General features: G+C 42.9%; 2 protein-coding genes, 3 long non-coding RNA genes and 1 other non-coding gene across 8 annotated transcripts; 2 read left to right on the top strand and 4 right to left on the bottom strand.

Moving 5' to 3' along the window:
- Positions 1-16830: 16830 nt before the first annotated feature.
- LOC134468795 (uncharacterized) lies at positions 16831-18262 on the bottom strand. Its single transcript, XM_063222667.1, has 4 exons — positions 17915-18262; positions 17486-17816; positions 17179-17391; positions 16831-17057 (listed from the first exon to the last, which is right to left on the bottom strand). Exons 1-4 carry the CDS (start codon positions 18260-18262, stop codon positions 16831-16833), a joined length of 1119 nt encoding a protein of 372 aa, XP_063078737.1.
- Positions 18263-27454: 9192 nt separating this feature from the next.
- LOC134468794 (uncharacterized) lies at positions 27455-28392 on the bottom strand. Its single transcript, XM_063222665.1, has 2 exons — positions 27824-28392; positions 27455-27503 (listed from the first exon to the last, which is right to left on the bottom strand). The coding sequence occupies exons 1-2, from the start codon at positions 28324-28326 to the stop codon at positions 27455-27457; spliced, it is 552 nt and encodes a 183-aa protein (XP_063078735.1). The 5' UTR covers positions 28327-28392.
- Positions 28393-40201: 11809 nt separating this feature from the next.
- Positions 40202-41477, top strand: LOC134468449 (uncharacterized). The gene is made up of 3 exons (XR_010038802.1): positions 40202-40306; positions 40938-40985; positions 41088-41477. It is a non-coding gene; the product is annotated as an uncharacterized LOC134468449 (long non-coding RNA).
- Positions 41478-41610: 133 nt separating this feature from the next.
- On the bottom strand, positions 41611-43100 carry LOC134468448 (uncharacterized). The gene is made up of 3 exons (XR_010038801.1): positions 42928-43100; positions 42441-42567; positions 41611-42286 (listed from the first exon to the last, which is right to left on the bottom strand). It is a non-coding gene; the product is annotated as an uncharacterized LOC134468448 (long non-coding RNA).
- Positions 43101-55530: 12430 nt separating this feature from the next.
- Positions 55531-60348, top strand: LOC134468447 (uncharacterized). Of its 3 annotated transcripts, none has more exons than XR_010038800.1 (5): positions 55531-55814; positions 56912-56972; positions 57195-57326; positions 57518-57615; positions 58597-58849. It is a non-coding gene; the product is annotated as an uncharacterized LOC134468447 (long non-coding RNA). The 3 variants fall into 3 exon arrangements; XR_010038799.1 differs by lacking the exon at positions 55531-55814 and adding an exon at positions 60002-60348 and having other exon boundaries at positions 56073-56972; positions 58597-58673; XR_010038798.1 differs by lacking the exon at positions 55531-55814 and having other exon boundaries at positions 56073-56972.
- Positions 60349-68742: 8394 nt separating this feature from the next.
- LOC134469538 (U6 spliceosomal RNA) lies at positions 68743-68849 on the bottom strand. Its single transcript, XR_010039007.1, has one exon. It is a non-coding gene; the product is annotated as a U6 spliceosomal RNA (small nuclear RNA).
- Between the last annotated feature and the right edge of the window lie 3240 nt (positions 68850-72089).

Here is a 72089-nt window from a genome sequence, read left to right as displayed (position 1 = left end):
ACGCGACTGTTTTGAAATATAAGCGGCAGCGCCAATAGAGTTTGAAAAGTTATGTGGCTCTGTTTAAAATCAGTCAAATCGTTGCAACATAAAATGAGGCTCACTCAGTGTTGCCAATTTAGCGACTTTTGGCCACCTCTGGCGCAAAAAAAAAATCATCTAGCGACTTTCAGGCACAATCTGGCCGAATCTAGCGACTATTTCACTTATTTCATAATCAAATTCAAGCACTTTTCAACCACCAAACTTTCAGTTTTCAAGCACCTTGAAGGTCGCGGGAAGGAGTGTGCAGTGTTGCCGACTTAACGACTTTTGGCCACATCTGGCGACAAAAAAAATCATCTAGCGTCTTAGCGACTTTTCTGGCTCAATCTGGCCGAATGTAGCGACTATTTCGCTTGTCTTGTGATAGGCAAATCAGTCAGTCTCCCTCCCCACGACACTACACAATGTATTTTCAGTGGCGGGTAGAGACTGATGTGACACATGATGCACTACGACGTGCACAGGAATTCTCATGCACATGAACATCTGCTTGTATGAGGCTACGGCAAGCGATATGGGACAAAGATATGGCAGGAACCGAATATCAACACAAACCGAGATTACACCATCTTCGATTTGGTCACCATGGGCTTGTCATTTATGTTATGCCTGCACTTTGGAATTAGATCAGAGTTTTGTTGTTACCTATAGCCGCTCCACATCCTATTCGCCCCATTATACAAAACTTGGCAGCAGTTCAATTGATTTGCATTAGGGGCGCTGTTCAGACAGAGGAGACTGGGGTTCCCCACCCACAATAAGTCCTCGCTAGCAGCTGAAACCTGAACATATTACGGTCGTCTCTGACTGCAAATTAAAAACACAGTAACCTGGGAGTTATATCCGTCTAGTTTCTTACAGCTTTGACATTTGTGAGTCAGTCTTCACTATCTTCTAGCTAAGGAAATGACGAAATCCGATTGGTGAATGGGAAACTAAACCGGATACTAATGTAGGCGAGACGTAGCCTAGCCACAGGCTAACTGACAAACTTGAGGCCAACAACTCGGCCGATAGACCAATCGACCTCATAGTTAGACACTACAATGTTGATTTCTGCCTACGATTTTCATCAGTTAAGAAATCTAGCGTCGGATTAACACATTCTTAAGGTTGTAAAGTGAGTCGCCACCATGTTTGTTTTCCAGAATCACCTGGGTAATTGAGTTTCACGTTTTTCATGCACAAAATGCGTGTGGTTTTTTTTGTTTTTTTTAAATGCAGTGAGTTTAAAACATCAACCATTTGGAAGGATAATTTACACTTCCTTTAGGAAAAACAAAATGAAAACTGGTGACCTTCCATATCCGACACATCAGCTATTGTAGAGCTTCATAGGACCCCCATTCATTCTAACGGCTCTCCTCTGCTTGAACATTGCCGCCTCGTGGACAGTACCACCCAGAAGAAGCTGTCAGTTTGGTCTCTCCTCTATAAACCCTCTCTGGATCTGTTCCCTGGTTTGTAAAGATGTGTGTAAATTCTGTACCCAGGGTTTCTACACCTTTTTCATGATCAAATTCAAGCACTTTTCAGCCACCAAACTTTCAGTTATCAAGCACCTTTAATAGGTCGTGGGAAGGGGTGTGCAGTGTTGCCGATTTAGCGACTTTTGGCCACCTCTGGCGACAAAAAAAACATCTAGCGACTTTTCTTGCCGAATCTAGCGACTATTTCGCTTGTCTTGTGAGAGGCAAATCAGTCTCCCTCCCCACGACACCACACAATGCATTTTCAGTGGCGGGAAGAGACAGACGTAACACATGATGCACTACGGCAGGGCTATTCAATTAGTTTTTCAAGTGGGCCACATTTTGAAACCAAGATGTGAAGGTGGGCCGCACATGTCAGCGGCCGCCGCCGGTCACTGGGCTATAGGTGGTAAAATAACTTTTTCTAGATTTTTAAAAGCTAGCTTTAATCTTAACATTGAATGTCCTACAATCAGGACAGAGATTCACAAAAAAAGAGAATAATTTGTTGTCCATGCAAAATCAAAACTGCAGTGCTACAGCACTTAGGCCTACTGCAATAATCTGCAGGGGTGACTATCATACACTCCCTGGAAAAAGAGGTAACTCAATGGGATCTTCCTATTTAAATAAAGGTAATAATAATAGTTAAAAAATTACTCTGTGCAATACAATTAGCACAATTCTGTATTGTATGGTGGACACAATATATTGCAGTATTGCACAGTTCAATGACTAATGTTATCTGACCTCATAAATGGCAAGTGATCTTGAAATCATTCATTAGTGACCACATCCTAAATTGGAACGGACGTTACGGGCATGAGTGACCATATTTCTGTAGCCATAGAACACTAGCCTACTGCCAGACACACGTTGTTGAAGGAGCGTTGAAGTGAGTTGACAAGTCGAAGAATCTGCGTTCTGAATGCGCCTCTAATATTTCCCCTCCTCTCGAGCGTTGATCCACTTCTTCCAAACTACCGCGGTGGCTGGTAGTGCCAGCAAAAATGCATGTGACATAAATATTTGTTTCGTTTTCATTGTCGCCGAGTCTATGTGGCTACAAAACAACTGACACGTCTAGTTTACTCCTGTCGCTGCCCCTACCGTTGCGGGATACGGATAGCGCAGACCTAGAATGGAACAAAAATCCAAACTAGGCCTAACTGCTTTGACTAACTACGTTGAGGCTCAAAAGAGAGCATAACCCGCCCGTTGCAGCTTCACTTTAAAACCAGTCAATGCTGCAGTTGTCATCCACACTTTCCAATTCAGCTGTAATAAAATAGGCTACTTAAACGTCTTCTCCCTCTCCACATGCTCCTCCATGGTCTCGTCTGCACTCACTGCCTACTTGACGGTCACTCACTTCTTTCTTTCAGGTGGATACGGACATTAACACACAGTTAATACACAGTTCAAATGCACAGTGTGCAATGTTCATCAGCATGGACGTGTCATTTTGTCAGACTTTGTAGATTTCATTTATTAACTTCTAGATGCCGCCTCGTCTCCGTGTTGCATGAACTGTGTTGTCAAACTTCATATCTCCGTTGTAAGACGCTCCATGACTACAGTTGCTCATTTTTTCAGTCGACAACTCTTCCACAAGAAGCACAGACCTATAATGCAACAGTAACACATCTCAAACGCAGGCACCTCGCACAATGCAGCATTGGCACGCGAGCGTGTGCTGCACATTGCGTGTTGCGCAACGGCACCTCTTCCGACGACGCAGCCTAATTGAAAATAGGCTATTTGTTGTAGGCATAGTCCACAAACTGGCATATTGAGACTGCAAAACTATTAGAGACTAACTGTTAAAGAGGGAGACAAACTAACTGCTTTCCGCGAGGGTTTAAAATGTCAATTTGTTCTGGAGACTCCCCAATGGCGTTTTTACTGTTGCGGCTGGCCGCCGGATCTGGGCCGCGTCCGGGCCGCATCTGGCCTGCGGGCCGCCAATTGAATAGCCCTGCACTACGGTGTGGCAGCTTTTGTGATACGCACAGGAATTCTCATGCACATGAAAGTGAAAAAAGTGACGTGAAAGCCCATGGGGCACCTAAGTCACGCCCTCTACTTCCTGATTCATGGGGCAGAGGGAGTAAAAAAATTATTCCTGGGCTTGAAAATTGAGTGTTTTTTGGATTTGTGGTGCATAGGTGGAGGTCCAAGGTTTGGATTGGTGTCAAAAAAACACTAATTTTCAAGCCCAGTAATAATTTTTTCACTCTCCCTGCCCCATGAACCAGGGCGTGAGGGCGTGACTTAGGTGCCCCATTGGGAAACTCCAACTCCCATTGTCATTCTGACTCAGCACTCCACAGCACACAAGTGAACACTGTACACAACGAAATTGCATTTATGCCTCACCCGTGCAAGGGGGCAGCCCTCAGTGGCATCCCATGGGGAGCAGTGCGGTGGGACGGTACCATGCTCAGGGTACCTCAGTCATGGAGGAGGATGGGGGAGAGCACTGGTTGATTACTCCCCCCATCAACCTGGCGAGTCGGGAGTCGAACCGGCAACCTCTGGGATGCCAGTCTGACACCCTAACCGCTCACCCATGACTGCCCATGTACATGAACATCTGCTTGTATGAGGCTACGGCAAGCGATATGGGACAAAGATATGGTAGGAACCGATTGTCAACATAAATCGAGATTACACAATCTTCAATATGGTCACCAAATGTTATGCCTACACTTTGGAATTAGATCAGTCTTGTTACACAGGTATATTTGATTTACCTAAACTGTACCCTGTACTTAACTTTATTCTGTCTACCCTACAAGCAGATACAGGGGGCATGAGAATCTGGTGCATATCACAAAACCTACCACGACTCCTTGAGATATGCATATGACAAATTTAAATGAGCACTAGCAGGCTGGCCGCAACGACCGCGGTGAATCTCGGGCACATGGCGACAAAAATCTCATCTAGCACCTTTAGCGACTATTTGATGCATCTGGCGACTTTTTAAAACGAGCGTTTTCAGTGACAAATTCATCGTTTTTCCACATAATTCTGACTGCACCGCCGTCAGAAGCGTTTCCCACGGTTAAGCAGGGCTGCACATAAGCCCTGAGCTCCAAAAAGTAGCTAGCACCGCCCATTTGTACTGTGGACATGTGAGCACGTTTTTTGTAGATCAGCACGCCATGTGTGACATTGTGACATCATACGTCACGTCATGACGTCATCTAGCGACTTTTCAGCAAGCCCATAGCGACTTTGGTTGATTTTCTTTTGGCGACACTGGGGGTGTGGGGGTCCTCCCCCAGAAAAAAAATGGGTTTTTAAGATGCAATTTCCTGCATTTAAATCAATTTTAGGGTGTCAAATTGCAAATCCCATCTGACGTCTTACTGACGATTTTTGATGTACCTGAACAATATATTTCTATTATTTGGCTTATTAAGTTTGACTTGACACAAATTTCAAGCATTTTCAAGCACTTCACCAAAAATTCAAGCACCAGTGGGAACCCTGTGTACCTTATCATGGAAGTTGTATTAGGGGTCTAGATACTGGGGCGGTAAAGGAATTCGAGACGATTCGTGTAATGAATTGTTGAGAGGGGACCATTCGAACAAAACGTTGGACCATTAGTAGAAGGCATGGGGCGTTTCGTGCAGTACCTGAGGATTTTTCGTCGAAGACCTAAGGACGTTACGTTCAACCCATGCAGACCTTTCGTTTAACTGGGCAGATGTTTAGTTTAGTCTGCCTATTTTATTAGCCTATTATTTTTATATTTTATCAAACTTGTGTGCCTACCACCACAATGCAATGAAAACAAAAATCGAACCGTGTAGAAAGTGCGTGCGTGCGTCTCTATTTTTTAAAATTAATTTTTCATTTTAGTTCAGTTTTTTATCATTAGGCCATTTCATAGCCTATTTTATAAATATACTATATCGTAGCGGACTGCCTCTGCCTCCTCCGGAGTGAGATAGCAGCGTTACCCCCTGTGCACTACATCTGTCTATATATATATATATATGAGTTATTTCTAATGTGTTGGTTACTGATTTGTATTCATTTTTGGAAAGGTAAAGGCAGTCTTATTGTTGCCTAGCTGGCACCCATGTCATAACTTAAAACAGTCGGTTGCACCACCGCTACAATACCGACGAAATGTTTTAAAATGTAGGCTTACAACAGTAGGCTAATTTAAAGGTAAGGGATAATGTATTGTCCCACATGACTATAAGAAAATATTGCCTATACGGGACGAATAAGACCCCCGATGCCGAAGGCAGAGAGCTGTTATTCCGCTCCGAAGGAAATATATTTCCGTAGTCATGTGGACAATACATTATCCCGCTTATCCCGCCTTTACCAACATTAGAAAGCATAGAATACACAGTTAACCAGTAGTTTATAGTAACAGGTTTATTGCCATTTTATAGCGTGCGCAAAGAAAGATAGAAAAGAAAGATATAAAAAGATATAAAAAGAAAGAAAGGAGTCGCACACTGGAGCTGAATGCAGAATCAAAAGCTGCCATTTACAATTGTCCTAAGACGTCAAACTGGTCCTGGATTAACGCATCACTGTTACGTTATTTGTTCTACTGTATGCATCTAGGCCTATATTCGTTATAAAAACAGATATCTTAGAATGAGGTCTTATGAATGGTCCACCATGCTTAATTCCATAAAGCATGCCAAATGAACTTGAAAGAAATGCGAAATGAAAACAGCGTGTCAATGCAAGCTCTTTTTTTTTTAATCATAAATACAGTATGAAAAATAGTGATGTGAGCTGTTCCAAATTGAGAACAAGCGCACAAGTCTGCAAACAAGGGTTTTGCAAAAGTGCACTACTAAAAATAAGACAAGATATTCGTTGTGATGATCTGAGTTATTTCCAATGTGTTGGTCACTGATTTGTATTCATTTTTGGAAAGGTAACGGCAGTCTTATTGCTGCCTGACTGGCGCCCATCTCATAACTTAACCCCTTAAGACGCGGCTTAATAGATTTGTTGTTACCAGTATGCTAATGACCAAGTCGTGGTGCATTACTAAAGGGCATGTGTTGTGTCATAGTATTGTAGTGCTATGGTAGTTACATTTCAATGACTATTACAGCGTGCCACTGGAGGTACGGTGCGCATTAAGGGGCTACAAGTCGGTTGCACCGCTAAAATATCGATTTAAAATGTAGGCCTACAACAGCTTTTAAGGTAAGGGATAATGTATTGTCCACACGCAGTGGTAGAACGCAGGTATACGGAGTATACCCACTTCTAAATTTTAGGGGATTCAGTATACCAACTTAAAATTGATTGATCCATTATTTAGAATGGCATAAATATATACAGTATACCCACTTCAAAAAATGCGAGAATATACAGTATACCCACTTCAAAAAAGTAGACTACACCTAGACTACAAATATTTTCCTACGGGGCGAATAACACCCCCAATGCCGAAGGAGGAGTGCTGTTATTCCGCTTCGAAGGAAATATATTTTCCGTAGTCACGTGTGGACAATACATTATCCCGCTTATGCCGCCTTTACCAACATTAGAAAGCATACATAGTAAACCAGTAGTTTATAGTAACATGTTTATTGCCATTTTATAGCGTGCGCAAAGAAAGATAGTTCGTGGAACGCTCATAATTTAAAAAGAAAGAAAGGAGTAGCACACTGGAGCTGAATGCAGAATCAAAAACTGTATTAAACAAAGCCGAAAAAAGTAAATAAAACCGACAGACAGGGGACAAACGTTTCGGTCAGCCCATCATCTTCCTTTTCTTCCTTTTCATGCTGCTCTTGGAATTACGCACCGAGCAATACGCTCAGGATATTACATTGGCGCGGACGCCACCCCACCATTACGCGCATAATTTAAAAAGGTTAACAAGCAACAGAGTTTGGCTACTTTCTAACTTGTTACAGCCACATTGCGCTTCAAACTGTTTGCAGGCTGCCTCGTTCACTGCGCGATATCTACTAAACTCGGGTTCATAACAGGATCATTTCTATCTGATCTGCGACAGTATTCCAGGCTACTTCACCCTTAAGGAAACTATCAAGGAACTCCTCACTTGTTACTCACATACTAGTGTTAATAAAATATGTCACGACAGCGGCCGGCGGACAGTGACAGTTTGCTTTCTTGAAATAACAACATTCGGACAATAGTGTAGACTTGTGCGCTACACGCTGGGGTGGGGCAGGGCTGCTGTAGGTATCCATTGCGCGCGGCCGGTAGCTTTGGGAACTGTGTGTAAGTTGCATTTGGGTAGGCTATTGCGCGTGTTATAGTTGATTAAGTAATTGACGAGCCAACGTCCGGCAGCAGTGGCTGAGTGTGTAACTTAACTTAACTTAACTTAACTTTTGTAGGCTACTATCGTCCGAGTGTCTCCAGATTGTGATTATTTATTCATTTATTCAAAGAAGATAGCAGTTTACAGACGCTGCTGGTTGCATGGATATTGTGGTGGTTTTCTCTCCTAATTGTATTTTATGAAATTGTAAAAATAAAACTACCATAACCTTTACTCCCGTTGTCTGTCGTTCCTGAATCGTGGTCTAAATTTCACCTCTTACAATAGTGTCCAGTCCAGTGAATGACCCTGCATCCATGGCTAATTGGATAAAGCATACTAAGTGGATTTATCACATGTGAAACGAGAAGGCAGAAAGTGTAATTAGTTGATAAATGAAACAGTGTACAGGTCAGTGCTGGTAAAAAAAAGAGTTTTAATGACTTGCACAAAGTTGATGCTCGTTTGGTGAACTTCAAAACCTGCGCTGTATTCAATAAAAGCTGGGCATAACGCACATAAAGGACTGAAAATGAAAATACCCCTATATGTGGTACATATTCTATGTTGTAGCCTACTTCAGTTGTTGGTACCCAGACTTGCATTTTGTCGAGTAATGTCCATTTGAACCTCACGTGAAAGTAACGGGGATTGTGCTGCATTTGGTGGATGGAGCTGATATTACGCACATAATTCTACTGAATAAACATCCAACTGCGACCCAAACGGTAACTTGTCGTGGTAGTCTATGTCGAATATGCCTTAATTTGGCTGTTTGCTATTCGCCTCTGGCATCATCCGAGCATGTGTAGTGCGAGACGCCATTATGACCGTTGCGCGTAAATATTTGCAAGAAGATGGGGCCGTCAAACACAGTAGGCTATGGATACTTATTTAATGAAGATGTCATGTAGACTGTTTGACGGCCCCTTCCATAGGACAGCATCTATCCATCCCTTCCTCATCTTTACGCGCAACGGTAATAATAGCCATTACTTTTCTTGTAAACGTTGCGCGTAATATTTTATTCATTATCGACTTATTTCAAGCAGCATTCCACTGTCCACTCTGCGTGGCCCTGTTGAAAGGGTTGCCTTGTCTATGCGCGAAGGGCAATTTGCATGACAAGACTTCATGCCCATTAGCGAACACTTTGTTCTCAACAACTTCCCATTAAGAAATGTGTATTCTGAATGTGTTTGTCGCCGTTTTCAGCAAGCCTGGCGTCGCCATGAGGACCTGATGTTTTCCACAGAAAACATGCATGGTTGCCACCACTTAAAAAGGTGCTTGGAGAGGAGGCAAAACTGGTACAATTTAGGCTGCATTAAAGCATACACATTAGCTTTCACGTTGTGCGATGGATGGAGACAAGTTTGGAATCGCTCCCTCTCTCTCCCTCTCTCGCTCACACACACACGCGACGTAATTCTCTGCACTCTTTGCAAGACTCTACTGTCACTTGACTCGTCTTATTGGATACCAGCCAAAATTGTAACCTAGATAGCCAATAGTTTCGATTGTGCTGCTTGGACTGGAGGTATTTAAACTGCTAAAATGTAGGCTGCATTAAAGCATCCGCACGTTTGTGCGATGGGTGGAGACAACTTGGGAATCGCTGTAAGTTAGAGATTTTTTTAAAACATAGGCTGGCAAGATGTAAATGACCTGCACTGCTTGAAAAAGACGATCGACTATGTGCCTCAGGCATCTTAAATACTAAAAACTAATAGGCGGATGGCGGGTGGATTCGGTTTTGGAAATTGGAGAAAAAACATTAGGGCGGGTGGATAGCAGGTGGATTAGAAATTCTAAGAAGCGGTTGCGGATGAAATAATACATCCACCGCGCACCTCTAGGCCTACTCCACACGTAGGTATATTCCAGACCTACAGAAGACGGTAGCTAGAAGCGTTCATCTAAAAAGTTACCGGAAAGTCAGAAAACTCGCTGCATGACAACCAAATGTGCTCAGTAGACGCACGCTGCCCTGATTCAAAGCGATTCCCGCCTCTCTGCCCGCAGCTGGGGCTAGGGCCTACTCAAATAGGCTACTGTTCCAGAAATGTAAGGAGTAGAAAGTAACATAGGCCTACAGATATTTGTCAAAAAATGTAACGGAGTAAAGTAACGGCGTAAAAGTGAAAAAAAGCTTCTCAAATAGGCCTATTGTTCCAGAAATGTAAGGAGTAGAAAGTAACCTAGATAATTGTCAAAAAATGTAACGGCATAAACGTAAAAAAACGACAACATACCAGTTAAAATGAGTAGGCCTAAGTACATTTTATTTATGAAGCACATCTGAAAACAGCAAAAAAAACAGTTGATTTACATACTAGATTACTAGATAGGCCTACTAGATACATTACTAGAGCGAGAGAGAGAGAGAACGTGCTCCTATGCAGTGTTAATATAGCGATTTCACTTCTCTCTCTTGCTCTTAGTGTTTTTGTTTTTGTTTTACTGTAGCCATGGACTTAACACGGGTGCAGGGGTTCTATAATGTTTTCTGACACTGTTATTTTTTCTGCCTCATGCGCGAACTATTTATTGTCATTCAGTTTGTGCCATTATTAGGCCTAGGCCTATATGAATCGCGGGTAAATCAGTTATATATTAGTTATATATTTAGACTTCGAACAAAAGAAATAGGCCTAGGACACACGGGAATAATAGGATATAAAATAGGCAGCCTGACTGGATCGATGGACGATTTCCAACAATAAAAGACAGGCTATGAAACAAAATAGGCAGCTACCAGCTTATTCAATTAATAAAACTATAGCCCAAGAACATTGCCTCGCCGGGCAGAGAGAGAGAGAGAGAGAGCGGTCCAGTGTTAATGTAACGATTTAACTTCTCTCTCTCTCTCTTTACTGTAGCCATGGACTTAACACAGGTGCATGGGTTCTGTAATGTTTTCAACACTGTTATATGCATAGTGCTCTGGCTCATGCGCGAACTTTGTTGTCATTCAGAATCAGAAACCTCAAAGTGTCGGCAGACAGCATTCTAAAAGTTACCGCCCAAGAACATTGCCTCGCCGGGCAGAGAGAGCGCGCTCCTATGCAGTGTTAATGTAACGATTTAACTTATCTCTCTCTCTCTCTCTTTACTGTAGCCATGGACTTAACGCAGGTGCATGGGTTCTTTAATGTTTTCAACACTGTTACATAAGCCTAGTGTTCTGGTTCATGCCGAACTTTGTTGTCAAAAAATGTAAGGGCGTAAACGTAGGCTAAATTGTCAAAAAATGTAACGACGTAATCGTAAAAACAACAACATACCAGTAAAAACGAGTAAGTACATTTTATTTATAGATTTACATGTTTAAATCAACAAAAAACAAAACTTAACAGCTGATTTAGGCCTATTTAAATAGGCTAGACAAAACCGTTAAAATGAACATATTTAAATAGACAAAACCGTTAAAATGAGCATTAAAAAAGCTGATTCTAAGAAAACCCGCATTAAAAAAGCTGATTTACATTTCTAATATAGGCAGACTGAAGGGACCTTTAGTTGAAACCTAAGGATCTTTAGTTCAATTTTAAGGACCTTTCGTAGGCTTTTGCGGTAGACGGACCGTCCTCGACTAAAGATCCCCTGCCTTATACTAATGGTCCAACGTTTTGTTCGAATGGTCCCCTCTCAAGAATCCATTCGACGAAAAGACCTGTACCCCTGTAAAGTGTCGCGGAACGGCCGCGACCTATACCGGCGTCTGTGAAAATACATTGGAACATATCTGCTCTTTTACACACCAACCAGCGGTAGTCGGGCGTCAGCGGCTGGGAGCCGGCTCCGCGCCGCGCTGCATTTGGTAAATAGAACTCGAGCGTATTTTTCACGCTGGCGACCGGTGATGTCTCATTCAAGGCAGAGAAAAACAAACTGGCCGAAACTAAGCAGAAAGACCGCGTCCGTTCCATTCGGCCCCTTAGAACTGACGATAAAGGTTCGTTGTATGACTTTGTTCTTCCAACGACTTGTTAGTTTTGTCCTGCAACACCCTAGCATTCGGCTAATACCTGCTGATTGGCTGAGGTATCTATGCGACTATTTACGACCAGAGAGGACGACAGACGTACTCTGACTGATCCTCGCAGTCATCTACGGTCACACACCTAAAACCCCCCCATCACCATCCAACATGTTAATTGAAGGTGCCCAAATTCTTAGGATGAACGCGGTCAATTCCTTCACCCCATTTACATGATGTACACTGCTGCAATCTGTCATATCCCAATGATGTAGGGTACAAAAAAATAAAATGGAAAAACTTGCAACCTTGTCCACTGTTTTTTATTCTTTCCCCAATACGCACCACCACCTTAAAGTGGTAGTTCGCTATTTTAGACATTAAGCCCTGTTTGTGTGACTTCTGGGGTGAAGTAGAGATGTTCTCATCACAATTTTGACATTTGGTGCTGAACAGAGCATTTGGGTATTCAGACTGCAGCCCCCCCACCTTTACATTCACTCCAATGAAGCACTCAAGCAATCGATCATAAAATGGCATTAAACTTTCGTTTGCAGAGACATGAAACTCACCGAGTGGTCAGAGGTGGGCAGCGATACGTTGGCTCGAAAATCACCGCGAAATACGCTTCCAGAGAAGATATATTCATTATTGTCCGTCTTCATTGATTGTATTGGTTTGACTAGTATTACTCCGCGCGACCGGAAATGGGGTGCGTTTGTTTACGTTACTATCTATGGTTTGTATGCAAGCTGTAGTTTTTGTAGCAAATCAGGAGAAAAAAAATATGCTGTTAAGGGGGCTGAAACGCATTATTATTATCCACATGCTGTGTTTATACCTAACCAGAAGAAAAAAAAATACCCTGCTAAAAAAAAATATCCTGCTACGTGGAAACAGCACCTAAAAACTACAGAATGGGGAAGTGCCGTAAAGTCGATTGTCACATGTTATGTCATTGCTATAGTTTAAGTAAGGGTCATTTTCACAAATCTAACGCTAACACAAGATGCAAAAGTGTCGCCAAATGCTTCCACTTACTCCTATCTATCGAAAGCGCCTTCATTATTTCCAGGGGGAAAATTACACGGGCAGACCACTCCTGGCCATCAGCCTGTGACCATTCTCATAGCTTCCATATTCTCTGGATAACACATAAAGGGACACTGTGAGATTTTTAGTTGTTTATTGCCAGCATTAATGCTACCCATTTACTAATGTTACCTTTTTCATGAACACTTACCACCATCATCAAATTCTAAGTATTCATTATGACTGGAAAAATTGTATTGGTCCGCCATTTTGAATTTCCAGAAATAGGCATTTTAGGTGCAAAAATGACTGTACTTGGGCCATACTAGGAAAATATTAGTTCATTACTTTGTAAACTTTCATGAAAAAATCCAATTTGGCAATAGGCAGCCCAGTTTCAATTAGTGAAGGGCATGGCAATTCCTTCCCACCAGTTCGTTCTCTTCGTTCAGTTCTGCTGAGGAATTTGTTTGTTCACTCGTTCATTTTGATTACGTCACGCCACAATGCAAGAGAGCAAGGGGTGAATGTCGAGCGAACTAGTTCAGTGAACGAGAGGAGGAGGGAGGCACTCTTATTTGTGCTTGTGTTCTTCTCTTGTCCAAACACGACACGGTGTGCGTATAACAGGAAAAATAATGCACACCGAGGTGTACCACCACTACTACCAAGATGTACGACCACTTCTGCTACTGTCTGACTGACTAGTGACAGAGACCGGTGATTCACCAATGAACGAAGTGAACAAGAGGCGGGGAACTAGTTCACTTCGTTTCAAAACGACCGATTCGTTCGTGAATGACACATTACTAGTTTTAATGAGCAGTATAGTTGCGGTACCTTTTTGGACTATTTCCGAGAGGCACCCAGCTGCAGACGTATGGGGGTAGGTCCACAGGAAGTGGAGCAGGGAGCAACGAATATCCGGTGGATCGTATGACGTTGCAGTCATAGTCATGCGCAAGCGCCAGCATTCGCGCGGGTTCTTCTATCAGTGGCTGCATGGAACTTATTCGTTGCGGTAATGCTCTTTAGTGTCGAATGACATTCCCAACATCTGGCCAACATTCCTTTGATTTGGGTTGCAGTCGCTAAGTCGGTCTTTTAAATTCTGGTTTGTTTGGGTTATTACCCTGGTATAAATACCCCTGCACGTTTAAGTAAGTCATAGAACTAATATGTAAGTAAGTTTGCAGAGTATGACGAAAGTTTTTGACTGCCCTCTTCGTAACGCTAGCACTCGAGTAGGTTAGCTGGTATGATGCCACCCACAGCCCAAACTGTTCGTAGCTGTCCAAGTAGCCTGTGGCTATCACTACGAGATGAAAATGTTCAACGGATAGTCTTATTCCCTCTCGAGCCGATAGCAGACATCCAAGTTCCACAAACTTCTTTCAGGGAGATGCTTATCGACCCCCGACAATCAAAACGAAGTGATGAACGTGGGAAATATAAATAGGGCTATTCGTGCCTACATTTAAATGAGGACATGTGTTAAAAACGTATAAAATATAAATGTCCTACAGTTCACTTGGAGCCACCGGATATCTGTCGCTCCTCGCTCCACTTTTCGTGGAGCGCGCACCATACGTCTGCAGCAAGGTCCTTGTGCTATTTCCTGCACAGTGTCCCTTTAAAGTCATAAGTGGAACTCCTCTGCAGTGTTGCCAGATGTGTCTAATCAAATCCCACCCAAAAGATTCTCAAAAAACGCCAAAATGCGTCGAATTTTGTCCAATTTCTACAAATTGCATTGATTTCTATGGGCTCAAAATGGTCAAATTTTCCAGATTTTATCCGCAGACGCCCAATTGAGCAGGTAGCCACCACTGCTCCTTTCTGCACAGTTTAAAATGTTTATTGGATAACCGCCCTTCTGCTACCAATGACTGAAGGAACAACGAGAACTAGTTCGGTCGATAACTAACAACACGAACGCATGTGGGCAGGTTTCCTAGAGATCAGCGTTCATAACGCCATCTAACAAGTTTTTGGTGAGCCAAAAGCGGCTTTGGTTGTTTTTTTTTTCTTCCAACATGACTCATGACTAGTGTTTGTCACCAATACAGGTTCATGATTGGTGCTAATTGATATGATGGGCAACACTTGTGGTGCTAATCATTGAGGACACCTGTGCTTTGGCTACAAAAGGGCCAGAGGAAGTCCATTCTGCTCAGACACTTCTTACCAGCTTCCATTCACAACCTGTTTTCTCGTATTCTGGTTAACTTTAGAATTTTCTCCTTTGAATTCTTTGGGACTGAGCCATTGGCAGTTTTGTATTCTGAACTTCAATGCTTCTGTCTTACATTTGTTAAACCTCCTGGAGTTACCCTATTTGTAGTTACTATATTCTTGCATGAGATTTATTTCTTCACGCATGTCTATTGATTCTTTTTTTTAATTTTTTTTTTAATGTGGGTTCTTTTAATTCATAGGCCTACAGGTTCCCTTCGTTGAGTATTTAATAGGGTTTTTTTTCCTTATTTAATTGGTTAATCATTTTGACAAATGGCTTTAGGTCTCAGGACCTTACTTGCCCAATGAAAAATGTGTTTTAATAAGACACCTGTTACACCCCGCTATTCCGACGTTAAAACATCAAAGATTTCAGACCCTACCTAAGGGCAATTGGACCGTGACAAAATAATACACTGATCCTGTAATTGCGCTGCCACTTCTCCACTTTTTGCTCATGTCGCAACATTGTTGCTTGCAACGGTCAATGGAGTTAGAATGTGGTTCACACGCCACTAAGCACTTGCAACAATGTCTAAATGGCGTTTGCCCCCGTTACATTAAGCATTCCCACTCACCCCACACCACTTCTGTTCCAGCCCCACTGTTCGGGCATAATAAAGAGTGTGTGTATGTTGTTGTGAAATCAAATAAAAGATGCAGTTCATTCTCACACAATTTCAAAGGGGTACAAAACAGAGCTAAACAGTGCTTGCCTCCCTCCACAGGAGGGTGCGAATGCTCTACCAACGCAGCCACCGGCAGGTCGCCTTGCGTCTCGGTTATCTCAGTGGCGCGCATGCGCAATATTGCCATGGATACACTCAATCATAGCTCACGGGTACAGACTTCAGTTTCGCCTTCCCCCGCCTCAGTTCTCCACAATTGTCGAGACAAATGTGTTAGAAAATGCTGTCGGGGCTATGAGGAAGGAAATAAACTCTCTTCTCTCGAGGGGGCTATAAGAATAGTTCCGCACAAGGAAGCACAGAGCGGCTGGTACAGAAAATTGCAATTGATAAACCCTAATTGGACGCAAGAGCGGAGTTGATTGATTGATACTGATTGCCACACCTCCCTGCCAAGGAGAAGACGGCAAGCAGGAATGTTGTCTTTTAGCATTATGTTAATGTAAATTCAAATCCTAAATTCAAGACACAAACTTAAATCATTTTTAAACATGAGCTCTTTCTCCAGGGGTGTATTTGCATTGTTTTGTATTGGTATAAGATTATTTTATATTTGAAAATGACAAATGAAACAATGACTGAACAAATGAAAATGACTGAATCTTGTAATTGACTCCATAACAGAGGACATATAAATAAAACATATACCCATCTGTCTATTTCCACAGCCACCCCCACCCAGTAAAATCAGTCACATAAAGCCTTCCTGGTTTTCATTGCTCTCATGTGTCCCCCAAGTGGCGAAGAGTGGAACTCTGTGAATAAGGCCTTTGCATGTTCCCAGGAGCTTACAGCCCTCCTGAGTCCACAGTAGCATTGTCCCAATCCGCCAGTCTCTCCCACAGGGCGATGACATGTTGGGTCTGGCCCTGAGTCAGGAACACGTGGTGCCTCGACTCCACGAGAGCGTGGGCGAGGGCCACCACGTGCTGGTAGCCACCCTTGCCATCAGGCCCGATGGTGTCCTGGGAAAAGAAAGCACAAAGACATTAACACCTCACCTTCAGACATGCACAAAACTCTCCAACAGGTGATGGACTCCTCCTGCACCTCCATCACAGGAGCGCCCCCCTCCTCCTACTCCTCCTCAGGTGGAGTGGCGGAAGCCGGGGGTTGCCGGAGCAGCTGCTGGAGAGCCTCAGCATAGCCAGGCACACCCAGGTCTCCAAGCAGCTCGTGCCCGTCGTGGAAGCCCTCGTCCTCCTCCTGTCCCTCCTCCGTGCCATCGGCAGCATCGGGATCGCCCAACTCACCAAGGGTGGCGCCCGACTGAGAGTATAAATACTCCACCCCGATGAGCTCCCCTGTGTCAACAAACAAACAGAAACACACACACACACAGTCCCACAAAAACACAGTTCAGTTGCCATATCTCCAACCAACTCACAGAAAACATTGACTTCTCTCTGAGCTCAGCCAACTTACCGGTGTACTCGCTGGGCCTGGTATAGCTCTCCACCAGGGTGCAGCCATACAGCCTCTGGGTGGCCAACTCCAGGTTGTGCTGGAGGTCGCTGCTGTAGCACCGGGTTGCCTCCAGTCCTCCCCCGACCACTGCTGCTCTGGCGCGGTTCTCATTCCACCGCACCAGGCCCTCCAACAGGTACATCTGGAAGTGTACGTCACTCGCAGATGTACCTACAAAACAAGGAGAAAATAACAAGTTGTTAAAGAACCGTATGTCTTGTGTTGTTGCTGTTGTGCATGCGTCATGTCACATTAAAAGACCTACCTGGTATGAAGCGGCACAGGTGCAGGTGGAACGATTCCAGCGACGTGGATCCCCTCGCGCAGCGGTAGACGGGGAGCTTCACCCCGCCCCTGGTGATCTCTCCCGTCTTGGTGTAGAGGTCCACGCCCGGAGGGTCCTGGATGCAGCCCATGTGCCTCCGCTGCAACCTCCACTGCTGCGCCATCAACTCCTGGTCGATCAGGGCGACTCCCAGGTTGTCCTTTGCCTCCCAGAAGGCGTCCAGCGCCTCCTGGATGAGCCGCTGCGTCTCAGCCGCCCCCCTCGTGCGACGTCGACAGTGGCACAGCAGCTCGGCGTTAGACAACTGTATCTAAATGCGAAATGTTAAAATAAATGCCAGAATGATATAATATATAAAATAAAAAAATAATGATTTAAAAGTAGTAAAATAATGATTAAAATAATCACCTGGGCCGTCGCCCCGAGATTGGCCTCCCTCCTCTTTGCCAGGGTGAGCAGCTCCACGTCGGCGTGGTCCCACTCGAAGATGGCGAAGGACAGACGGGACATGAATGGCCCGTAGAGCAGGTGGCTGTCCATGCTGACACCCCTTGCGAACCTGCACGTGAGGTGCCAGATGTCAAGGCGCACCACCAGCTCAGGCCACTCCAGGTACATCCCGGCTGCTGCCCCAGCCGCGCAGCAGTCCCGGTCGACATAGAGGACCTTCGGAGGTGCCCTCCCAGCCTCCCTGTAGCGCTGCACCAGGCCCTCGGCCATCTGGGTCAGGCCATCCCCCTCCGCCTCCGTGAGCATCGAGACCAGGACCTGCCCGTACTCGTTGCCCACGTTGGTGACCCAGGAGGCCAGCCCAGCTGCTCGACCAGCGAGCTTCTATGTCATCTGAAAAAAATAAAACAAACACACACACACACACACACACGATGTAGTCATTCATTTAAAAAAAGAGTGAAAACCGCAGTGAGTGATTGTGTGCATGAAGTAGCATACCTTCTTGGTGGAATCCATCTTTAAAATGGAGCCGTAGATGGCCGTGATCCGGGCCTTCGATTCCGGCACCCTGGTGGCCACCTCCCAGGCGTACACGGCGGTGAACCACGCGGCCGTCGGGACAGGGTGCATCTCAGGGAGTCAGGGCACCGGACCACGCATGACTCCTGGCCTCATCACCCTCTCTATGGCGCTGGTCAATCCTAGCCTGAGTATCATCCTCCGTAGTGACCGCGCTAGCTCAATACTTTCGCTTGCTGACCACGGAGTCTGACCCTGCAGCCACCCCTGGCAGTTGGAAATTATCTCACTTAATGAGCTGCGCGTGCTGGGCGGGGCCTCATTTGATTGGGTGACCTGAGAGACCAACAGTCCAATAACGCTGCCCCATTTTTCACGTGACCTTGTTGTTTACATGAGTTAGAACGCCGCGCGAAATTCTCACATGGAAGTGCTTAGCGCGACATTTCTCGTTGCAAGGTGTCTTTTATTGCCCTTTTTGGGTCCAGTTCTCGAAGAATCGCCATGCAACAGCACGCAACAGTTCTTAGCACCTACCCGTTACGAAGAAGAGTGTGGGAGAAAATTCCCACTAAGACGGCAGAGAGATGGCGACCTCTGCATCGTGTTCGGCGAAAGTTCCTCGCCCTCCCAACTTTGCAGATTTTTGTCGTTTGTGCCCTACAAATCTTCGCGTGAATGGGACTCTGACAAGTCTCAGAAAGATATTCGACCTACCGGATCCTAATCCTGATCCAGAGAAGCCAGTCGAAAAGCCCATCTTTGAGCGGCTTGCTGCTGTTGGTGTCATTTTGCGCAGAAGAAAAGATGCCTCCGAGAGGTTATGTTTGAAATGTCACAGATATATCAAGCGCGTGGAAGATACCCTAACACGTCTGCAAGAGTGGAAAGACGTGGATGACCGTGAGAGGCAGCCAACTGATCCACAGAAAACACCACAAAGAAACGAAAAGCGGACGAGAGAGCCGACCCCCTCCAAAACTCCGAGAGCGGTGAAAAAAAGGCTGGAGACGACCTCAAAGTCACCCGACCCGAAGCCACCAAAGGCACCGCCAAAGGCGCCTACTCAGAGAACCAGCGAAACCAAAGTAAGGGTTTTCCTTTTTTTAGTCTGGTTATGTAGGCCTATGCATTTGAAATATATAGCAAAGATCATGTGAATCTTTTTGTGTCTTGTTCTAGGACCAGTGTTGGGAAAGTTACTCAAAAACTGTAATGCATTACTGATTACATATTACTGTCTTTTCAAAATAATCCCTTACACTACAATATTACTATATTTAAAATGTAAGGCATTACATTGCTTTTGCATTACTTTAGTTACTTTGGCCAAAAGAACTGTATGCCTAAATGTGGATCTGTCAATTTATTAGTGTTAATCAAGCTCATGAGTCATGACTTTTTCACCTCCCATGTAGGAGGTGTTTTTCGCAGCATACAGACTAAAAACTACCAGGTTCAGGAAAAGCTTATTTCTGACCCACCGCACCGAATACCACTAAAATCCAGGTCATTGTAATGCAGTTGTAACCTAAGTTATTTAGCATTGTAACTAAGTAAATATTACATATTTTTTGGCATGTAATGCCTTATATGACTGCATTACAGCAAAAAGTAATGCATTACAGTAATAAATTACTTTTGTAATGCATAACCTCCCAACACTGTCTAGGACGAACAGGACACTGCACTTTTCATTTTTGTTGTCCATGTTGATTGGTATCAATGCTTATATCTATGCTACTTCATTTTTTAAATCTTGCCAATCATTTAACGTTACCGGTAGATCAGTATTTTGCATTTATTAGAAACATCTGTGCTCTTCCCTACCAAAACAGGAGTATTTGAAATGAAAATGTGCCATCAACACAGATGGAACAAATTAACATGTAGGGTGATGTGTTATTCTAGATATCTTGTTTTCTAGTTTATGGAAAGATGTTTGTTTATTTGTTTATTTGTTTGTTTATAAGCATTGTAGAAAACATTGCCAGAGGTGAATTTAAGACAGCAGCACGGATGATGTTCACTTGTGAGGGATTAGTAAAAGAGATAAAGGAGCAGTCACTGAACCTTTTGGAAGAAGAATGCACAAAACTGACAGCTATACAGAGTGACTTCATTTTAAGGAAAACCAGTGCGCAAGACTTGGAGAACTTCTCCTTCGATAAGTTCCAATCAGACCTGAAGCGATTGTCACCATTCTTTCTGTCCATCCTCAGTAAAGTAACTAAGAACTCCCGAAACCACATCTGTGCAAGTGCTGCAGTTGCCATACGTGGCCGGAACAATCAGCTCTCTGCATTTTCGCACTACATAAACACAGTTCTGCAACATGGAGGGGCAAAAACTGCTGTATTTGCTCGGTTGTGTAAATTCGGAATATCTACTACACAGGACAATGCACGAGTGAAGCAGAGGGAGCTGGCCAGCACATGTGGGAAGGATTTACAAGCCATGAAGAGGAAGCTGGAAGCATATGCTGAACAAAAGTTGGATACACATACTGTCGGTGGGGACAGGGATACACATGCTGTCGGTGGGGAGGTGGATACACGTGCTGTCTGTGGGGAGATGTACAACCTATCTATAACAGCAGAAGATTTCAGTGATCTTGCAGTCGGCTTCCTGGCCCCTCCAATTGAACCTGAATGCACTCTACAATCTACTCCACCATCCACCCCACCACCACCACCACCACCACCAACTTACAGTATCATATTCGATAACCTGGACTTCTACAAACAGACACATCACCAGTCAGAAACAAACAGCAACAACTCTATCCACTGGACACATCATATTGCCGTACAAGACCGTGTCTCGACTCATCATCTTCCAAACAATGAACCCGTCAAACCACTTCCACTATTCCAAATTGGAGACTGTCTTCCCACCCCAGAGATTGAAGCTCACCTTCGTACCGAATTCATTATTCTCGGTAGCCGTATCCTGACCAAACACCTCCCTGCTCTAAAACAGTTTGCACCTGCTGTAATCTATCACATACCACACCAGTATTCTGAGACTATGACACAGCCATCAACTGAGGTGAGCTACATATAGTATAACTGGAATGTAGTAGTCTTGGATTTTTTTTTCTGTCAATTATGCTATTCTCTACTAATGTCAAAAGCAAATTATTTATTTCAAACTTCATGCACATAAATGTGTTGAACAATTATTAAGTAAATATATAAGCTTTGCATCTTCCTGACCTCTAAATCTAATGTAAGTATCTGGGTACACTTTAGATCGTTATGAATTATAATTTGTAGACAATTGATAGTTTGTCATGTTTCTATGCCGTATATAATAACCTCTGGCCACTTGCTTACGCTGGGTATGTTCAATGGAGCATCAGCAACTACACACTCTGACAAATTCTTCCTTATTTTCAGTTTCCACTTGGGCTGCTGTTCAAGAATGAGAGTGTTACTTCAGATCTTGTGGATATCCTACAGCACATGCAGAGAGAGTAAGTGTTGTGCACACATACAGTATCAGTTTCTACAATTCTTACCTTACCTACAATTCTACGTTTGATCCATCTTCCAAGTCCAGGTGCACTTGCATAACTCTCAGCAGTCTTTGTATCCCTCCACCCATGCTTAAGCATGTCATATTTTATCTAAATTAAACCTTTTATTGTCCTTGGTGGATTGATTCAAACATGCAATGCTGTCGATTTGTTCACTTCCTTCCAATAATTTTAATGAAAATGGTCCTGTCCGATATCCAAGCAGATGTTTTCTCAGTTTGTTTTATATGGTTTGCTCAACCCTGATCCTTTATCTGCTTGGATATGAAGTCCTGAGCCTTGAACAGAATATATGTTGGCAAATACATGACATTAGTGATCGACTAATGGACATCATTCTCCTCTTCAGATAGAATCAATGGACAATACCCTATGTAGTATTGAAGGGAGACATGTACACAAGTAACAGTGTAGAAAATTAGCTTTGGGCTTGCTTTGTCTCCAGATACGTCCCAAGAACATTGCGGCGGCGATGGAGGTCTTTGGAATGGAAAATGTGGAAGGTGATTTATAAGATTTCTACATTAGATACACCGACATTGCATTATACAGCCTTACATGTCTTTTATGTTGACAACATAACCTTACAGCATACGTAGCAATCCATTCCTAGCTTTTGCAATTTGAGTTCCGTGCATTTTTATTGGTGCACAACTTGCATGTGCTTGCACATCCATCAGCCTTACTTAATTGTCTCACAAAGGAATAGAGCTGGAATTGGTACTCTACGCATCATCCCTCACTCAGCTTACAGGTGCATCACAGTAGGACAGACGTCAATGGAAAGGAGAGGCTGGAGCACACTGCAGCTAGTTTTTAAAGACTTTATTTGTGCACACACCCGACTAACGTTTCGGTGTTGCTACACCTTCTTCAGAGTCAATTTTGACTCTGAAGAAGGTGTAGCAACACCGAAACGTTAGTCGGGTGTGTGCACAAATAAAGTCTTTAAAAACTAGCTGCAGTGTGCTCCAGCCTCTCCTTTCCAAAGGAATAGAGCTGCAACATTTCAAGTCTGAAGTCACACACCATAGTCCAATGTTCTGTAAGAGGCTTTGTTATGACACTCTTAGGTGTATTAGCTACTGATCTTATGGACAATTTGTTGGTCCCTTTAGTTGCAGGGATGGATTTTGAATATGCAAATAGATCACAGTATCTACAAATATGACATAGTGTAATTATTTTTGAGAGGACTACATGTAAGACTACATGCCATTTTGCAGTAACATCTATAAAGCTATCGGTGCTTTTTCATTATGTCTTTTCAGATGTACCCAAGGATTTACCGCAGGACATCATGAGCATGACCAAACAGGAGCAGCGAACTTGGCTCCACGACAAAGTGGCCAAGGTTGTTGACAGGTTTGTCATCAACGCTGACATTGGCAACATTTTCCAGGGTGTAAGTCAGGCATCACAGCCCCAGCAAAGGGAGGAAATGAGCTGCCGGGAACCCGGGTGCCAGCGTACCTTTGTTTACCCAAAATGTCGGCTCAAACATGAGAGGAAAGATCATGGCCTAGACTTTGGGGAGGACACAAGCCACAAGGAAGAGCCCACTGCTAAGCCTCCCTCTTGTGACTACAAAAAAAATCACATGGAGGCAAGGCTTAGCTTTGGGCTCTTCCTTGAGGACATGCAAGATGCCGTCAGAGAGGGGGACGGGGAGCGGCTGATCCGACTGTATAGAGTCGCTTTGTTGTACTACAGAGCCTATGGGCGCACCCAGTATGCGTATAGCACCTTGCTTCTGCTGATTCATGTTTCGGCAGTGCTGTCACCAGCAAAAGCACATAGCCTGAAATGGAACAGGTTTTTCAATGGGAAGGGGGGAAAAGGAAAAAACATCCCTTTGGACTTGCACCTCGAACATTTAAATAACTTACTGAAATCATTCTTGAAGGGAATGGGGCCGAATCTTACAGAGGCCGGCGCAGATAGGGTGAGTAAGTCTCTCGGATCCCTCAAGAAGATTTTGGATAATGCGGACAGAGAGCTTACAGTTGCCAGTCCCTCTGGCTACCACCACTGTGCGCCAGAAACTCCAGACATCCTTAAACTAGTGGAAGTTATCAGGAAGGCAGATCTCTTCAACTTCTCTGCCGACAGGGCATTTGGTGCCTTCCCAAACTTTGATAGAAATCTGCTAGCCCGCGTCAAGTATACCAACATGTGGGAGTGGATCATGGCCAAATTAAAGCTTTGGAACAAAAAGTATGGGTAAACAGTACCTACAACAATATGTATGTCTAGAAAAGAATGGGAAGGCACTAGATCAAAAAGTCGAATACCTGCCTATATGTAATGTGATGGCTGAGAGTTATTAATGATTATAGCATTTTTCAATGTTTGTAATGGAAAGAGGTCTCAACGTTGTATGCTTTAGCTTCAAAATGTACACAGTTGATATTGGTTGGTCATCTTCACCCAAGTTATAGAACACTGAGGAAATAGAAATAAACAAGACTGACACTGACATAAAATGACACCTGTTTATTATAATCACTTTGTCTCTTTCTCTCTGTTCATAACAAGGATATGATCAACTTACACTCTGGTATTTGGTGTCATTTGATAATTTCTACAACTTATCAAACTTATCAAATTGAAAAATCAAACATGATGGTGTTCATCAAAGAAAAATGAATTTTCCTAAGGTAGGAAATTGTCAAGGAGTCAAAGGTCACAGTCTCTATACCTTGTAGTAGTATTAGCTACTAGTCTATACCAGAGTAACTGTCTGGATCTATACCAGATGAACTGTCTAGATCAGAGTCACTGCCATACAATGAACTGACATCATTTTCGGTAACATTGTCATAGTCATCAGGCCCATCAAAATACCCAGGATAATCCAGGTCTGGTTCATCAAAAGATTCCAAAACTGATGGCTCAACATACTCAATGTCTCCAAACACCTCATATATAATGCGGAGAATTTCCTTAGCATGTTCTCCATAGAAAACAGGGAGGTGTGTGACAATGTAAACATAGTCAAAGATGTGTGTACAATTCTCAACAACAGACTCTATCAATTCGTCACTAAAACCTGTACAGGCTTCAGAGTTGGTATACAGATGTGTAGTATTGAGCAGCAGGTAAGCTCGATACTCCTGCAGTAGTTCCCTGACCAGGATTCTATCCTCTGGGTCTACATCTCTGTATCTAGTTTGCAACCTGAAAATATTCATGAAGGATTCAGATGGTGGGAAGGGTATTTCACATGCTTCACCTGCACATTTGCATGTCCTGTGACAGTGTGTACAGCATCTGTGACCAGGTTCCACGCTCACAGGGCCATCTTCAAACAGGCAATATAAAGCCTTACGAATGCAGTCACTTGGACTTGTAGTCACCAAGCCCTTAACACCCTTGTCAACTTTTATTAGCTGTGTCCCATGATAGTACAGAACAGCATTAACATGTGACCCACTACGCCCAGCTCTACCAATTTGCTGGAGTACATCTTCTGCATCCTCCGGTGGGCCGTACATAATGACATAAGAGACATTTGGGAAGTTCATCCCCATACTGAGAGCATTAGTTGCTAGTACAATTCTACAGTTGCCATTACCATTCAGTGATGAAACAACATATTTCTTGTATTTAGGCAGGGTGGAACTGTGGTACATTCCAATGAAACAGTTTTTTGTTCTTTCTTCGGGGTCCCTATCCACCCAGGCATCTGGTCCCAGCTCTGTATGCAGGTAACGATGCACTTTGCCTCTTGTTTTTACTGACCGACAGTAAATGATTATCTGTGGTGCAGCAACACCACCATCTCTTACCAGTTTAACTACCCAGTCAAGGCATTTCAGCTTATCGTTTGGCAGTCTTACAATACCTAGTCTAATGTTCTCTCTGTTTGGGGATACGTGTATTCTCCTTGCTCCCTGCATGTTTAGCATACTGATGACCCTCTCTCTAGATTGGGTGTCCGCTGAAGCTGTCAATGCCAGGATTGGAATGCCTGTAAAACAGTAACAAACATGTATCAATTGTGGAAACCTCCTACCACAGAACCACTATTGGGTAAATGTACTAGTGTCATGCAGGTCAAACAGATGTGTCTACATGTTCTAGAGCAATGATGTCTGTATGCAATGTAAATAATGTGACCTTTTCATTCAGTAGCAATCAATGTGTTTGTAAGATAGATTTTCCTTCTGTAAAATGTATACATTAGTTAAACTTTAAAGGTATAAGTGTAAGAACTCTGATGTGTTACTGTATTGTACATAATATGTGCACATCATGTGTTACAACCTGGAATAAATTCTATGCCTTCAGAAACTGGTTCCTCACATAATGTTACTGTTATGTATCTACTTTACCATTTTGAACATACACTGGACATTACTACTAGGTCATAGATAACATTGGTATAATCTAAAACATATGGAAGGACATATAGTTACAACATGTACATGTAGTTGTAATAATCTTACCTTCTTTCACAATTGACCGCAGTTCACCCAACCGACTGAAGCTTTCTCGAAAGGCAGGACTTCTCTCTTTCTTCTTAGCCTGTCCCCTTCAAGTGCAGAAAAAGATTATATTGATTAATTTTTTTGCAAGACAATTGAAGACATAACTTCTACATTGATCACAAGCGTTAGATTGCAGATGACGTTGCAGTATTAAAATACATCAATCTGAAAATACCTTTTCAGTATATTGGAATTAATTTCTACTTTGGGCTAAGTTAGGGCTCGTGTATATCAAATTATTCCATACCGGTCAGTTCTATATTTCTGATACCAAGTTACCAACGCATAAGAACAGATGTACTAGTACTAGATTTGGGACTAAAACTTTCAGCTGATGGAATCTATAAAGGTCTTAACTCATTGACTACCAAGGGTTGTTTGGAATTTCAGACGTAGGCTCCCACAGTTTCGTCATTTTTTGTCAGTTTTTGGACAGTAACCAAATATTTTACCTTAGACCTAAAGACACTTGTTGTTTTTCAGCTTTCTACATGTGAAAACGGTATGCCCCTATCTTCTTCCATTCCGAAGATATTTAGCTTTAAGTGCGGACTACTTTATCGGAAAATAGCGCTTTTCCCCAATCGAGCGGAGAAAAGGCCCTTTAGGCTATGTCTCGGATGCGCTCTTTGCCTCTACGAGTTTAAATGATGATCTAATTTTATTTTCACTCCCCCAAGACAAGACCAGTAGCTTCCAAGTACACTATTTGAATGAAAAACACACCTGGATCAATGCTGTTTACAGCTAATATTATCATCTGATGTGCTAGTTAGCCTGATGGGCATTTGTCATTCTAGTATAAAAAGTAGAAGCGCCTACACTCACCAACGTTAGATTCTGCTGCTATGTTGTGCAGGTTTTTCATTCCAAACTTTCCATTTCACACCTAATTTGATGACAGCAAGCCTTCTTATCCTTCTGTAGACATGTGTTTACAATTTAGTTAGCGAAGCCCAGACCGCCGTGTTTTGATGACTCAGGCGACTTCCTATAACGTGAACAGGAAGTGCATGATTTCCTTCACAGTTCCAGACAGTAGGCTTACAGTTATTAAAATTATTCTTGGGTTGGCGCAGAGCCTGGCGTTGTTATTAAAATCTTCAGATGATGACACGAACTTTGACAGCCATCTATGTCTCTTCTACTCATCACAGAGCTACCAAAACCTCACATAATAACCATTGGAGTGTCTAGTTATGAAATATGTAATAAAATATGAAAAACGGGTTATCCCGTGATTTGGTAGTCAATGAGTTAAATTAGCCTCAATCAGTAAGCCTTGATAGAAATGAAAGAATAATAATGTACCATTTGTACGTCACGTGAACTTCATCCACAACTATGCCCACGATGTTCTGTCTGTACCGGGGAGACGCCAGCATGCTCCTCCACTTGTCGTTTAGAAGCCAGCTCTCTGGGCCGCCGAAAACGAGCTCGACATTTCCACTCAAAATCTCCTCGTCGTTTCTGCCCAGTTGCGCGGCCGAAACACCGAATTTCGGGGCCTCTTTCACCTGGTCCTCCATTAATGCGACCAGTGGGGAGACAACAATGACAATGGGTTTCTCCACGCCGTGGAACATAGAACTGCCCAGCGCCAACTTCTTGCACACGCGAGGCACGAGTTGATATATAAGACTCTTCCCGAACCCGGTAGGCAACAATGCCAGAACGTCTTCCCCGCCGACAAAAGCTTGCAAAGCATCTCTCTGTTCGCGTTTAAGCTCCGAAATTCCTTCGACTTCAGTGAGAACTGACGAAATCGCTTCGTCGATCAAGCGGGCCCGAGCCACCGCTACCAAGTCGGCCATGTTGATTGTTGATGATGATAGAAGGCTGGCCTTCACGTAAGAGGGCTTGGGGAGGGGCTTAGACTATCAGCGAGCCTATTGGCTATTCAGATACTGAACGAATATCTGAATTCCAACTGCCAGGGGTGGCTGCAGGGTCAGACTCCGTGGTCAGCAAGCGAAAGTATTGAGCTAGCGCGGTCACTACGGAGGATGATACTCAGGCTAGGTCAATCCCAGGCACTGCGTCATGTAGGACATGGTGTGCTGCTCCCTGACGCAGGCCTGGATCCGTGATGGGCTGTTGCCCAGGGTGCGCTCCTTCATAAAGGCCACCACAGCCTTGTCACAGGCCAGCCTGGGAAGACACACACACACACACACACACACACACACACACACACACACACACACACACGTTAGTAGAGAGTAGAATGACTATTGAACATGTCATGCATGGATGTTTTGAAATGGTCACACTCACTTGTAGGTCAGCACGGCTGGGAACAGGGACCGGTGGGATACGTGGAGCTGCTCCAGCACGTCCTGGGACCAGCCAGCGACCTTCCGGTGGCAGGTGGAGGAGGAGCACTCCAGGTACTCCGTCCCCATGAAGTACCACCCAGTGGCGTCGAGGACCCGCCGCACCGTCCGGTACATGCCAGCACCCGTCATCTTGGCCCCACAAGCCTTGCAGTGGAGCAGGTATGCCCACATCTTGTAGGGCAACCACAAGAAGAACGGGCGCTGGAAGAATGCGTCGGGTGACGCCGGCGGCTGGGGGTACAGGGGTCGGGGACCTGGGGGATGCCACCACAGGCGGAGGTCGGTGGTGAGGCCGGGCTTGCCATTGGCCTGCATCCTGAAGAGGGCACGGCCAACCCACTCCTGCTGCTCTCTGGGCAGCGTCTCTCTCCAGGCGCGTGGCAGCAGCTGAAATCAGAAAAACAGTTTTACACACAAACACACACACACACACCAGTTAGTTAGTCAGTCAGTCAGTCAGTGTCTCACTCAGCAATCACAAAACACAGTAAAAAAAAGAAACACAATAACAACAAACACAACATTGTCCATAAGAAGGAGGAACATACCTCTGCACCAGAGACCTCCGGAGCCTGGGCCAGGACAAGGGAGGGACCCGGGACCACAGCTGGTGGAGGAGCAGCGGGGGCCACCACAGCTGGGGGAGGAGGTCGACGGGCAGAGACCCGGGTAGGCACCAGAGCTGGAGGAGGGGCAGCAGGGGCCACAGCAGCTGGAGCAGGGGCAGGGGAGGCAGGAGGCGCAGCAGCTGCCGCAGGGCCAGGGGCAGGGGCAGGGGAGGCAGGAGACGGAGCAGCTGGCGGGCTGTCCTGGTCCGCTGAAATGGATCATAACGCCACAAAATGTTTTTTCCGTGCTTTGATTGGATTAATATCTATAGTGTGTAGATGTATATGTTCGGGAATACTTACAATGAGAATCGATCTCAATGGCAGCAGCCAGGACTTCTGCATCCGATGGTTCCGATGGGGGGGCAGCGGTGTCCATGGATGCAGGGCCTGCTTGCACACAGGAACACACAAAATGTTGAAGCAAGCAAGCACTTTTACTGTATTGTACTCTACTCGCATTTTTACAGGCAACATGGTGTGAGTCTTTTACACAATGTTCTCACCAGAAGCTGCCACTTCCTTGTCTCGGCTGAGGATGTACTTCTTTAGCAAGCTCAGCTCGCCGTATTGGCTGTCCAGCACCACATTGCGCATCCACTGTACATACCTACAAAGACAGCGGGGGGGAGGGCAGGTCACAGGTTACTACAATGGCTGTCAAACACACATGCACTCACAGGCACGCGCGCACACGCACACACACACACAAACACATAAACAAACACAAACTCATGGCCATAGCAATACTCACGACTGGGATTCCTCGTCGGTCCGCTCATAAATGGCCTTAAAGGTTTTGCCCTTATGTTGCCCTGCAGACATCACTTGCTTGCCAGTGCCCTCCTTCCTCTTCTCCTCCAAAGCTGCCACCATTGGAGGAAAGAGCATGCAGTAGCTCCGGAGGGCATCTTTGTTCTCCATCAATGGAGAGCTGCTGGTGGTGCCGGACTGGCGCTCCTTTTCGCGCTCCAGCTCATGGGAGCAAACGAGCTTGCAGGTCCAGCCCACATCATTGCTCAGGAGCCACCAGAAGGTCTGGCCCCTGTACCTGCCAAACTGGAGGTGGTGCTCTGCCAGTATGGCCATCTCAGTTGGCTCGTCGCCCCTCTCCACCACCCGCGCCTTCGCCTCCTTCCTCATCCTTCTCGCAGAGAGAGAAGGCCCAGTTGGCTGAGGCTTCTTAGCCACCACCTTGGCTACATTTGAGGCCTGCTTGGCCAAGACCTTACCCTTGAAGATAAACATGGGGTATTCCATGATCTACAAAAGAACAACATAATAAAAAACATACATTCATAATTAATGACTAGTTTGGGTGTTGACAACTAAAAACTGTCCAAATTCTAACTTTTTCGAAGGGACGCGTACAGGACACCCAGTACAGTCACCAAAGCGCAAAACGGCGCCTTGTCCGACACACTTTTCCAACATTAAATGAATACACTTCTGGTAGGAATTAAACAACATCCCTTTATGTATCATATCTTTAGGTTGTTGACAACTAAAAAATGTCCACTTTATCACGTTTGCATCTTTTCGAACGGAATACAACAAGCTAATATGACAGTGACCAAAGCGCGAAATGGCGCACTGCCCGCCTCACTATTCCAACATTAAATGAATACACTTCTGGTAGGAATGAAACAAAATCCCTTTATGCATCATATCTTTAGGGTGTTGAAAACTAAAAAATGTCCACTTTACACTTTTGCATCTTTTCGAACGGAATACAACAAGCTAATATGACAGTGACCAAAGCGCGAAATGGCGCACTGCCCGCCTCACTATTCCAAAATTAAATTAAGTCACTTCTGCGTGAAATTAAACAAATCCCTTTCGTGTACCACATCTCTACACTGTTGTCAACAAAAAATCGTCCCATTTGTGACTTTTACACCCTTGTTCACCGAATACACAAGCTACTTAGACTGACTCCCCCTCCCGCCTTTAGCGGCCACGGACGGAGACACTCGGACAACGTTCAATAACAAAATAAATGACCTTATGTCAAGAATTACACCACAGGGTTTGGTGGGCCAAATCTTTAAGGTGTAAAAAATTAAACATCACCCTATTCATAACGTTTAATCATGTTTGCGGACAATCAGCATACATATTTTGATACGTCTCCCGCGCTAACCCATTCTTTTACAGATGGAGCATTTTCGTATTTTTTCGTAAGAAATCTTGACATAAAAAGTATTTTTTAAATAAAGTATTTTTCGATTGCATTGCAAATTGTAAACATTTCGTTGTACTTACCGCACGCAGTTGGATATGAATAACGCTGTCAAAAAACGAAGTGTCAAGTGATGAATGACAACTAGAGCTGCTGCTTTTACCGCCTGTCAAACTCTCGTCACGCCCCTCAAAACCAACCAATTGACGGCATTTGCAAGAAGTCAGCATGGCGTCATTGGTGGGTTGTGTTTCATATACGTTTCATTTGTTTCACATTGGAACCAATCGCTACTGTCATACAGCTCAGAACGTCCCGCCCTCATCAGAACTGAAAGCGAACCGGTAGGCGCAAAGGCACGTGACAGATTTTCGTGGTCGAGTCACCTGCGCCACTAGTGATCAAACACTGCGCTTTCATTCCTTTTAAGTGGACAAGGTTTTTTTTTTTTTTTTTGGGGGGGGGGGGGTTCTCCATTGAACTTATTTGCATTGTATTGTATTGGTTTATTTTTGGTTTTGTATTGATGCGATGTTGAAAAATGCGTTGATTGATGCTCGTTGAGGGCCTTAATTACCTGTGTGCTTTCAAATTGACAACCTCAATTGAGGCCAGGTCATGTGACTTCTACTTCAGCCTCACCTGTGAACATTAAAGGACCAGGACCTCGTTTCCGGATAACGATGGTTCGTAGCCTTAAGTGTGACGTTAACCAGTGATTTTACGAATGTTCTTAGATTTTCTACGACTGTTTCCCAAAGACTGAAGGCTGAAGAAGAAGAAAAAAAATCTCAGGTACTGACAAGTCCAGGGTAGTGTGTGCATCACAACTGCATGTTGAAATTGACTGAACTCGTCCTTTAAAGAGTCTCTGCTCATTTCACCCAAACCCTGTGTTGGTGCCTGTTCTCTTGTCTTTGTCTCCTGTCAGCAATTCAGTTTCTAATAGGTTATGGGCTCAGAATGCGCTGCACTGCGCTCACGTTTAGTAATTTGAATTTGTCTGAGCATTGACACAACTCACTCACAATGTTTGTACCCAGACATGTGGACTCGAGTCCAGTGACTTGGACTCGAGTCTGACTCGAGTCAGCGGTGTGAAGACTTGCGACTTGAAATTTCAAGATCAGAAAGGACTTGCGACTCGACTCGACTTGCACGCCTTTGACTCGGGACTCGACTTGGACTTGACAGTTGTAACTTTCAATGACTTGGCGTGACTTGCCATGTTGGGTCTAAAAAAAAAGTCAAAGTCCAACCCTTGTTTTCAGAATGCAACAGCCCGCCCACATTCTTTGTTTGAATCACGTCATTGTCCTAAGCGGTGCTATGCCATCATTGGCGGCCGGACGCGGCTGGCCTGGACGCGGCTGGCCTGGACGCAGCGACTAGCGGCAACACTGAAACACCATTTGCGAGTCTCCAGAACAAACATAGCCTACATTTTAAACCATCGCGGAAGTTAATTTATCTCCCTCTCAGCCCCAACTCATTTTGCATTATTAATAGGGTAGGCTATGGAAGTTTGCACTGTGATCAACAAATATTTTCTATCAATGTTGTAGGAAGTGTGTGTGGTGGGGCGCTGTGATGTGCAACACGCCTCTGTAGGCTACACACGTGAAGCTCTCGCTCTCTCGCCCCTCGCTTACGACAGAAATTCAGTGAGAACCAAGCTGTCTAAATATTTTAGCTAAATGGTGATGGACATTGATTGTTGAACATTAGGCTATTTAAGCAGTTGAAATAAAAAAACACACACTGCTGACATAACCGAACCACAGGACTTAATCTATTGATGTTTTATAAAAGAGTACGCCTATCCGTTTTGCTTTCCCTGTCCTTTATGAATGCGCTTGCCTTCAGCCCCCGAAGGCTGTTACATTATGTTCCGCTCCCACACACTATGCTTGCGAGTCAGTCAAGTGAAGTGCAGCCTTGCGAATAATTTCCACCATCGCGGACAAAACCACGTTATGATGGATATGTGGCGAGGTAAACGTTACGAATATGGCCTGCTTTTAAGTTTCCCCCAACCCAGGATGTGTCCGTAGGCTATGGCTTGATATCCCAGGGCTATTTCACGACCACAACTCCACGCGCTGAAAATGCATGCTCGCGCTTCTCGGTCTAGAAAGAGTAACCTCTTGGTAACATTCTTTGCATTTACCAGCCACCATCGGTTGAGTATTAGAATCAATACAAAAAGACACGTTTATACATGTCTTAGTCTTCCAGCATGCAATCGAAAATATGCGAGCAGAGTTGGTCTTGCATCCATCAAAAGAGCTCCACCGGTTGCCTACTTTAGATGCTGGGTGAATGGTTCCAAAGGGAAATAATTTAGCCTATAGCCTATTCATGACAGTCTTGCAAAGAGACAAGACAAACGACCAAAATTGTCAAATAATTGGTCAAGGCGCGAGATGAGGAATACTTCATGGCTATTGGAAAAACTTTGAAGAAACTAAGCGCACGCAACACTGCTTCCCGCGAAGCTTGCGCTTGAGGGCTATAAACAAGCTATGCGCCCCGAACCTCACTGCTTGTTGTTCGATGACTTGAATCGAAACATTTCTAAGGACATCAGGGCTATCTTTGATTCCTGGAATACCGCCTCAGCCAGCTGAAACCAGAGTAGCAGTGTCCCATGTGTCAAATGGTAAGATAATGCCATGTTCCTTGAAAGTTTTAAAACTCAGCCTTGACACACTATCATGTCAGCCACATCAGTTCAAACGCAATCTTTAATGCAGCCTATCGTGAAGTTTAAATGTAATGCGAGGTAGAGGTTGCAAGCTACTGCTGAGCAGCGCAAGACATGGACATGGGTCAGCTCCCGTGGATAAAAAGCATGTTCCCTCTCGCGTGCTGCTCCCAGTCCTTGCGCGCGCGAACCTTGTATCTCGTGGTGCCGACACCGCTTTATCTACATGCTTTGTTTGGTATTTTGGGGAGTTTGGAGTCGCAATTACCGCTGCTTGAAAATGACACGTCAGAGCTACACGACGCCAGCACTGGAGAACTGGGATGTAACCCTGTTTTCCAAATTAACAAAAAATAGGAAACATAGAAGCAGAACTTTGTTTGGCTACAATATATGACCTGGACGGTGAACTTAATCTTTTTGAAGAGGCATGAACAGCATACAAGTGCCTTTGTGGGGGAGGAGAGGGCGATTGGGGAGAACAGGGAGACGAGAGCATGGCGCGAGGCGCATATTCGTTCGGGAAAATGAGAGCGAAATGTTGGATAGGACATTACACACCTTCCTTCTTCCTACACTGTAGAAGCGCAGAACAAGGTTACCTCGTTGCCATAACTGACATTCTGCAGCGCTAACGCCATGTTTAATTGACAGCGTGCTGGCGAATAGTCTAGTAGCCTAATATAATTAACAAGACATGGATTAATGACTGCAAACGAAGTTCTAGTTAACTTGGACTGTGACGCAGTAAAAATGGTTGGTGATGGGCCATTGCGGCGAGAATGTGAGGGGGAACGCGACAATGCCGATATCAGCTTCAACTAGAGTAGAGTAGAGTAGTAGAGTAACTTTATTGATCCCCAGAGGGAAATTCATCATTACTTTACCAGGAACTTTGTCCTCATTTCTTAGCCCATATGGACAAGTGTCTACTAGGCTAAATACTGGTGGCACGTAGCCTACAGCAGACTATAGCCTAGTGCTGCACCATGCATGTGCTCATTGGTGGGTTCACAGTTATGACACTGTCAATGCTCAGCTTTTGGGTTCACAGATAATGGGATGAAGTGAACATCATGGACCAGCTGAGACAGGGCTGCCTGCTGAGCTGTGCTGTTAACTCATCATCCTGTCTCACATGTGTAGCCCCACCCCCCATACGCACACACACACACACACACACACACACACACACACACACACACACACACACACACACACACACACACACACACTGGGCTCAATTTTAAAAAAAGAAATTGATTACCCCTGCTGTATGTCATATCTTGATGAGAATGGTGAGCTTAATATGGTACCTTAGGGAAAATGGCGTCTTTTAAAGCCAAACCAAAATGTTTACATTAGTGGAGTGTTACACTACAGTAAAGAGAGGGGGGGAGGGTGGGTAGCACCTGTAAGACATGAATAGGCTACTACTTTCACCCTTGGCCTTTGTGGGTAAATTCAAACATAGTACGCTGAAAGTGTGAATCCGCGTTTTCAGGTCGGAAGTGTAATATGCCCCCCTAATGTCTTGACAAAACCTTCCAGCCAAAGCTGTCAGCGGCCCTGCCTGTGCTCCTAGTGAAAAAGTTAACCATAGTCCTGTCCTTAGCGTTATGATGCTAGAGTCTGTATAACTTAAAACCTTGACTAGATATGACCGGCCCACCACCAAGACCAGGGTGGAGTAGTGGAATAGGTTTATGCCATCAGATGATGGAACGGACACACACACATACGCACACATTCTTGCAACAGGACTATTTGCCCACTGGACAGTAAATATTTGGCATATGGTTGCTCCTTTGTTTAAGTACAAATTCACATGAAATGTATTTTTATGTGAAAAAAATATGAAATTAAATGTCATTTTACATACACAGCACAAGCAGTAGTTTGGTTTAGACTGATTTCTCAGCAACTGTTTTAGTAATTGTCATCTTTTTACTCAGGTCTCATTATTATACTAATGAATTTATGATCGAAATTGTGATTGCAAATAGAAAATCCCTTTGTGACTTGTTAAGGACTTGAAAAAAAATGAGACTTGGACTTGACTTGGCTGGGGTACGACTTGGACTTGGACTTGACTTGGTCAGATGTGTCTTGACTTGTGACTTGACTCGGACTTGAGTGGAAAGACTCGAGACTTACTTGTGACTTGCACATTAGTGACTTGGTCACACCTCTGTTTGTACCTGTCGCAAATGCTCAAACATCTTGATTGTCATTATGATGTACCTGTAATTTACAAAGATAACCAGGGGGCAATTGCATTGGCATACACCCTCCATCATGACAACATTCTACAGAGGAACCATAGAGAGCGTCGTGTCCAGCTGCATCACAGTGTGGGGAGGAAGCTGCACGGAGAAAAACAGGAAGACACTCCAGCGTGTTGTGAACACAGCGAAGAAGATCATTGGAGTACCACTCCCCTCCCTGCAGGACATTTACACCGCACGCCTCACCCGAAAAGCACTGATGATCATCAAAGACACAAGCCACCCTGCACACAAACTGTTCAGCCTCCTGCCCTCTGGAAAGAGGTACAGGCGCCTCCGTTCCCGTACCACCAGGCTTGCAAGCAGCACGATGCATCAAGCAATCAAGATACTGAACACTCAACCCACTCTCCCTTCACTGTCAGCCTCTAGCCAGCCAGGCCACTGACAACGCTCCCCCCCCTCATCCCCACCACCATATCTGCGACTGAACATTCCACCTGCACTACTACATCTGTGACTGAACTTTCAACCTGCACTAACTCAAAACATACACATGCACACACACACACACACACACACACACACACACACAAGCACACTGCACTTTCTGCACTAAACCCAAACATACACACACTGACACACAACTCATACTCACACACATACACACACACACACACACACACATACACAGGTACACACACACAGACGCACACCGCACTTTCTACCTGCACTAAACACACACACACACACACACACGCACACAAAACACATACAAACACACACACACACACACATACTGCTGCTGGTGTATTTAATAAAAACCTTTTTTAATTATTTATTTCTTCAAATGCTACTATTACTATGTCAGAACGCTATAAAGGACTTTTAGAAAAAGAACAACAAAATACCTCCTCTTAATGTATGTTCTCTACAAGTCTTCTGTTGTCCAGTCTTGCACTTTAAATGTCTGTATGAGCAATGTCTACGTCCATACTGTCTATGTCCATGTATGAGTACTGTCTATGTCTATACTGTCTATGTCCTTACCTAGATTAGTCTATGTCTGCATGGGAGAGCAAGAAACGCAATTTCAAATTCTTTGTATGACCAGTGCATGTAAAGAAATTGACAATAAACTTGACTTGTGAACTTGTGAACATTGGCAAAGAATCCTGTTAGTCGACAGAGATGCAAACCCATTGATATCTACTGTAAATAATGGTGAAGTGTTTTTGGAGTATTGCCCAACAGATCAAATGGTTGCTGACCTAATGACAAAAATAATGTTTTCACAAGTTTGTGTATTTATTTTAAAATATGTGAGAGTGGTGTGTTCACCAAATTTCCTGTGCAGGATTTAAACCAAGAAATGATCCAAAGGACAAGTGATATAGAGCCAGTTAGAAAAATATTTGTTTTTTTCAATAAATATTAAGAAAAGAAGGAAACAAATGACAGTTTGAGGCTGAATGGATAACAGGCTAGATCAACCCTACACAATTGACCCCACTAATACAAACCAAGTATGTACTATTATACACACGTTGATACTTTGTGATGACAATTAAACCAGTGTTGTAGGTATGTTTGAAATGTGGGAGTATACAGCATTGTTACCTAAAGCCTCAGTTAAACAGAAGAAAACAAAAACACAAACACAAATGAAAATAACATGGGGGTAGGAGTGAAGATATGTGTCGAAGTCTAAATGCTCAGAATGTGTTACTACTCTTTTCATTATAGTGCTATTTATCTGATATAGAAAATAGCCACGTTTCACTTGGTGCAACTACTTTTGGATCAGTGTGAAGATTGGAATCTTCACTGTTTTGAAACATATTTGTATCTACTTTCCTTTCTACATGTGTTGTAAATATTGTTTTTTTATTCATGTACCATCTACATTGTGTTTTGTGTTTTATGTACATTTAACCCGCTTGTGACTGTGAATTAGAAAATTGCAATTGATTAACCCTAATTGCACGCAAGAGCAGAGTTGATTGAGACTGATTGGCACACCTCTCTGCCTTTAAAAGCTCCTCCCTTTCATCTGCCAAGGAGGAGAAGTAAAATCATTTTTAAACATAAGCTCTCTTTTTTTTTCTCCAGGGGCTTATTTGCATTGAAAATGACAAATGAAAAAATGACTGACTGAATCTTACAATTGACTCCATAACAGAGGAGATGTAAATAAAGCACATACCCATCTGTCTATGTCCACAGACATCACCACCCAGTAAAATTGGTCACATCTAGCCTTCCTGGTTTTTATTGTCCCCATGTGTCCCCCAAGTGGCGAAGAGTGGAACTCAGTGAATAAGGCCTTTGCATGTTCCCAGGAGCTTACAGCCCTCCTGAGCTGTCTGCAGAGAGCAATTACACGCTATTTCATGTTGTTGTTTTTTTCTTTTTCAAACTGAGAATGCACTTTATAGACGAGTGCATTTATGAGAAAAATACACCTAACCCCAAAAAAATTCTAAGAAAAGGTTTCTCAGTACTATCAGATGTACTTAAACAACATACTAAAAATCTGCCAAAATCTGACTTCAGGAAAGGCCTCATTTTCAAGATGGCCGCCGCAGGGCCCTTAAATTTAACCTGATTCACATCATCTGGCTGCGTTCGGCTACGTCACGCGGGGGCGTTCCCATGCCTCACTACCCCATCTGAATAGCAGTGAGACCGCTGGAGTTGGAAAATGTGTACAGCCAATCATGAATCGCGGGTGGGATTTTGAATGGATGGGCGGAGTTATGGGCGGATGTGATGTAAAGCATTAGCGACAGCAGTGTAGTCTTCACTTCACAACAAACATGGCAGCGCGCTGTAGTACTAGTACTCAGTGCGCTGAAATGGATTCGGCTATTTCCACGGTATTGTCTTGTATTCCAAATGTTCAGGCATTGAAATACGAACAAATGACGGCGCTTAAGGCGTTTGTTGGCGGCGAGGATGTGTTTGCGTTTCTTCCGACCGGATTTGGCAAAAGTTTGAGCTGGCTCCACTGGTCGCTAAAGCCGCTGTGAGATGGACACTCCCAACTGAGCTCTAGGACAGTGGTTCCCAACTTATGGGTCGGGACCCACCTTATGGGTCGCCAAGGATCCACAGGGGGTCGCGAAGCCCTCTTGATTTTAAGGGGTTTCATTTTAAATATATATAGCCCATGTTCAATAAAAGACAAAGCATTTAACTAATAAATGCATAGAAGCAACAAATTGTACGTGCTAAATTAAACATTTATTCTATATTTGACCAAAGGCGAATTGAGGAATAAAATAACTAAAATTAGTTTTAGCAGGAAACAGAGGGCATCTTGTGACTCCGTCTCATGCGGGTGCTCGCGTGGTTGGGTCATCAAAGCTTGCAATAGTAAAATCATGGGTCCCTTAAGAAAAAGGTTGGGAACCACTGCTCTAGGAGACGTTCTAATCCCACCTGATTATATTTCACGTGCTAAAGCAATGGGGAAAGTGCAGGATCCAATCTTTACTGTGGTGTTCCCCCTGGCTGCGTTAATGGAGGACCAAGTCAGAGAGGCTGGAAATCTAACGGGTATGGAACTGGGAGGAAGACATCCTTCAGGGACGTTGCCAGGCCAGCCGGTCTTTGGTAGCCCCGAGTCGTGGCTGAAGGACAAATGACTGACCATGCTATCCTCAGACCTCTACCAGAAGAATCTACTGGGCATCGTTGTCGATGAGGTTCACGTCACCTACAAATGGTAAGTTTAAGCATCTACTGTTGATGAACCTGATGCATTTTTTCCATTTATGAAGCACAGGCATGTGCATTGCGTTTGGTTGTGAGTTCACATTCTGGCCTTCTAGGTTTATCGTAGTTTACTTGTAGACTAATCTTAACTTGGACATGTATCGTCACAGTCTTGGTCATAACTTTGTATTATGTCTCTGTTAGTTTCGTCATGTTTTCCCCCTGTGATGTTCAAAAAACTCCGTTAACTCTGCTGTACACATTGTCCGTGTAAATATTACATTGTCCTTGTAAAAACAATGGTGTTGGTTCTCCCCTCCCCCAACTGTGCCCGATGCATACTGTAGTGTACAGACATTTGCTTTGCGTTTGTTTGTGACTGTGAGTTGACATTCTGGTCTTGAAAAATGACTTGGCAAACGTGTGAAATGGTTGATATCGTTTGCTGCCGTCTTTCATTGTATTTCGTGGTGTGCGAAACTGACATTCAAAGGGTTTCACTATGCTAAACAAGCTACCCAGTAGAATGGGTTGACCAGTTTGTGTGAGCTGCTTATGTTACACAGACTCAACACGTTACAAATTTGCCCATGTTCAATATCTGCTGTATTGTATAAACTGAGCTCTTCTCTGACCACCAGGAATGAAAGGCCTTCCTGCTCAGTTGGGAGAACGTCACAGCAAAGAAGGTGAGTCACTCTTGTAAATAAGTAGGCCTGCACCGATTGTCATTAGGAGGAAAAGTGTGGTTGTCTAGTATACCTGTTAACATCATGCACCATGTCTTTCAGACATGCCTGTCATGGCTTAAATGGCATCTGCAGTCACAGAAGATGGGACACAGAGAGCTGCTACATATGGAGAGAGTGCCATTCAACAGTGAGCCCACCCAACAGGACAGTTTGCACTAGGTTGGATCACAGCTTATTGAAGAAACATGAGAAGAGCATTAGTCCCTATATCTTTGATCGAACATATAATAGTACATAACCAACAACCTTCCTGTTTTCAAAGTGTTGCATGTGCAGGGAATCCCAGGTTATGTTGATTAAAAGGATGAGTATTTTGACAGTGAAACACCACAGCGTAGTAGCTGGCAGTGCTTTGCCGCAACCTCGTACATGCTGTTGTACAAATGTGTATGAATGACTGTTTTTGCATAGAAGAACTGTAAATAAAATTACACATTTGAAAACTGTTGCCATGTTTTTTTCTTTGAGCAGCAATGATTAAAAAAATTTAAAGAAGGAAGAAGTATTGTAGACTGTTTAGTGTTGAGCACAGTTTAATTTACTTCAAGTGACAACATACCTTAACCTTTTTTATATGCATTCACAGAAAGGCAACAGAATCTTATGGGAAAAAAAGTTGCACTGGGTTATTTTATATACACTACTTACATACACAAATTATTTACATACATTATTACAGTACATGCATTTACTCCACCAATTTTATATTAGTCTTGGCGCTCTTTCAATTTAGCTTTGATCCTGCGCCACAGGTTACTGCTTTTGCGATTTATCAGAATGTCATGACTAGATGGGGGGGGTGAAAACAACTCAGCCTCTCTGAAAATATCCTCTGTGTGACTAGCAACATAATGTGCTCCAGTGTGCATTTGTCTGTCTGTTCACCATGATTTTCTGCAGTCCAATAGACATGCTGGTCCAATCTGCTGTTTGTTTCAGTGAGACCGGGACAACTATGTTCTAAAAATGACTTCAAGTTGTTAAGGTGCTGTGGGCTAAGCGATGCGAAAGAGTGAAATTTACCTGCAGAATTACGAGCAGTGCGCTGTGGGCACACTGTGGCTAAAGGCCTTGTAAAAATATCAAATCTACAGTATAGTTATACGTCTCCCTCCTGGACTGCATGTGGAAAATGGCATTTGTTGACCACCCGGGCCACTACCGGATGTAGCCTGTTCCTTTTTTCCCCTCTTCAGAGCCCATGGTTATGTGGTCAGGTATGAAGCCGTCAGGGATATCTGTTGACACATTTAAAAAGATAGATAATGCAAAATGTGCAGTATGGTTAGCTTAGATGTAATCTTGCAAAGCCAATATGTACAGACTGTCATGGCACCAGCTTTAACTGGGGGCATACATTTGTTGTAATGTAAATCTTTGTTCCAGAGGTACCTGACACTTAATGAAGCCCCTAGGTGCTCCATGGCTGCCACCAGGAAGAGAGCTGTTATGTTGTTCCTCACACCGTCTTCGTACCCATTGAATGCAGCATGTTTGGCCCTGCTTTGCATTTCTGCATCTGTGAGAAGGGGACTTGTTGTTAATGATGGTGATAGTTTGTAATACAGTGCAAGCAGACACTTTTACACATCTCTGTCGTTGGACATGTGCGTAGGTTACAATCCCAGCGAGGTTATAAAGAAATCAAAGAAATAAAAGAATCAATAAATCAAAGTGAAACAATCATATTGCATGTGTGCCTAGATAGCAATGTAAACAGTAAACCATTTAGATTAGCATAGAGGCTAAGAGGAAGATGCCCTGACGCCAATCATATCCAATAACAATATTGACATATGTATGGATGAACAATTGTCATATTGTGCTTGCGCACGACTTCAGAGCAACCATTGCATCAAGATTCAAGATGTTGACTTACCGTACGTACCTTGAGAACGCTGGGTTAAATTACAGCAGGCATTTCAGGCATGCGACAGGATTTTTCGGAGAAGTTTCACAAGTTTCGATCAAGTTCAGCTGGGCGCTGGTTTACCCTTTCTCGTAGGGAAGTTCTTCAAATATCCATGGGCGGTTGCAGATATTACCATTTGTCCTTAGCAGTGTTGGGCAAGTTACTTTGAAAAAGTAACTAGTTACTAGTTACTAGTTACTTCTCCAAAAAAGTAACTGAGTTACTTCCTGGGTTACTCCGGTATCAAAGTAACTAGTTACCAGTAAAAGTAACTATTGCGTTACTCGCCCCCCGACCATGTTTCATAAACCACATAGAGAAGGACGGTAAAGACAGGTGACGTTACAAACAACAATTTATTGCAACATAATAAACCAAAGCCACTGGATGGACAAAATATATATTTTTTTTTATAAAAGAAAATAACATTATAATAGGCTTATTTAAATTCAACTGAAAATGTGCATGTTAAATCCAACTTTAAATTACTACTAAATGTAGTATTTACATTTTAATTATTACTAAATGCTACCCTTTCAAACAAGACTACGATTAGGCTACGTCATTTTGTAGTTCACAGAGTCGTGAAGCAGTAAAAGACGCGACCTGTGACGCGACCACAAAACGCGGAAGTAGCCACTTTGCGTCTTTGTCTCGAAGAGTGCGAGTTGAGTTTGTGTTGTTATCAGCGAACTATCAGGGAGCTATTTCATCGTGGTTAGTGAGAAGTTGAATCATGATGAAGTTCTGAGCATGTTATTAACCTATTCTGACTCTGAAGGACCGTTTTTATCTCACGAGGAGGATAATGATCGGACGAGCACTCTTTGTTTACCGCGGCGAAACTTCCGAAGGCAGTGATGCCGACATGCGAAGCAAGGATGTTCTCTAAGCACACACACACATTTAAACTCACTCGGTGACTTTATCCTATCTCAAGTGAGTCGGTGGTAGTGGCGAATGCAGTCGTAGTGTCCATACAGGTATTGGTGGAGGAATTAGGGGTGAGAGAAGTGGGTCTGGTAATGTTAGCTTGCGCTCCCTCCATTCAGCCCCCGGTGATGCAGGTAGCTACCTATCCCGGACGCAAACGCAATAATCCTGGGATCAGACAAACACTGTTCACCAAGCAGCACACACACACTCATTCTGTCCCTCTTTCTGACTTCTACTGGGTGAATGGCAGCGGCGAACGTGGCCATATGACCGTATGGAGAGGTTTTGGTAATAGAACGCACGGTGACGACGCATAGGCTACCCTAAAACAGTAACGTGCAGTAACGGAGTGTATAAAATTGTAACGGCGTTATACTGACAGTAAGAATAATTAGTTAGATTACCCGTTACTGAAAAATGTAACGGCGTTAGTAACGCCGTTTATTTAAACGCCGTTATTCCCAACACTGGTCCTTAGATATCCCCTGCACATAGGGCAATGTTCGTTTATAGAAAGTTTACTCCGTTTACTTCCAGCCGCCGCCATGTTTGTTGTGATGAAAAGTCTTGCCTCCTGCGTGGTGTCGCTGTGAACTACGTCACGGATTGAGTCAACGGGAGTGGCTGAAATGGCGTGTCAGTCAAAATGACGGACAGATTCTTAATCCAATCACATGCAAGAGTTTTGAAAAAAATGGTTCATTTGGAAGAGCGTCGGTTGGGGGCAGGTCCCAGATGTATATGCGAAAGCATATCAGATGGTAGGAATCAGGTAACCTTAAATTGACTCTGGCCTTAAAATTGCATTGAAATGACCAGGAATAGTGGTGTTTGATGCATGTTTCAACCTTGTAATGTTGTAATTAGACTATGTCCTTGATATATATATGGTTATTAGTGCAGTTTGCTGTTAAAAAATCAATTTACAACTGTATGGTACTGTAATATTAGACAAATTTGGCCTAGCGGTTAGGCTAAATACTGCTAACCTCTTTGTGTCCATTTTACTTTTTTTTCAATTATGATTATTTTTTACATTAATATACATGTTTTGTATGTGCATGTTTTAAAATATATTTATTTATTTTATTTTGACAGTGACGATCAATGGTAAAAAGCAAGGAATCCATACGAAGGATTCAAAATTTCACTTTTCACTGCCTCCCGTGTAGACAAGACATGACAAACATTGAAAGTGCATGACATTATAACATCTATAGGCCTATGCACAGGCACAACCAATAATACATCTTAACCTATCCTAAGTACAGAGCCACAACACACAAAATACCAAAACATTACAGTAACCATAAATAAATGAATTAAATTGTACATATGCGCACAGTAGTCAGATCAGGTATTAGCACCAGTAAAAAGCAAGAGATTGTCAGCACAAGACAGTTTATTATGTATTTGTTTAAAGCAACAGGCATAGTACAGTTGTAGGTGGGAAAAGTCTTTTCTGGGGGGTCTGAGTGCAATTGTTCTTTGGAAAGATGCAGATTTGTCCGGCAGCCTGTTGGGTGCAGAGAAGAACTCAGCATCCTTACAGTCTGTTTGAGACTCTGGTGGTGCCAGAAGAGAAGCTTGTTGAGTGGCTTGCATCACTATTGTGATCACTTTGTGGGTGGTGTATCCAAACTCATTCAATATGGCTGTGGCGAAGGGGAGTAGAGTTGCCCAGCCGAGAATCGAACCCAGACCTTCTGGGGTAGTAAACTGGGGCCCTGACCGCTACACCAAAGAGCCAAGCTCGTTGGCGTGACAGTCAGAACACACCCACAACCCTAGTGATGGTCACTCCATCACAATGGTAACCTAGCTAAATCATACCCTGTGCCACCAATGCAAAAAGTAGGATCAAGTACAGTTTCCTAAATGGGCGTGAATTTCCTTTCAACTCCGCTCATTCTCCTTGTCTCCTAAAGGGGTATGCCATAGGATTTCAGCTTAAAACCTCACATCACATGGATTCCGGAAGAAATACATAAACCATTTATACCTTATCAATTGTCTCCAGTGTGTTGTGCATGGACAGGTACACAAATGATCTTGGTTGCACTTAATGGTTTGTCTTAGAAATGTGGTCATGATGGCGAAGCACTTGCCTCGACTGTTCAGGAAGTTGAGACACTTCTTGACATGCAGTGTTGGTCCAGAATAGGTCATCATTGATGTCCAAACCTAGCCAGGCCATGCCCTCCTGATGACGCAACACCTTCAGCATTGCTTCTAGTCAGGCCAAGAGCAATACACATATCATTTCTGAGCTCCGGAAAAAACGGGCACCGGTTGTTGGGAAGCATACAACCATTAGGTCGACCATGCCGTTTGGGAAATATTGATTGTTATGCTCTTGGTCAGACCAAGTCTTGAAGAGATTTGAAAGTCAATGATAATCAGGCCAAACCCACATCTCATCTTTGTGCTGCTCAAATGGTCTACCTCTTTCCTGTAGTGTGCCTTGTCCCTCTTGATCGTCTGTGAACTATTGGAGTGGTACTGTAGGTTGACGTCCAGTCATTTATTAGCAAGGTGAAAAGCAGAAGGCTGAGCATGATTGTGCAAGCAGTGACTCAGTCTTGACAAGGTGGTGCTCCTGCTCTGCCTGTATCCCAGTGCAAGCAAGGGGCATGGACCCGGTGGGAGTACTGCATCCATAGGGTAATTTATTGGTTGGACATCTTGCAAGGCCACTCCACTTGCGCCGTTTGGATAGCTACAGCAGCTCCTTTTACTTTGTGATCCCTGGCTCCATCCACTCTAAAACCAGCCGGGCCTTCTCTTGCTTGTATCCAAGTCCTACAGACTTAAAGGGGCATTCCACCGGTGGAGACATGAATATGTTACTGAAAGTGGGTCATATGTATAGTAGAATAGTAACATACATTTCTAATTTGGTGCCTTCTTGGCCAAGAGAAGGCAGAAAATGACTTTTTAGTGCTTGTGGATTTGTGAAAACAATCCCCATAATGCATTGCAATGCTAAAGTTCCACAGGCCATACCCAGTTATTTGGGACTCTATGCATCATCCCTCCCTCATCTTGCAGGCAGTGTTGCCAGATTGGGCTGTTTCCCGCCCAATTGGGCTGCTTAGGATGGTCGTGTGCGGGTAAAAATGGCATTTAGCAGAAAAACCCGCCCAATTTTAGCCGTAGAAATCAATAGAATTGGGCGGGATTTTGAGCTTCTAGGCTGGTTTTGAGCATTTTTTGGGCTGGAAATCATCAGCCTCATCTGGCAACCCTGCTTGCAGGTGCATCACAGTGGGACAGACATCGCTGGAAAGGAGAAGCTGGAGCACACTGCAGCTTAGTTTTCAAGACTTTATTTTGTGCACACACGCGACCAACGTTTCTGTGTTGCTACACCTTCTTCAGAGTCAAATGATAGCAAGAGAGAGACACACATTTCAAGACTTGACATTCACAGGTGATCCTACTTGGTTTGGCTAAATTGGTCTGATCTCATTGCAGGTAATTGACCCCACCCCCAACACCAGGACAAGATTGTAGACAATTAGACAGCTTGCCAACTTCCCAAAACAAAATAAAAAAGTCAAAAAAACAATACACAAAGAACATTGTCAATAAAACCACAGCTACAATTATTAGAAGACCACAGCCACGATGCTGGAACAATTTGTTACAGAGAGCAAGACATATTGTGTTCCTCATTTATGCCCTGAGGCTCCACTGAATTTAGAGTATGAATCCAAAATGCCTTTCCTCAAAGCCTCTCTGTCTAATTGTCTGCAATCTTGTCCTGGTGTTGGGGGGTGGGGTCAATTACCTGCAATGAGATGAGACCAATTTAGCCAAACCAAGTGGGATCACCTGTGCATGTCAAGTCCTGAAATGTGTGTCTCTCTCTTGCTATCATTTGACTCTGAAGAAGGTGTAGCAACACCGAAACGTTGGTCGGGTGTGTGCACAAAATAAAGTCTTGAAAACTAAGCTGCAGTGTGCTCCAGCTTCTCCTTTCCAGCTATGCCAGTGACTTACTGGCAGTGTTGCCAGATGAGGCTAATGATTTCCAGCCCAAAAAATGCTCAAAACCCGCCTGGAAGCACTAAATCCCGCCCAATTCTATTGATGTCGATGGGAAAGATTGGGCGAGTTTTCCTGTAAAATGCCATTTTTACCCGCAGACGGCCATCCCAAGCAGCCCAATTGGGTGGGAAACAGCCCAATCTGGCAACACTGCTTACTGGAGCCTCAATGCCAGTGATTTCAAAAGCACTGGGACACTGATCTGTGATAGGTCTGTTAGAGCATTAGGTCCAACCCCCTATGGGCAGGGTTGAAAAGGTGGGGAAAAGGCTTGTAGTCTCAACAGAAATCCACCTCTCTTACACTTCCTATGTCGATGATGCAAAATGACCATTTTTACATCATTGACATAGGAAGTGTTAAGAGATGAATGTGGATTTCTCCAATCTCAGGGGGAATTGAGAGATTTTTGAAAGACCATTCAAAAGTATGACTGGGTGTCTATCAATGGAAAGCCTAATGCAAAATGGGTGGAGTGTCCCTTTAACTGGAAGATGAAGCAGATTCTTGCCAGAGTTATACGTGCATTGGTAGCATCATAGCTTGAGTGCCTTTCACTGGAAGTATGACATAACTAGCAATTCAAAGTACTTCATAATGATGGCCACAGGTCACATTCATTGTAGCAGGATGGGGAATTCTCTGGCATCATGTTTAGCCAGCTACTGTGATTTAGCCTGTTACCATGATGCTGCACAATATTTCAAGATCAAGTCAATCTGGTCAAGCTGCTCGTCTGTGCCATTTCAGTGCTGCCCAAATTTTGGAAACTCAATGTACTTTGCTTGACAATAACTCAATGCCTGTAGTGAGCAGTCTGTTTTGGTTGTGCCAGAGTCACGATGGAAGTCATGGATGAATTTCCTGTTTGATGTTGTATTATATTTAAATTAAAAAAATAACACATTTTGTTCCAAATTCAAATTCTTCAGTACAACTGAAGAGTTCAGAGTTTAATATTATTGGGATCAGTATGATGTGGATAATTCTAAGTTAATCCCCAAAATGTTATTTTAATTTTACTTGGTCAAAACAAATATGAACCATCACCTTTCCCGGTCATTTCAAGGTCTTTATAAGGCTACGGTCATCGGACCTACATACAGTATAAATACATAAATAAATATATATAATAAATAAATAAAATGTAAAAACATACAGATTTTTTTTTAAAGTAAAGTGAAAATAATCATAATTACAAACAAACAGGATAGCAGTAGCCTACTTAGCCTACATACAGTATGCCAGAGCAGATCTGGCTAATATCACAGTAGGCTGCCATCAATCAAAACAAAATCAAAATGCATTTATAACCATTCATAATATCAGGGAAATATTCTAACATTACATGGTGAAAAAAACATATCAAACACCTCTATTCCTGGTCATTTCAATGTCATTTTATGGCCACAGTTATCTCTTGTCTATCCATACAGGACGCAGTGAAAAGTGAAATTTTGAATCCTTCGTATGGATTCCTTGCTTTTTACCATTGATCATCAGTGACAAAATAAAATAAATAAATACATTTTAAAACATGCAAAACATGTAATATTAATGTAAACTAGATTGCATTCTCACAGAAAATGCTGGAAGCGGGCTTGCCTTTTGGGGCAGAGATGAAACAAAGTACTATTGAGAAAACAAAGCTAAAAGAAATCTTGGAAAAACTCCATCCACCCAGTCAGAAGTTATGGGCCAAACAATTAAGCCATCTTGGATTCAGCCATCTTGAAAGTGTTGTAGCTCTGCGTTTTGGGGATATACTAAATGACATACAAGGTATTTTAAGTTGGCTAAGGAACACTGCATATGATATAATTTTGAAAATCAACATGGCTTCGAGCGGGATTCGAACTCACAACCTCCATATCTGTAATCCAGCCCCTTTGCCATTGATATTAAATGACATACAATACATGATATTTGAAGTTGGCTAAGGAACACTGCATATGATATCATTTTGAAAATCAACATGGCTTCAACTGGGGTTCGAACCCCCAACCTCCGTATCCCTAATTCAGCACATTTGCCATTCATACTAAATGACATACATGGCATTTTAAGTTGGCCAAGGAACGCTGCATATGATATAATTTTGAAAATCAACATGGCTTCGACTGGGGTTTGAACCCCCAACCTCCATATCTGTAATCCAGCACATTTGTCATTGATAATAAATGACATACATGGTATTTTAACTTGGCTAAGGAACACTGCATATGATATAATTTTGAAAATCAACATGGCATGGGTGGGGTTCGAACCCTCAACCTCCATATCTCTAATCCATCAGCATGTATTCCCATTAAGCCAAGCAGCTACCTGTTGTGCACAGTCCAGCAAGACTATATTACATTGCATTGCAGAGCTGAACAATAGACTTCTAGAATGGTTGCTCGCACCTGCTCGTTAAGAATAGAATCTTGAGACAGTGACAGTTGAAATGGAACCCTTCATTGACTGCACCTGTTCTGCATGACAGTTAGTATTGTGCTGTTAACAGGGGAGAGAATGAGTGAGTTTTTTGTCTTTACAACATCGTTGTAAAAAAACTAAAAGGAGTTGGCACGTGTCCTTTTCACAGATCAGAGTCATGCTTGTGATCTCTCTAACAGTCTTTGAATGAAGTTTATAGGTTAAATGGTTCAGGCACAAATGGACCTCCGTGTGGGACATGCGCTGATCTCTTGAAAAATGCACTTTTGGAAAGACTGGGATTCTCCATAGACCCAGGCCTGTTTTTTTTTTTACAAACCTGCCATTTAAAAAGTATTGGGAGTTGGGAGATGAAACTTTCACAATTTGGAGACATCCCATAGAGCTCGCTAACAACGCGTCAACTAAACTTCTAGGTGAAAGTGTTGATGTTTTATGACCGAAAAAGCCTCCTACACTCTAATCTCTAGAGTGGCGGAACCTTGGTTCATGAAGGTTCCACCATTGTTTTCAATGGGGACCCAAGCTTTCACAAAATCGCCAAAAACAGGAAAACGACAAGAGACACGGAAAAGCCTATAACTATACGCGATCTCCAAGCCGAGATTACTATAATCGGGCCTTGCTCTGCAAGGGCCATGCTCTGCATGTAATAATAATAATAATAATAATAAATAAACAGGACTTAAGGATTACTATAATCGGGCCTTGCTCTGCATTAATAAGAAACCCGCTTAATAAGACACAGGACTTAGAGATTACTAATAATCGGGCCTTGCTCTGCAAGGGCCATGCTCTGCACTAATAATTATATATATATCAAGATCATAGTCTAATGACAACATTACAAGGTTGAAACATGTATCAAACACCACTATTCCTGGACATTTCAATGCAATTTTAAGGCCAGAGTCAATTTAAGGGCCCTGCGGCGGCCATCTTGAAAATGAGGCCTTTCCTGAAGTCAGATTTTGGCAGATTTTTAGTATGTTGTTAAGTACATCAGATAGTACTGTAAACCACTGAGAAACCTTTTGTTATAATTTTTTGGGGGTGGGGGGTTTGAGGGATGTGGGAAGCCAGGCTCTCACAGCCACCAAAAGCACAAGTATGATCACGCTGTCACTACCCAGTAAGGGTTTACAGTATGAAGTTCAAAGACACCCTCAAAAGCCAGAGGAACTGAGCCAGAGGCCCTTAGTGTCATGTGTTCTAAAATCAACTCATTACTCAGAAATTGAAACTGTTCATGAAACTTACCCCTATCATTCTCCAATTTGTTGCGCCAGCAACCAGCAATCACCAATGATGCTGATTGGATAGGGAAAAAGGCACAGGACCCAACAAATGGCAAACAGCTCCTAAATTCAACTTCATGATTTATCATTCACCATGTTTTCTATACAGCTATAGCGCAAACACTGAATCTCTTCATGACTAGGTTTTTGGAAGACTAGATATAATAGCCCAACCTGGCTGATTATGATAATAGTGATGGATATTGAAAATTGTAATTCACACACATTATAATTTGTTAAAACAACATACCATAGGTGCAATTGCCATGTTATATGTGAAGGATTCTCAATGCACTATTTGCATTCTTGTCATTGAACAGTTAGTGTCATTAAATGCTAATTTCTGTGACTGAGCTGACAATTGTAATAGGCCTATTCTTCTTTTGCAAATGACATTCTTAAGAGTTACGTATCCTCTTGACCTCTTGCCTTGTCCTAATTAATCTTGTTTTCAAACACTTGAATGTCCACCTCATGTAGACTCAAGTTGAGCCATTTTTGCAACCAAGACACTATGGTCATTATCAAGATCTAATATGCCTGGTCAGCCATTGAATAGTACTTTCTGAAAATAACATCCACATGCCCATCAACTAATCATCCACAGGGTGTCAGAAACGTTTTCCATAACTGCAAGTAGGCTATATGATAAAAGGAGACCAGGCAACATTTTTTTCACTTCATGGGTGACCCAATACTACCAGTGCTTATGGGTTTGAGGTTCAACAAAACAAAATTGCCAGAAGAAAATATAATTTCATGTAACGAAGAAAGCTTGATCAAGTTTGTATCAATAGCACATGCCTACCATCACTTTAATTTATTAGAAATAGGCCTATAGGCTAAATGTGTCCTGACCCACTGACTGAAAAAAAGATTATTTAACATAATGTATGTAGGTTTTCTAAAGATCCATTGGATGTGACATTTGTGTTGTGATATCTCCCAACTTCCTACAAACCCCAACTCCGGTGAAGTTGGGACGTTTGGTAAACAGTGAATTTTCAAAACATTCAATCTATTCATTAGATGGAGAATAGTGAAAAGACAACATATTAAGTGTTAAAACCAAGAAAAAATATTGTTTTGGGGGACATATGTACTCATTTCTAATTTGATAAATCCAACACGTCTCAAAAGAGTTGGGGCGGGGACAATAAATGGCAGCAAATGTCGAGGAAGACTAAAAACAAAACAAAAGACAATACTTAACAGTTAAATACATTAACCGATGAGATGATTTTATATAAAAAAAACAGTGTTAATTTCTATCTTGGACATGATTTCACCAGCTTAAATGGTGAGTGTATTCCTTGTCATGTTTTGCAATGTTTTCCTTTCTGTAGTGCTTACAGTGTGACAGGTCTTGACCAAAAGCCCACCATTTTATCACCTGCTGGTCCTTATGATGGAGCCAAACTGTTAAAACACAGTAGAGAATGCAATTTGACCTTACTATGTGGCAGTAATCGAATATCTCCCTTCAATATATAATGCATGAGTGGCTTTTCATGCTGTTTAAAACCCATTTATACCATTCAGCACTGTATTTAACTCTACAGATGAGTGAGAGCATCTTAACCAATGCACTACTGCACCCGCATGCTATCATGGAGGCTGACTTTTGAAGTTAGCACTAACACAAGTTGGATGGTCCATTTTCACTGTAGCACAGGATGTGCAATGCTCTATTATTGTCAAAAAGAATGGACTTCTACAACTTCTGCTGACTTCTGTAAGCAAAGGACAGTTTCCCATGTCTTCTAGGTCTATTTCAAGTGAGCTCAGGTGCTTAGGAGAATGTTACACCCCTGTATCATTTGCACGCATTAAGCATTCTTAATATGGTCAATTTTCAATAGCTCTAGCACTCCAGGAATTAGAGTGAGACTACAGCCAATATATATTTCATGATGTCATGAACCTATACAATGATTTTAGTAACAAAAATATGTCTTATATACACTCAATCGTGGTAAATCAAAGGGAATTCAAAAATGTATGTAATAACTATGGTAATTATTCCCTTTGCATCTTTAATTCTGAGTGACTCAGCCTCTCTGTGATGATCATATACCTGGACACCTATATTGTCCGTCAGTACAATTCATTTTGAAATGTTCTTCTTTGTTGTTTTATCGTATTTGGATTTTTACTAAATTTTACTGATCCCCGTCCCAACTTATTTGAGACGTGTTGGATTTATCAAATTAAAAATGAGTACATATGTCCCCCAAAAAATGTTTTCTGTTTTAACACTTAATATGTTGTCTTTTCACTATTCTCCATCTAATGAATAGATTGAATGTTTTGAAAATGATAGCATTTTGATTCACTGTTTATCAAACGTCCCAAGTTCACCGGAGTTGGGGTTTGTACATTCCTCCACCTTAGTTCTACAATGTAATCGCAGAACTTTGCAATGCATTTCAATGGTAAGCATCTAATCCATATATTTTTTCCAAAGGTTCATAATGTGCATTGAAACATCTCCCAACTTCCTCTATCCCTACATAAGCTCTGTAAAGTCCTAAAGATTTCATACTTTTAAATGCATTGATTTGTAATTGACGGTCATGAGTTGTGGGTCTAAAATAACTTATTGGTAGTAAGCTATCCAATCCATATATTTCCTTAGGTCTATACACTGTAGATGTGATATAATGTACATTGAGGTATCTCACAACTTCCTACATTCCACTATACCTTAGTTATGTAATGTGCTTTGCATTACATTGAAATGCATTGATTTCCATTGACATTCATTGAACAGTTATAGGTTTTGGGCCTAAATAGGTGTATAATTTATATTTAACTAGCAAACCATTTTCTGACTGCCCACACCCTACAGATATGATATAGCAATCATTGGGATTTGACCCACCCTCCTACAGGCTTCTGCATCAATCTAACCTTGCATTATATTGCTGAAAAAGTGTACGACGGATACATTTTGACTTATATAATTCATAGGAAAGTACATTATCCATCAAAACTGTATATTTATAAAATCCCTAAGGTGTCTACATGTGATGTAACATCAATAGAAACATATACCATCATCACAGACACTTGCATACGCCTACATCCATATACAGGTATGTATTGCAAAATGCACTGGGTGTCATTATAAAAGTGAGTAAAAATACAAGAAAGCTACCACTTCCAGAGGGCTATCATAACAAATAATGTCTCTCAGGCATGGAGGATTACAAAAAACATTGATAGACTTTGCCACCCCAAGTGATACCAATATGTGAAAATTTGGCCTCTGGCTCACACCCTATATGGAACATTTGTTACGTTACTGTTAGTGCAAATAAATCCCCGCGAGCCCAGTGAAGATGCCGCTCCTTGTCGTTAAGAAGAACTGTAGCCTGTTCGGCCCTCCAAGAGAATGTCATTTCCCCTGATGTCCATGCGGTCAATATAAAATCAGGAAAGGTTGCACGCGCATAGTTACAACTGTACAGTAAAGGCAAGAATTAAGAACCTACCGGTACGTGAAGGACATGAAATGTCACAGCGGACAAAATAGTAACAGGAAACCTCTCCGACCCTACCTTGGGCAACTCCACGTAGCGTCTTCTTTAATTCATATTATGCTCCTTGCTACCCCATGCTGGAAATGTAATCCTTGCCGAGCAATGCAGTGACAAACTTCGTCATTTTATGTTCAACATTTAAGACGGCATCGTTTCATCAGCGTAACACCCAAGTTGTACACAGATGAAACAAAGATGAAACAAGGTGAAACAAAGTGAGACAGCAATCAACCAATCGGCTAGCAGACAGCATGGCGGCATTTGGTGTACTGCACTGAAAAAATCCATATGTTGTGTATGTTAAATTAATCAAAGGGAAACATGTCACTTCTACCATGAATAATTATGTTTTGTGATTGGGCATAATGAAGTTATGTAACTTTAGCATGATGCCCAATAACCAACGACTTCCCAAATCCAGTAATGTTGTCACAACCTAATTCCTTTGGATAAGATGACCAATGGCTTTTACAACGCCAGAACAGATGGTGGCAGTAGTGTGCGGATTGTGTGTGGCAGCCGGAAACAACGAGCTTGCCGAGTTCTTTGACTGAATACATATCCGCGGACACTCTGAAGGCGGGTAAGTCAAAAAAGTAAACCACTGTAGGGCTGTTTGCATTTATCATGACTTTCCTAGAATCACATTTATATCACCCGTTTCGTTAGTGTACTTAGTTTTGGCATCAAGGCATACGTTTTATGAGCAAGAGAGTAAGCTTAGCTGGCTAATTCTCACCAATTCAAACTGGTTAGCGGCTAATTATCGATATAGTCTCCTTGTTTTAACTATTGTTGGGAGTTTGGAAGCTGTCACCCTTGTTGTACTGTATGCATGTTTGCATGTGTGACATTATTTTCGGTTACTTTGCGAGTTATAGCGAAAGAAACTACCTGGCAGCCCATAACGGGCAGCTAGCTAATTTATGCTAGGTGACAACAGCTGGTTCATTAACGTTGTATTAGTTCTATGCATTGACGTTGCGAGACCCGTGTGCGTCTGATTTCAAATGTATCCAGGACAGTCGTAGATACCATCAGTAGCTCTACACACATCAATGACACAGGGGAAGTAAAGTTACCGCTGATTTTCGGTATTGCTCCGTCTGACTGTGTGTGTACGGCCACAGTAAATGTTGATTAGCCGGTGGAACTTTTCGGTTTGAAAAAAGACGAGACGTGAGACTGCGTGACAGAAGGGGCTGTGTGTGCTTGTGTATGGGTGCGCGTTTGAATGGGTGCGTCGTGTGTAGAACTAGATGCTGCAGTTTGCAGCTGGTTTGATTCATGTCGTGGGTCACTTACCAATGTATGTAGGCCTAATTGGCTATGACCTTTGAAATAGTTGAAAGTAAATCCCAGTAGTATCTAGTGAAACACACATGCAAACGCCCTTCTGTCCCTCATTCCCTCAAACTCGATCTTCTACATTTGTTGTGTAAAAAGGACATAGCAAGTTTTTTGTATCAATGATCACTTTAGGATATTCCAGTGCATTTACATTCAATATATACTGTACCTTGAGTGAGGTAGAAATGCATATTGTTGCAAATATAAATACTGTTAATTTGTTATTTTTTGTAATTAATCATTTACTGAATTTCTTTGTAGAATATGTTACTATTATTTGGGTTTTTGTTCTCTGCATAACTGTCTCTTTCACCTATATTAATTCCTCAGCATTCAAGATGTTTGTAGGGTCCTCACCTCAGCTACCTCTCACAAGGTGCCCCTGAAAAAGGTGATGAAAGTTCTTGTGTAGTATCTAATCTATGACTATTAGCTCGTGTGTGTGTGTGTGTGTGTGTGTGTGTGTGTGTGTGTGTGTGTGTGTGTGTGTGTGTGTGTGTGTGTGTGTGTGTGTGTGTGTGTGTGTAAAATCTGTTGTAATTATTTTACATTTTTCTCTGCATAGCTGTCTCCTTCACCTATATTAGTTTATCTGTCTTTCTGGTCACAACAGAAATTCAAGACGTTTGGGTCCTCAGCTCAACTGACCAAGACCTTTGCTCATTGAAGGCATGAAGTAATTTGTGATGCCCCCACGATTGCAGTTTTTAAATCCAGATGGCTTGCTCTTTTTAACATGTGCGAGGTAAGTTATTTGTTGATTTTTGTGTGTGTTTATTTCCTCATTTTAGTAAGACCATCAGGCCTTTTTGTAACCTTTGTCACAAGTCTTAAGTTACAAGTATTTTGTAGGTATGTGTTTTGTGCCCTGTTTCAAGTTAAGTGCCAAGTTCAAGAGGATCATGACAGTTGGTTTGCTGTTGAATTTCTTCTCAGAGCTGGATGGTCTTTCAACAACACTGCTCCGGGTCTTCAGCAAGAAAGGTGCTTCTCATGCAAGGAAGATACAGAGGATCCTGGTGCCCATGACTCAGGTAAAAACATGCACACTGCCATGCATCACAGTAATGCTAAAATTTCAAAATCTAATGTAATGGGGAGAAGTAGGGTGTCTTGGATCATATTGCATTTCTCCCACTAATTTCAATCCTTCAGCCAGTTTTGAACTCATTGTCTTCACCTCAGTTCTAACTACAGCTGGCTTTACACACAGCAGTCCTGGGCAATGATATAACAGTCTTTTGCAGGTCAGTTGATGTGGTTGCTGCTCTGTTTTATTATTATTTTATTTTTTTATTTGATTCTCATGTCTGTCTGGCTTGCGATTCCCATGAAATGATCAGGGGAATTAAAGGTACACTGTGTACGAGTTTTAGTTGTTTATTTCCGGAATTCATGCTACCCATTCACTGATGTTACCTTTTTCATGAATACTTACCACCACCATCAAATTCTAAGTATTCATTATGACGGAAAAATTGCTATTTTCATACATGAAAAGGGGGATCTTCTCCATGGTCCGCCATTTTGAATTTCCAGAAATAGTCATTTTTAGCTGCAGAAATGACTGTATTTGGGCCATACTAGAAAATATTAGTTTATTACTTGGTAAGCTTTCATGAAAAGGTCAAATTTGGCAATAGGCAGCCCAGTTTCAATTAGCAGCGTAGTTGCAGTACCTTTTTTGACCATTTCCTGCACAGTGTACCTTTTTAAGGTCAGACGTCACATTTTGGCATCACTTCAGTACGTTTGGAACCAGGGCTGAGTGCTGAAATGGTACCGAGTACTTGGGGCTAATGGAAAAGTGTCAGAGCTGCACCATGCCATATCAAACAGTGACGTACTGTACCACTTCACTGCCAGTGCCAACGATACACTACGCTACTAGATAAATGAGATGTGTCCTTTGTTTAATGTGATTGTACCTGTACTGCGTTTATTCTTCCTGTTGGTTAAAATGTTTTTCCTGCATGTTTGTTTCCTGGCATACATTGACCGGCCCTCATACGCAGACTGACAACATTGATGTGAAGAGGGAGTGCATGCTGAGGAGCTGACGGTCTACCTGAATGAAGAGCCAGACAAAGTGGTATGTTACAACTCGGCAGCTAGATCTGTCTTTTTCGTTATTAGGTGGCATAGGGAGATCGCACACATCAGTGGCCTGCGAGGCTCATTTTGTTGGGCTCTGGTGGGCTCCTCCTGTGCTACCTGACATGTCTCCTGGCATCTCATCCACGTTCTGGACACTGCTGGAGGACACACCAAACCTTCTTGCGTTGATGTGCCATCTTGGCCTCAGTTATGTGTTCTTTGCAAACACGAATCTGCCCAATTCCAGCTTTGCTAAAGCACCCTCACATCATCACAAACCCTTTGCCAAATTTCACGTTCAATCCAACACCAGTCATCTCTGATTTGTAGATCTCTGCTGGTCCCTATCTACCCATGAGGGTGTTGCACTTGCTGTGGCACATTGCGAAGGCCGCATTACTGAAGCAGCAGAAGTTATCTTAGAAGAAAACTTAAACTCAATATAGGTTTTAGTTCTGGAATACGATCATGCTGTAGGGTAATAGTTTTCTCATAGTTTCACCTTAGACAACTCCCCCTTAGGAGACCAAACTTTGAGCAGACTCTTTTGCATTGGATGGGTGGGGTTTGACATATCTTTCTCTCTCATGCAATTTTTGGTTGACAATGTGCCTAAAAGGGCCAATATGTTCAAAATACTAATAATTGTGCTGGTGGGGCAGCCGTGTCCTAGTGGTTAGAGAGTTGGTTTTTCAATCTATTGGTTGCAGGTTTGAATCTCCCCTGACCTGTCACTACATCTCCATCCATGGCTAAAGTGCCTAAGGCAAGGCACCTAACCCCACATTGCGCCAGGGCCTGTAACCAATACCCTGAAAAGTAATAAATGTAAGTCGCTTTGAATACATGAAAGCGTCAGCTAAGTGTAATGTATTGTAACAATTTTGCACACTGTATACTTAGCTGTATGTGTAAAGTTTCTCACCAACACTCGTGAAAAGATCATGACCCTGTTTCTCAAAAGCACCGTTGTTAGTTAGCGACTTGGTATTTTGCCAATGGGAAATTGCATGCAAGCAACGTTTTTACTGTAGTTACCAATGATGCTGTTGAGAAACATACTCCAGAATGGGGTCATAGCCACACCAAAAACGATGAGAGGTAATTGAACATCAGTTTGATCTCACATTCAATTGCCTAAACAGGCAGTGTGAGGGCACACAAGTCAACATCCTCCTCATACCTTTCATAAACTATACTAAATATACTACTATACTACTTTTCCCATCTCTGGGTGTGTTAGGGTGGACAGAAATGCCCCAAACTTGCGCCCACAAATACCGCTTACGGCTTCAATCATGGGTTTTGTTTACTGTTTTCCAGGATGTTGATCTGGACGGTCCAGCTGAAACGTATTGTCTTTGTGTGCGTGTGATCGGCAGAGAGTCCTCAACGACATTGGTAACGTACCTGTGGCCATTGCAGTGTTTGTTTTGGTTTATGCTCTTAATCTCTGTTACCTTCCAGAATGGAAGTACACTTTCAAATTTCTGTTTCATTCTAACCGTCTGTTTCATCAGTTTTTGCACTGCTTTTAAATGTACACTGTGTAAGATTCTTAGTTGTTTATTTCCAGAATTCATGCTACCCATTCACTAATGTTACCTTTTTCATGAATACTTAGCACCACCATTAGGGTGCATCAGTTGCCCCCTATGAAAAGATATGGCCTTGGCCCTATAGTAAAAATGTTCTACACCCAGTAAAAACACACTGTGTAAAATATTTTGAAATTTGGATGAAGTCTACTAATACTACTACTAACTACTAAGTCTAATAATGGTGATAGTCAAAATCTTGAATAGAAACAGGGCTGGACTGGCCATCTGGCATGGCGGGCATTTCCCGGTGAGCCCCGCACCCTCGTGGGCCCCCATTGTTTTATTTTTTACATTACTGAAAATAGGGGCCCATGAGGGTGCGGGGCCCACCGGTGAGTCAGTTCTCCGGCACTAATAATAATGAGGGGGCCCCCTTAAATCCGAAAGTGCCCGGGCCCTATTTATCGCCCAACCAGCCCTGAATAGAAATGGACATTTTGCTGCATAAAGCTACCCAATAAAAACATATTGCCTCAGCTGTGTGATAAAAAAAATTCTATGCACAGTAAAATCACTCTGTGGAAAATGTGTTGAAATTTAGATTAATTCTACTGGGTCCACCAGGCCCATGAAAATACAAAACAATGGTGATAGTGATGGGCAACCTGGATTCCAAAGTCCAGTGCCACATATTCCAAATATAGCCAATATACCGTAATGAACCAGCTGACCCACTGCCAGTATCAAGCAAGAGATTGCGAAGTTGTATGACTTTTGTGTGCTTCACCTGTGGGCCTAGGATTGTACAGGTAGCTGTTAATACCTGGTGGAACATCTGTACTAAAGCTGTGAATGCTCCTTGGAATGACTTAAGTTTTTTCAAGAAATCCCTGCAGTAGTTCAATAGAGTACATACAATACAACTGTATGTGATGTTGGAAAGAGTGGCTTCCCAAAACCTGTACTTAAGTGGGCAGTCATGGGTGAGCGGTTAGGGCGTCAGACTTGCATCCCAGAGGTTGCCGGTTCGACCCCCGACCCGCCAGGTCGGTTCGACTCCCGACCCGCCAGGTTGGTGGGGGGAGTAATCAACCAGTGCTCTCCCCCATCCTCCTCCATGAATGAGGTACCCTGAGCATGGTACCGTCCCACCGCACTGCTCCCCATGGGGCGCCACTGAGGGCTGCCCCCTTGCACGGGTGAGGCATAAATGCAATTTTGTTGTGTGCAGTGTGCAGTGTTCACTTGTGTGCTGTGGAGTAATGGCACTCTTCAATACAGTTGTATTGACTGCCTTGTAGCCTAGGCATTCCAAGGAACATTCACAGCTTTAGTACAGATGTTCCTCCATGAATTGTAGGCCCACAGGTGAAACACGTAAGGGTTAACGTTCGGCGAGAAGGTCGCTACCGTGGAATAGCAGCACGACAGAGAGAATCTTTAGACCCCGACGCGGAGCGGTGTGCTGCTATTCCACAAAGCGACCGACTCGCCGAAAGTTAACCCGCTTATTATATGGATATACTTAAATGATTCACACATGGCGGGGACATTTTAGGGGGACTTTAGGGGGACTTTAGGCCTATTTAATGTTAAGTCTATTATAGTTTTTAATGTTAAAAGATTGTTGCTGCGCAAAACAAAACAGTGCCGTTGTGGAACACCGCTAGGCAACAGCTAGGTAGCCAGGACAACAGGTGTTGTCTATCACAGCAGCTGATTAGAGTCTTGTTGAAAAGTCGCTTTAGCAGTGAAAAGTCTTGTTGCCATTGACAGCGGTCTGTTATAGACCAACCCGTCCGTTATCGAAAAATAACAGACGTGCGAACGTTGGGGAGCCCCGTTGAAATGAATGGAGCATTCGACCGATGACGTCACACCATATAATAAACAAATATAACAGTCATGCAGCTTTGCAATATCTTGCTTGATACTAGCACTAGTAGATACTAGTGGTCCAAGGCAGCAAGGAATTGATATTGTGTTGCAAAAGAGCAAATTTGCCTAAATATAGCAGTTTGACCATCAGTCTGTCCTGAGACTGAAGTCTGTGTAAGTGGATCGACTGAATACACAACCTGCTTAGATATTCCTTCTGTTTGTGCTCCCAATACAGGTGATTTCACTAATTACCTCATCAACCTGGCTTAAGTGGTAATTAGGCTCAGCTGGTTCATTATATTGGCTGGGGCAAATGTGTCACACGGTTTGTCCACCTCTGTTTTAAGACAATGGCAAACCTAGATTCAAAAGCTACAATCCAGTGCCACAGATTTCAAATTACCTGGTTTTACCTGTCCAATGGGGCACCTAAGTCTCCACCCCTTCCGGGCGGCTTATGGGGCTGGCAACGCAAAAACTTTTGACTGGGCTGTAATGGACTGATCAAAGCTATTTTCCGACCCACCTCGCATTTCCCCGTCGATCATACATATGCTGTGCCTCAGAATTAATAACAACCAATGGTGTGCTTGTTGACTTCACTTGGCAAGCGATTTTTGAGTTGTGTGTGTGCAAAAATATACAATTATTTGGACTACACAACAGACGTCGCATGTCCGACGTGCAGCCACTTAAGCCGCAGTGCAGCGGTAGGGTTGGCTGTGCCTCGGTTCACGTCAGATATGCGAGGCGCACGTGTAGTCTCTAACATAGTTTTGCACAAAAGCTAAAATAACGTTTCTTGCGTGTCGAAAATGAGTGGTCTTACGACGCAAATCCAAACCTTTCAAATTCACTGTCATCATATGTGAAATCCGGAGCACATGCCAAACGGGATGAGGATTTAGCTTGACTCGCTCCATTAACTCTCATTCAAAATTTTGAGAGCTCCAGCCCCATGGATCGGAAGTAGAAGGGCGTGACTTAGGTGCCCCATTGCCCTAACTGGAAAGGTAAAACTAGGTATGTCATTTGGAATATGTGGCACTGGACTTCAGCTTTGGAATCCAGGTTGCCCATCACCATCACCATTATTTTGTATTTTCATGGGTCTGGTGGACCCGGTAGAATTCATCTAAATTTCAACATATTTTACACAGTGATTTTACTGTGCATAGAACATTTTTATCACACAGCTGAGACAATATGTTTTTATTGGGTAGCTTTATGCAGCAAAATGTCCATTTCTATTCCAAGATTCTGACTATCACCATTATTTTCTATTTTCATGGGGCTGGTGGCCCCGGTAGACTTCATCCAAATTTCAAAATATTTTACACAGTGTGTTTTTACTGGGTGTAGAACATTTTTACTATAGGGCCAAGGCAATATCTTTTCATAGGGGGCATCTGATGCACCCTAACCACCATCATATTCTTAGTATTCATTATGACTGGGAAAAATTGCACTTTTCATACATGAAACTGGGATCTTGGCCATTTTGAATGTCAAGAAATTGCCATTTTTAGCTGCAAAAATGACTGTATTTGGGCCATACTATAAAATATTTGTTTATTACTTAGCAAACTTTCATGAAAAGATCAAATTTGGCAATAGGCAGCCCAGTTTCAATGAGCAGCATAGTTGCAGTACCTTTTTTGACCGTTTCCTGCACAGTGTACCTTTTTTTAAGAGTTTTTAGAGAAATTGAGAAATTAATCTTTCTCATTTGCACTTGAAGAGGTACCCTCATTTTGTATCTTGCTTTGATCATTACATGTGCAATGAAAAAATAAAGGCAACTAATTCTTCAACTTTATCGCGTGTAACTTTATTGTAGTTGGTCTTATAGGCTCAACTGGAACCAACTTACAACTGACGAACTTGGCTGACATGCATATTGGTAGATGCGTGTGCCTTGAGGTGTTTTCTAGCTTGTTCTGAACTGATAAGGACAACAATGAATGTTTAATTAATTAAGGTATATTGATTTTATGATTCACTTTTATTATGTTTGATGTTCATGTGGCTTGACAAGTATTGTCTTAATACAGTTAATTAGATGTGTTGAACAATCCAAACAATATTTTGTTGTGGGAACATAAATATATTATGGAAAGTATTTCCATCCAATTTGATTATGCTACCATAGCAAGATGTTGCTTTGTTGAGTCGATCAATGTAAATACTGCTGTAACTACCCCATGAAGTTGGTTCATCCAGACCTAAACCAAATATGTTGGAGCAACATGTAAAAGTTATGATGGATTAACCCTTTCTATTAAGGTTGAAATAACCTTTAAAAGTTATGTTGGCTGTACCCCTTGTACTTAGGTCACAGTTACACTTACATGTTATGTTGATCCAACATATTGACCTTAAAGAAACACTATGCAACTTTTTCATAGTCATGAAATGGCTTGGAACTCAGGGTTTTGCTTGACTGACCCGTTATGGCGAAAATGGGAATATTTCCATCACCATCTGGTGGTTCTGCTCCGAAACAGCACTTGCAGTTTTGCCTGTAGGCGCCGCGCCCTCTAGATTTCTATGGTGTATGAGTGGAACGAATGAGAGACACATTCATCCCCTTCGTTTGCTAACTAAGCAGCAACAGCTCGCTGAAAGCTGGCTACTACTGGCTAGCTGATTGTAAAATATCACGCTGGCATGCAGCGAAAACAACGAATGGGACTGCAAATAAATCACGAGCTAATTGAGATGAAAGGTTTGGACAGGCAAATAATTCGCTTATGTGAACATTGGAAAAGGGCTTCAAAACGGAGAGAGCCGAACGAACGCCAAAAGAGCAAATATGTGGATTTTATCACTCATTCACTGCACTGGGATATATGCATTAGCATTCTCAAAGTCCACGCCACCTCGTTTTAGTTTACAAAGCTACACAAATGTATACGAGTTGAAATCTGATGGCGCACATTTTACTTGATGTCAAAGGACACAATCAGTCGAGCGAGGCTAAAAATGTTGTTGCCGATCAAGAGGAAACAAAACGTGATCTCTAGCCGGCTTATGGGTGTCCACTTTCACTTTCAACACCACACAAGATAAAAACGCGTCTTGTCACCTCGACTTGGAAATCAAATCTTTATTATTACAACAAAATAAGCAATAGCCTTTTGTCTCCTCGTTCTCCTAATGTACAGGTACTATATAGTTACTGGAAATGTGAAATAAAGACGGGGATATCTGCCGGGAACAAGTGGATCAAATAATAGTAGGACTATCCATCTGAAGGAAGTGCAAACGTGATTGCAGTTGTGTGAAGTGAATAGACGAAGCAGCAAACTTATAAGCAAGGGGGAGAATCGCTGATAAAGCCCCTTAGAAGTGGAGAGAGCTGAATGCAAGGAAGAGGAAGAAAGAAGACGAAGAGATTTAATTCGCACATAATCTCGAAGCCAATGTCTGTCTAATTTAGTTCAATGCACATTTTCGGCAGAACCACTAGATGCCGCCATAAAGTTGTTTACATCGGTGTGTTTATGTCAAAGTTGCATTAGATATCTCAAGTCAAGTCAAGTCAAGTCAAGTCAAGTTTATTGTCAATTTCTTTACATGCACTGGTCATACAAAGAATTTGAAATTGCGTTTCTTGCTCTCCCATGCAGACATAGACTAATCTAGGTAAGGACATAGACAGTATAGACATAGACAGTACTCATACATGGACATAGACAGTATGGACGTAGACATTGCTCATACAGACATTTAAAGTGCAAGACTGGACAACAGAAGACTTGTAGAGAACATACATTAAGAGGAGGTATTTTGTTGTTCTTTTTTCTAAAAGTCCTTTATAGCGTTCTGACATAGTAATAGTAGCATTTGAAGAAATAAATAATTAAAAAAAGGTTTTTATTAAATACACCAGCAGCAGTATGTGTGTGTGTGTTTGTATGTGTTTTGTGTGCGTGTGTGCGTGCGTGTGTGTGTGTGTGTGTGTGTGTGTGTGTGTGTGTGTGTGTGTGTGTGTGTTTAGTGCAGGTAGAAAGTGCGGTGTGCGTCTGTGTGTGTGTACCTGTGTATGTGTGTGTGTGTGTGTGTGTGTGTGTGTGTGTGTGTATGTGTGTGAGTATGAGTTGTGTGTCAGTGTGTGTATGTTTGGGTTTAGTGCAGAAAGTGCAGTGTGCTTGTGTGTGTGTGTGTGTGTGTGTGTGTGTGTGTGTGTGTGTGTGTGTGTGTGTGTGTGTGTGTGTGTGTGCATGTGTATGTTTTGAGTTAGTGCAGGTTGAAAGTTCAGTCACAGATGTAGTAGTGCAGGTGGAATGTTCAGTCGCAGATATGGTGGTGGGGATGAGGGGGGGGAGCGTTGTCAGTGGCCTGGCTGGCTAGAGGCTGACAGTGAAGGGAGAGTGGGTTGAGTGTTCAGTATCTTGATTGCTTGATGCATCGTGCTGCTTGCAAGCCTGGTGGTACGGGAACGGAGGCGCCTGTACCTCTTTCCAGAGGGCAGGAGGCTGAACAGTTTGTGTGCAGGGTGGCTTGTGTCTTTGATGATCATCAGTGCTTTTCGGGTGAGGCGTGCGGTGTAAATGTCCTGCAGGGAGGGGAGTGGTACTCCAATGATCTTCTTCGCTGTGTTCACAACACGCTGGAGTGTCTTCCTGTTTTTCTCCGTGCAGCTTCCTCCCCACACTGTGATGCAGCTGGACACGACGCTCTCTATGGTTCCTCTGTAGAATGTTGTCATGATGGAGGGTGCAGCACTTGCCTTCTTTAGTTTGCGCAAGAAGTAGAGACGCTGATGGGCCTTCTTCGCCAGTGATGTAGTGTTGGTGGTCCAAGAGAGGTCGTCGCTGATGTGCACTCCAAGGAACTTGGTGCTGCTCACTCTCTCCACAGCATCACCGTCGATGGTCAGTGGTGGCAGTTGTTTTTGGACCCTCTGAAAGTTGACAACAATCTCCTTGGTCTTGTTGACATTCAGCAGGAGGTTGTTGTCTTTGCACCATCTGGCCAGCAGGTCTACTTCTTCTCTGTAGTGGGTCTCATCGCCCTTAGTGATGAGGCCCACCAGTGTTGTATCATCCGCAAATCTTTAATATCTTTAATATCTTTAATGTGACTCAACAAATACATTTCTTGCTAAGGTAGCATAATCAAATTGGATGGAAATACTTTCCATAATTTTTTTATGTTCCGCCAACAAATAATTTGTTTCAGTGTGTATGTTTAACTTCCCCATTGACCACCAATCACTGGCTGTAATCCGTCTCACTGTTGTATAGAGCCAAATGACGAAAGCAGAAATGAACAGCAGTGAAACAAACCAGAAGCATCACAACAGCAGGGTGATCAAAAAAAGAAAGCCTCAAATCCTGTGTCCAGACTGTTCTCTTTGTGCTTGCAAAAAAATATAACCCAGGTCACTTAAAGATGATTAGATGATTAATGATGACATAGCCTATACAATGGCATATAATGTCAATACAAAATTATACATTTTATATGTGCATATATATTAATTAATTAATTTATTTATTTTATTACATTTTGCTCCACTCAAGTTAAAGTGGAGTTGAAATGTGTGGGGCACAAGTTGAAATGTGTGGGGCCATCAGTTGTGCCGTGTTGACGTTGGCTCGAAAAGTGGTGGGGACATTTCAATCGCAAATGGTCCGGATATGCTGTTTTTGCATTATATTTGTGAAAGAATGGTAGGGACTAGCTAGGTTTATCTGGAAAGTGGTATGGACATGTCCCCACCGTCCCCCCCTAAAATTACGCCCATGGGTGGGTAGACAGCTGACATTGCTGTTGGACAACAGCTATGATTATATTTTTTAGTGAGCACATAATTCTATATGTGTTCATGCACAGTTTTGATGCTCTGCATGAAAATACACAATGAAAATCCACAAAAATAAAGAGAATGCATGAATGAGAAGGTGAGTCCACACTTTTGGCCTGTACTGTACACATATGTATTGTATTTCCTACATATGTCCTATAATGTATATTGTATATCCTAATTTAGACTCTGCGAATGAATAAAGTGCCTTCTGTGTAGCCCTCAGACTAGCTACCCCATGACACTAGAAAAGACTAAGGACAGCTCCAACAGGGGGCTGTGTGTGTGTGTGTGAGAGAGAGAGAGAGAGGGTGTGTGTGCGCGCGCGCGCGCGCGCGCATAGCTACCCCTTGACACTACAAGAGACTGAGGACAGCTCCAACAGGAGGTTGTTGCAACACAGTTTCTCTTATTGAGACTCCAGTGAAGCTGTTTTAGTATGGGGGTGATGTGCTGCTAGGGCCTAGTGCCTGTGAGCTGGCACCAGAGGTCAACTGCCCCTGGCCTTGCCCTTGGCTGCTTTCTTGTATGGTCTGATGTGGTCTGCATGGTGTGGGCTGTATGTGATCACTAAATAAAACTAGGGTTGCATTACCCCATCACAAGTCAACAGTAGACTCCATGGGCCACACAGGGCTGCGTCTGCTGTGCCATGGTGTATGTCGCCCCCAGTGGCGACTGTGTGAACTTCAGCCCATGGTTCACAGGTCCGCATCTGCATTACCACGGTCTCTGGCGCCCCCTAGTAGCGAGGGTAAAAAATTACAGAGAAGAATGTTGTTTTCGCGTTTTTAAGCGCTAAAATGTTAAAACTTCGTTAAATTATCATAAATATGGAACGCTTCACGAATTTGCGTGTCATCCTTGCGCAGGGGCCATGCTAATCTTCTCTGTATCGTTCCAATTTTAGTATATGTGCTGCCGGAGCGAGCACGAATTGCAACATTGCAACGTTGCAACATATAGTTGCCGGCATAGTGCCCGTGACGTCACTGGTGCCATGGTTCGCAACATTGTATCCGCGCGGCGCGAGGGCCGCTTATAGTGTGCGGGGAAACAAGACACAAACACCAGTCACTTTGTTGCATTTGCCTTTATTGACGTAGTCTCTACATCAAACGTCCAACATGCATGAAATTCCAGCATTTCCTGGCACTTTAAAGTCGCTACAGCCGCTATTGCACCATGGGTAGTTTCCTACTCCTCCCACTCCCTATGCTATAAGAACTAGATCTACTAAATCTAGACTGTCCTAGCGATGTCAAGCTTATCACATTGCACTGGCATGAAAAAACGTTCAACTAGTTCACTCCCTCTGCCCGTTTTTACCACTTCGCCCACCCATCCAGAACTCCGAAATCCAAATTGCAACATGTACGTTCTAAGCACAGGAAGTTGTCAGTTCCGTCCGTTCCCACCACCGGAGGGCGCTCGCTTGCCATTACTCACCTTAAGGCGCCAGGGAGAGTTGCTCCTTCACCGCAATAACTAAGAAATTCCGACAACTACACCAACACATAGTACATGTTCCTGTACTGGAACACCGACGCCGACCCATACACACGACAGATTACTTATCGTGCTCTAAACCAGTGCAAAGTAAAATAAGAGCTTCGTTGCAAAATGGCACAACCATATTTTGGACATTTAACTGGAAACTCGTTTGCATTGGGCATTGCATTACATTGCTCATGTTATGTGTAACATGTTCTAAAATTATTTGCATGGCAAGAATTCCCACTTGAGACAAGAGAGCGTCTGGACAGTCAAGACGACAAACTGCAGTGTTAAAAATTGGTTATGTCACTTTGCAACGAAACTCTTCAACCATCTACCCTGACTACAGTCAACAAAAGTGTTTAAAAGAAGACGCCACACACACGTTCTTTACTGAGACATGACAAAAAAAAAAACAGACGCCCAAACTCACATCACCAGCACAGATATGCATACAACACTCATAACAGCAGGGCCCACATCAGAAACATACATAACAGCACATTACAAAGACAACCAGAAATATGCATATGATACAATATTTTCAAACAGAGCCTACACCACAGACACACAAACAATGCTCAGAACATTGTAACAGAAGATATATGCATACAATATTTTAAAAAGTAGGGCCTAATAGTACATCAGAAAGGTGACCCGTCAACAGGCTCAGAACATAAATACATTTCAGGGCAATGGATACTGCAGGTGTGGTAGTTGGTGTCCATGGTAAGAGTGGAGTGAGGTCGCACTACTCGTATGCTACAGTTACAGTAAACAGGAACATACAATACAGAAAGACCAGGGGCACAACAGGGACATGGTGAAACTGTAAAATTACTTGTAAAAGGTCTAATACATTTGACTGTCAATTACCAGTTGTGGGGTGGTGGTAAGCAAGCAGGCAGATAAGTAGTTTCCAGTTGAAAGGACAAAATTATCAGTGCTAATATCAGCAATATTACATAGCATTACTTCTTGAAAAATGTAAAAGTTATTAGACACAATTTAGTTACCAAACTCTCCCTTTAAAGTACAATATAAACATGAAATAGTTAGATTTCCACTGAGGCCAGTTGATGATGCATCTGGGGTTGGTGTCCACCCATGGTAACTTCAGGGTGATGCAGCTATAGATGGTATCCGTGGTGCAACTGTGGTTGACATCCATGGGGTTGATGGATACAGTTGATGTTGATTTTGGTGTTGTCCACATTGACAGCAAGCAGATGCAGCCAGCTGGCTGGCATCCAGGGTGGTATCCATGGTGATAAAAACATGAGTGGTGTTGGTTGTGATGGATTCACGATCCAGTTGGCATCGAAGGAGATTTGAACCATGTTGACGGTAAGCTGATGTCCAGGTCATAGTCAGAGATGACGCAGACAGCTGCTATCCCCGGACCTGCGGCAGTAGGTGTATGTAGTCATTTCCGCGTTTCGCAACTGTGGTTAATATCCATGGTGACATCAGCCTGATGCAGCTGTGGAGGGTGGCCATGGTGATGAAGGTAGAGGTGGTGTTGGGTTACATAGCATTTAGCAGACGCCTTTGAGCAAAGTGATGTACAAGGAGGAAATGGGCAGCAGCTACGCAGGCGCAGTGTACAGTTGCAACACTGACATCATACTCCAAAACTAGGTAAAAGATGTAGCAAAAAAAATAAAATGCATTAAAAAGTGGCAAAAAGTAAAAACATACAAGTGCAGTGAACAGCTGCAACACTGACCGCATTGTCCAAAACATTGTAAAAGAAGATAGCATAAAATAATACAAGGGGTAACAAAGCAGATTTAGATAATAAACAAAGACATCTAGGCACAGTGTACAGTCGCAACACTGACAGCAATGTCCAACACATGGTTAAGGACGTGGCATAAAATAATAAGATACATAGAGAGCATTTTAGGCACCTAAAGGATGTTTAAAGCAATTAAGGTACATGAAAAAATATTAAAAGCAGTGGCTTTAGGAAAGAAGCTTTAAAAAAAAAAAAAAAGGCCACGAGGTGGATGATGGATACAGTTGGTGCTGATTTGGGTATTGTACACGTTGATGACAAGCTCATGTTGCTACGGGCAGGGTGGTATCCATGGTGAAGGTACGGGTGGTATCCATGGTGAAGGTTTGGGTGGTGCCGGTGGTGGTGATTCGTACAGGATGGATCCAGTCGGTGTGTGAGGGGCTGAGTTTCAACTGTGGTTGAGGTCCATCGTAACTTGTGACGCAGCTATGGGTGGCATCAGGTTGTGATCGCAACATACAGTTGGTGTCCACAGTGATTTGGGTGTCGTCTGTGGTGATGCAGGCACAGCCGGTTTCCGTTGGTGATTCAGCGGTATCCATGGCAATCTGCTCAGGGTGATGCAGGTCCAGATGCTGTGGCTCCTCTTCCTTGAAGTGCAGTTTCCAGTTAACTAGAAAAAGAAAAACAAACGCACTTTCCAAATACTACACCCCATCATAGGTGGTGGGCCCAGTCTCATATCTTGTCAGTTCGTTGGTGTTAACGAGTGGAACTTTATTTTTGCTTATATAACCCCCTGACAACCCATTAATTAATATTTTGGCTGTTGCCATCCTCAAAACTTGCACATTTATTCATAAAAATGACAACAAAAACTAGCCGGCCGAGTGACGTCACGTCAATGCAAAGTCAACGAGGCAGAATACAGCT

The sequence above is a fragment of the Engraulis encrasicolus genome, chromosome 18, assembly GCF_034702125.1.
Source record: "Engraulis encrasicolus isolate BLACKSEA-1 chromosome 18, IST_EnEncr_1.0, whole genome shotgun sequence".
Classification (NCBI taxonomy): Eukaryota; Metazoa; Chordata; class Actinopteri; order Clupeiformes; family Engraulidae; genus Engraulis; species Engraulis encrasicolus.
Note: the sequence above shows the minus strand (reverse complement) of the source record. Positions and strands in the feature narration are given on the sequence as shown.

Coding starts and splice junctions, on each gene's coding strand:
- LOC134468795 (XM_063222667.1), bottom strand. CDS start 18,262: ATGCTCACGGAGGCGGAGGGGGATGGCCTGACCCAGATGGCCGAGGGC. Junction 17,817..17,914: donor ATCTCGGGGCGACGGCCCAG/GTGATTATTTTA, acceptor TTTCGCATTTAG/ATACAGTTGTCTAACGCCGA. Junction 17,392..17,485: donor CCTGTGCCGCTTCATACCAG/GTAGGTCTTTTA, acceptor CTTGTTTTGTAG/GTACATCTGCGAGTGACGTA.
- LOC134468794 (XM_063222665.1), bottom strand. CDS start 28,326: ATGGCCGACTTGGTAGCGGTGGCTCGGGCCCGCTTGATCGACGAAGCG. Junction 27,504..27,823: donor GTTCACGTGACGTACAAATG/GTACATTATTAT, acceptor TTCACGTTATAG/GAAGTCGCCTGAGTCATCAA.